At 41.1% G+C, this 72,089-nt stretch overlaps 1 protein-coding gene across 2 annotated transcripts; it reads right to left on the bottom strand.

Moving 5' to 3' along the window:
* Window positions 1–34,959: 34,959 nt before the first annotated feature.
* Window positions 34,960–69,963, bottom strand: LBR (lamin B receptor). 2 transcript variants are annotated; one of them, XM_032630087.1, is made up of 14 exons: window positions 69,483–69,963; window positions 56,220–56,397; window positions 54,403–54,618; window positions 52,362–52,445; window positions 51,912–52,104; window positions 50,371–50,567; window positions 48,426–48,480; window positions 45,547–45,738; window positions 44,704–44,807; window positions 43,668–43,793; window positions 40,750–40,918; window positions 37,902–37,982; window positions 37,682–37,804; window positions 34,960–36,943 (listed from the first exon to the last, which is right to left on the bottom strand). In XM_032630087.1, exons 2-14 carry the CDS (start codon window positions 56,382–56,384, stop codon window positions 36,783–36,785), a joined length of 1,866 nt encoding a protein of 621 aa, XP_032485978.1. In that variant the 5' UTR covers window positions 56,385–56,397; window positions 69,483–69,963; the 3' UTR covers window positions 34,960–36,782. The 2 variants fall into 2 exon arrangements, with proteins under 2 accessions (XP_032485978.1, XP_032485967.1); XM_032630076.1 differs by lacking the exon at window positions 69,483–69,963 and adding an exon at window positions 61,263–61,401.
* Window positions 69,964–72,089: the final 2,126 nt, after the last annotated feature.

The following is a 72,089-nucleotide window of genomic DNA, read 5'->3' as shown; positions in this document are numbered from 1 at the left end:
ATCTTTTATTGCAAAAGAAGAAAAAAGTTAGGTCCAGGTTCCGATTCAGGATTTCTCATTGCATTCGGTTGTCATGTCTCTTAAATCTCCTTTGTTCTAGAATAGTTCCTCAGTCTGTTTTTGTCTTCCACAACTTTAACATTTTGTGAAAAGTACAGGCCGGTTATTTTGTGAAGTGTCCATCAGTTTGGATTTGTCTGCTATTTTCTCATGGTTAGAGTTAGGTTATGCAGTGTTGCAGGAATACCACAGAAGTGACGTTGTATCCTTCTTGGTATATCATAGCAAGAGGCACAGGACGTTAATCTGTCCCACTACTGGACAGAGTTAGGGGGACCAGAGATAGGAAAAAGCTAGAGAAGCAAAGAACAAGGAAAGGACACAAATTCTATACTCTATACTCTGGTTTATAGAAGTATAGAATATTAATTTTGATCATTTAATTAAAGTGGTATCTACCAACTGTAGGGACTTTCAGATGATCTATACATCTCAAACTTTCACCCACTACTTTTCACTTCCATTGATAATTTTTGACTGAATTATTATTGAATTATTTGCCAATGGTAACTTTCTAACTCCACAATTCCTTCTAAATGTATTAAATTATGTTCTACTATAAGGGAATTTTCTTTCTCCCCATTTATTTATTTGTTTATTTATAACAGCATGGACTCATAGATTTCTACTGTATTCAATGGATTATAAACTTTTACCATCGTTGTTTATTATGATGTTCAATTGTGCCAGATTTGACCAGTAGAACTCGTCATTTTGTCCTTAATTTGTAATTTTTTCCAAGGTTTTTGCAATAAGCCTATATCATTTTTGTACCTAAGGGAGGGAAAACTACTTTTTCAAAATGGGAATTAATGGGTCTTATGCAAATTCTTATGCAACATGAAAGTTCTTATGGTTTGATTATTAAAAGGGTATCTAAGACCATTTCAAACATTAAAATAACTATGATTCTTAGAACATGTTGGTTTCATTAAAGTTTTTCACATTAAAATATTCATGAATTTTTTATTTTGCAGATCTAATAGTCCAAATGTGACAATAGAGCCTGGGTTTAGGCTATGGTTAAGCTCAAAATCAGACAGTTCTTTCCCAGTTCCTATTCTTCAAGAGAGTTTAAAGGTAAGGACAAAGTATAACAGATTTTAATATTGACTCGGAAACACGATTTGAATGTAAATTATCTTGCATTCATAATTCTGAATTAAGAAGAGAGTGCTAATTGTAGTATGCTAAATTTCTGCTATGCTCAGCCCTGCACTGTGGACCAGGAAGGATGCAAAAGTATAGACAAGATCCTTGGTTTCAAGTGATTCACAGTGTAGATGTTTGTTTTCTCAAACAAGGATGCTTAGGCTTCCAACTCTTATAAACCAGAGTACAGAGTATAGAATTTGTGTCCTTTCCTTGTCCTTTGCTTCTAGCTTTTTCCTGTCTCTGACCCCCCTAACTGTTTCATAATTTGTTATTAATTCTCTGAAAAAGGTCTGGCAAAAAGCAGGTTGAAACTATTGACTAAAAAGTCCTAATTAAAAATTATCTGTGACTTCTAATCATATTCACCATTAAATTTAAATAAATACTAAGACATGGTCGATTCTGTTAAACAAGTGTCCAGCTGACCAAAAAGTGGAGTCCTAATAGCAAAGAAAACTGACCAATGGCATAGGCAGAATGTGTGCCAGAGATTTAACAGAACTGGATGAAGATAGAGGAAATGGGGTAGATGGGACAGTTTCCTGATAGAGTCCCAGTCCAGCCTGAGAATAAATCAGATTTACTCGTGGGAAGCAAAGAAACTTCTCCCTGTTACACTGACCCCCAGCTATTCCCCGGCCCCTGGGTGTATTTACCCATGCCGACGGTACTGAGCCAATTCCCAACAAACCTGCCCCTGTAGAAGGCGGGACATGGATGGGAGAAATCCACAACTTTTAGTCTGAGACTCAAGATATTCCAGTTACTCCCAGGGCCAGACATTATGATGTCAAACAGCCTTTTATCTTTGGCCAGGAGCAGGGCATTTGGGAGGTGGAGGTGCTGGGGACAGAGATAGAGCTTTAAGGAACATTTTATTGTAAGTGCTCTGTGAATAAATCAAGCAGTCTTATCCTTGGTTCAGAAATCTCATGTTCACGTACACACACACGCACACACATATCATATATACATATCTACACGCATTTATACGTATCCTATATATATATACCCACACAATACACATATACACATACATTTATATGTCTATGTATGTATACATAGACACATATACATTTATATGTCTATGTATGTATGTCTTTGGAAACTGTGCAAGTAAAGAAACATTTTCAGAGCCTTCAGTTTTGGACTTACAGCCACACTCTTAAAAAAAAAAAAGCCCTCCAAGTGATTCTCTCCCCAGTTTACCCCCTGTACCTCCTCACTTCAACTTTCCTAGTTAAAAAACCAATCAAAGTGATTTTCAATTCAAGCAGAACACTTTAGTAACACACCAAATTATCTGTTATGATTAGATACTTTTGTTGGTTACATGAGTTCTCTGTTTCCTGTAATTTGGAGCCCCCTCTATCTGCTGCCTTGCTGAGGCCATGCAACCCTGATTCTGTTACAGCCATTTAGCTACCATTGAGCATTTAGAATATAATAACTCTTCACTGTCAAACTTTCTGAAATGCTGGGAGTCCAGAGCAAGCAGGAGTGCTTTTAATGACAATGTTGTACTTATTTTTTTCTTTTCTTTTGCGGTATGCGGGCCTCTACCTGCTGTGGCCTCTCCCGTTGCGGAGCACAGGCTCCGGACGCGCAGGCTCAGTGGCCATGGCTCACGGGCCTAGCCGCTCCGCGGCATGTGGGATCTTCCCGGACCGGGGCACGAACCCGCGTCCCCTGCATCGGCAGGCGGACTCTCAACCACTGCGCCACCAGGGAAGCCCTGTTGTACTTATTTTAAGGTATGAATTGGAGCAATAGGAAATATGATACAATCCTTTTACAGAAGTTTTCAAATGGGAAAAGAATAACACAAGATTTTCGATTTGCCATTGAATCTTAAAAACAGTTATATTCTTAGGTAGTTCTCTATGCAAAGAAGAGTCCCCCCTAGTCCTAGTGCCTGTATCTGTCCTCACATGTTGTTTTTATTCACATCTGTTTTAGAGATTGCACTGGAAAATCCCCAGGGGTTGAAAAGTAATTTACTTCAGACATTTGGATATAGTGGGAGTGGAGAGGTAACAGGAGATATTTGAAAAACCAGACTGTGGACCATGGTGGAAAAAACGTTTATTCAGCTTATGTTTCTTCAATGCTCTGATCAATGAAAGAAAAATTTATGGAATGTTGGGCTGGAATTTTGCATACGCGTTTAGTTCTCAGACTTGGAGGTAAGTGTGGTACCTTAAACAATAACAATAAGATACAGAAAGCCTAGTGTGTATCTACACAAATACTAAGTGTTTTTCATGGTTCTAAGATAATGAACTCTGTAACTAGGCAATAAGGGCTGGCTAACATTTAAAGCAGGGACTTGCCTTTTTTCCGGGAATCAAATTACAGCTCCTCCGCTTGTAGCTGAACAAGGATTTACAAGCCATTGAGCAAGCTTATTAACCTCTCTGGGTCTTAGTTTCCTTGGCCAAAAAAGTACCTGAGCCAAAGGGTATTATAAGAGGCAGACTAGTCAATAGAGGCAAAGCACTTAGAACAGTGTCTGACACATATAAATCACCACAGAAGTGTTTGTTGTTTTTACGTATTCATTTAAAGCAAGAAAGATTTCATTGACCCATTGTAGGGGAAAAACTTTAGCTTAAGAGCCTTTCTTCACTATTCTCTATATAGAACCCTCTATTTATGTTTAATATTGCAGGCTGTTTTTTTTTAAATTGAAGTATAATTGATTGACAATGTTGTATTAGTTTCTGGTGTACAGCACAGTGATTCAGTTATATATACTATTCTTTTTCATATTCTTTTCCATTACGGTTTATCACCGGGTATTGAATATAGTTCCCTGTGCTACACAATAGGACCTTGTTGTTTATCCACTTTATATATAATAGTTTGCATCTGCTAGTTCCAAACTCCCTATCCATCCCTCCCCTGCCCCCAACTCTTGGCAACCACAAGCCTGTTCTCTATGTCTGTGAGTCTGTTTCTGTTTTGTAGATAAGTTCATTTGTGTTATCTTTTAGATTCCACACATAAGTGGTATCATATGGTATTTGTCTTTCTCTGTCTGACTGACTTTGCTTAGTATGATAATCTCTAGGTCCATCCATGTAGCTGCAAATGGCATTATTTCATTCTTTTTATGACTGAAATATTCCATTGTGCATATATACCACGTCTTTTTTAATCCATTCACTTGTCATTGGCTATTGTAAATAGTGCTGCTATGAACATAGGGGTACATGCATCTTTTCAAATTCTAACGTTGTCCGGATATATGCCCAGGAGTGAGATTGCTGGATCATATGGCTTTTTGAGGAACCTCCATACCATTCTCCATAGTGGCTGCACCAATTTACATTCCCACCAATGGTGGAGGAGGGTTATCTTTTCTCCATAGCAGTGTGTTTTCTTTATTGCTAAAGGAAACATGGGTAGCACCTGCTTAAATTTTTACCAGGTTAATTTTCTTGCAGTGGTGCTCTCAGTGCAGAACATTGCCTTGATTACCCACTCAGTTATATGTAATGGCAGATCCAAAAGAAACTTTCTGAGGAAGATCTTGATTCTGCCTCTGGGTGTCTATCTCCTAGACCCACGCTAGATGGGTACCCTTCCATCTCTCCTACGTGTGCATTATGCTTTTCAGTTTTCACAAGGGGCTGTCATACTCACTGCAAGCCACACTGCCTATCAGAGTATGTGCTTCTGCACGTAACCAGAACATAACATGAAACAGCTGCATTCTGGGTATTTGTCAAGGAACATGAGCTCAAGCACATGTCTGTCCAAACCTTACTCAAAGCTTAAGCAAAGGCAAACGATATACTGAGGGGGAAATACTTGCACCATGTATTAGACATATGGTCATAAGCAATTCACAGTATAAATACAAAAAGGCAATAAGATTGTGAAAACTTGCTCAACTTCATCAGTTATTGTGATGGCTAATTTTATGTGTCAACTTGACTGGGCCACAAGATCCCCAGATATTTGGTCAAACATTATTCTGAGTGTGTCTGTGAGGTTGATTTTGGATGAGATTCATATTTAAATCAGTAGACTGAGTAAAGCAGACTGCTCTCCCTAAACTGGGTGGGCCTCATCCAATCAGTTGAAGAACCAAATAGAACAAAAAGGGAGATCCTCTTGCCTGACTGCCTTTGAACTGGGATATTGGTCTTTTTTCCTGCCTTTGGACTTGAACTGAAACATTGGCTCTTCCTGGGTCTCGAGCCTGCTGGCCTTCAGACTAGAGCTACACCACTAGCTCTCTTGGATTTCCCACTGCCAACTGCAGATCTTGAGATCTGTCAGCCTCTACAATTGTGTGAGCCAAGTCCTTATAATAAAGCTCTTTCTATATGTATATACAACCTATCGGTTCGGTTACTCTGGAGAACACTGCCAAATGCAATCATCAAGGAAATGCTGATTAAAACCACAATGAGATACCACCTTTCACTACCACAGTGGCTAAAATAAACAAACAAAAATGCAGAGAAACAGGGACTTCCCTGGTGGTCCAGTGGTAAAGAATCCACCTCCCAATGCAGGGCATGCGGGTTCATTGCCTGGTCAGGGAACTAAGATCCCACGTGCTGTGGGACAACTAAGCCTTAGTGACACAACTGCTGAACTTGTGAACCTTAACGAGAGAGCCTGCATGCTGCAAACTACAGAGCCCACGTGTCCTGGAGCCCGTGCACCACAACTAGAGAAGAGAAAACCCGCACGCCACAACTAGAGAGAAGCCCGCGCGTGCCGTAACGAAGACCCAATGCAGCCAAAAAAATAAATAAATAAATAACTATTAAAAAAATAAATTAAAAAAATGCAGAGGAACAGGCACCGTCTCATACTGCTATTGAGAATTTAATTTTTCCTAACTTTCCAGAAGACAATTTGTTAATACATTTCAAAAGCCTTTAAAGAATTCCTGTTATTATTGATATAGAAGAAGTTAGTCACATTTACAAGACTGATGACTAAAATTGGGTTAGAACATGTATAGTATGATCTTATTTTTGCACATATATTTATAGTATATATTTTTTTCAATATATACTAAACCATCTGCAAGGGAAGTAATAAATGGAGGATTATGAATGGCCAGGTGATGGCAGGGTATTTCGTCATGCAAAGAGCTTGGGTGAATGCCAGCAGCGTCACTCGGTGCAGGCTGGAATTCACCGGATGCTGCCCTCCTTTCGGCATTTGGCAGAGAGTGTCCATTAACCCAGAAGCAGCTGGTTACATCATGGCACTGCTCTCCAAAAGAAATACCCTTCCCTTCCTTTGTTCTCCCCTTTAATGTGGCAAATGTGAGGGCATCGTTACCAGCGGGAAAGAGACTGCCTTGGTGCCAAGATGTCTGAGTTTGGGTACCTGATGTTCAGGGAGTTGTCTAGAAATGCCAAATGGTAGCACCTTGAAACTGGGGGAAATTGGATTCATGCACAGCCCTCTCATTAAGGAAGTAGGAACTTCTGGTTCAGTGGGAGGTTGAGTTTGGACACAGCTCCTCCCACTAGGGGGAGTTCCAGACCCAGCCAGCTTATTTTCAGGCAACTTGGAGAGTTTCCTCAGGGGACTGACAATCTGACTAGTGCTATCTACCGACCTACAGGACTAAACATCAATATATTTTCCACCATATGTAAGGCTATCACCACTGAAAGCTCCCCAAAACCTGGACCTAAGCTCCAAAGACAAGACCGGGAAAAGTAACATATCTAACAAGATCCCATAGACAAAGAGAGAAAGAACACAAGAAACAGAAAATTATAAGAGCCCATAAGGATACAAAAGCTCATGCACATACACATTTTACACACACAAGTTTTTTAAATGAGCACTTGTCAAATATTTTTTTAACTCATTGATAGAAGAACCAGCAGGATGGTTAAACTGATCTTTTTAAGTATAGGAGAGGGACTTCCTAGTGGTGCAATGGTTAACAATCCTCCTGCCAATGCAGGGGACACAGGTTGGAGCCCTGGTCTGGGAAGATCCCTCATGCTGCAGAGCAACTAAGCCCTTGTGCCACAACTACTGAGCCTGCGCTCTAGAGCCTGTGAGCCACAACTGCTGAGCCCGCGTGCCACAACTACTGAAGCCCACGTGCCTAGAGCCCATGCTCCGCAACAAGAGAAGCCGCTGCAATGAGAATCCCACACACTGCGACAAAGAGTAGCCCCCGCTCACCCAATTAGAGGAAGCCCACATGCAGCAATAAAGACCCAACACAGCCAAAAATAAATAAGTTTATTTTTTAAAAAGTATAAGAGAACAGAAATATTTGTAGTTACTGAAAGATATTGTAATGAAATATGATTACCAAATTATATATAAAACTGGTAAATACCCTACAAACAATAAAATTGTAACCTTTGGGTTGTAATTTTCTTTATGAGCCAGAAACCATTTGGATTTCTACAGGACAAAATTTCATTTGCATTGTTATCAGAAAGAAACAGACACAGGGCTAACAGTTTTCCGTAAGTTGGCATATACTCTCACAGAGTTGTAAAGTGCTCTAATCAATAGTAAATAGTAAGTCAAAACAAAAGTAGATACTCCTGAAGTATTTACTAATCCTTAAATGAGCATGTTAGACAATGTTTCAGTATGACATTGAAAAGATAACGTGGTCATCCTTTTGCCTTCTTCCAAATTATGGAATTTTAATCTTATTAGCTCAATTTATGATTATAAACTATCTCCAAAGATTATGTATTATCACAAAAAAAGGGCCAGCATCACTGTGTTGGCGTGACTCATTTACACACATGTAGCAAGAGGTGTTAATTAGTGCATAGGCTCCATGTATTCTCATCAACAAATTGGAGTTGTATACACACACCGTGATTTTTGAACTTAAAAAAAAGTGAGGTAGGGACTTCCCTGGTGGTCCAGTGGTAAAGAATCCATCTTCCAATGCAAGGGATGTGGGTTCAATCCCTGGTCAGGGAACTAAGATCCCACATGCCACAGGGCAACTAAAACCCGCATGCCACAGCTACAGAGCCCACGCACCCTGGAGTCCACATGCCACAACTAGAGAGAAGCCCGTGCGCCATAACTAAAGAGAAGCCCATGCACCACAACAAAGAGCCGGCGCCACAACAAACGATCCCGCACACCTCAATGAAAACGAAGACCCTGCGTGCTGCAACTAAGACCCGACACAGCCAAAAAAAAAAAAAAGAGGTAGAACAATTGAAGGAAAAAATGGTCATGGTTGAGACTTGAGTTAATGGCTAGAAAAATCAAATAGAAGGAATAACTCAGAGCATAGGAAGAAAGCTACAGTAAGATGGAAATCATAAGGCAAAAATTAAGAAGGTATTTAAAGGGAACCCCTAACATTCAAATGATATGAATTCCTGAGGAGGAAATTGAATAGATGGAAAAAAACAAACTAAGAAGAAATCTATTTTATTGTCTCTTAACTGATTAAATATTTGAGTTTACAGATTGAAAATCCTTACTAATTCAGGTAGAGTTGTGATAAAGACATACATTTGGACATAAGCTGGAAAATTCCTGAACTCCAAGCTTCGAAGACAAGTTTTATAAGAACAGTGATGACATTTAGACTTGTCATCTACATCACTAGCTAGAAGATAATGGAATAACATCTAGAGAATCTGGGAGACTAAGACTGCATGCCAAGAATCTCATTCCCAGCCAAGGTGTCATTCACTCTGTCAAGGTAAAAGAAGGATATTTGCATATCAGCTAGGACTTAGATAATATATAATTCATGCTCTCTATCTGTGGAAAATGCTTGAGTAAGATCTATACTATGTACAAATATATCAGAATAGAGACCCAAAATAAAGGAAAATGAAAAGAAGTAGAAACTGTGGTGAGCAGTATATTGGTAAGCTTTTCAGTACATTATTAAATCTAAATGGATAATAATAAACGATTGAGGGTGAGTAGTCTAAGTGCTAAATATATATTATTTAAGAGGAAGAGTCATACTACAAGAAAAATTCCCTTAATAGTCTTAAGCTAAGACTACTAAATTATCTCAACAAAGCCTAGGAGTTGGAGTAGAGGGAAGCATGTACGTGAAGAGTGAAGAGGAGAGTGAAAACCTTCTGAAGTGTTTATGTGAGGAAAGGAAAGAGGAGAGGAGGGAAGTAAAAGTTTTCTAAATGTTTCACCTTATTACTGGTTTTAACGTTAGGGAGGGCAGAGGAAAAAAAATGGGGAAATGGAAAATTTTGGTAGGAAAATAATTGATATCTTCTCTTCACTTGAAAAAAAATGTTATTTTAATATGAATTCAAGGAAAGGAAAGGTAACCTGTAATGGAAATGGTATAATGTCTAAATTAATGCAGAAGAAAAAGGCAAGTAAGTAACAATTTGATCAACCTACTAAAAATAAGAGGGAGGGAGAGAAACAACATACTAAAATAAACAATAATGTAAAGCAATATGAAAGGAATATTAACAGTTATTATATCAAATGTAAATGGATTGCATTCTCTTAGCAAAATTATTACATTGGGTTACAAAACAAAACTATAAGCAATTTATATGAAAAACCCTTACATTAATGAAAAAGCTTGAAACTACCAAGAAAATAAAAAACAGCAAAAAGCAGGAATGGTATTATTAATATCAGACAAAATGGAATTTAAGCTAAAAAAGCACAAAACAGTAGCAAGAGAAATAATTTATGAAGATATAAGAGTCGTGAAAATAGTTAACTTTTATAGTGCTTTCTCTCAGGCATGGTTTTAAGTACTTTATGAATTAATTAACTGAGACCTTACAACATCCCTATAAAGAAGGCAGTATGATCCTTAGTTTACAAATGAAGTACAGAGAGGTTAGGCAATTTGCCTAATGAGTGAGCAGAACAGACACAACTCGATCACAGGTCGTCTAGCTTCAGTTTACGCTCTCAGCTGTTTCACTGTGTGGTTTCTAGATTCATCAGAGTGGTACACTATAGCACATATATACATACATGTATGTCTGTATAGACACATGTATATGTATACACATACATTATATAAATGTGATTATTGTGGGAAATTTCAAAAAGCTCTTTCAGAATTAGACAGCTCTAATAAGCAAAAATAAGAAAAAGAATAGAATAGTATAATCAACAAACTTGATTAACAGATGTATATAGAACAGATGTATATAGAACCTAACGTCTTTCTAATAGACAGTTCGTATTTTTTCATATAGCTAAGGAACTGTTAGAAAACTCAATCATGAAATGGCCACAAAGAAAAATATTTAATGATTTTATGTCACATTCTCTAATCATAAACTAATAAATAGTAAAAATTTGACCCAAGATATCTTAACAAGATGGAAAGTAAGAAACATGCCTGTAGATAAGAATATTAAAAGGGAAGATAAAGAGAATATTAAAAAGGGAAGTCACAAAATATCTCAAACACAATAGAAATGAGACTACTTCATACCAAAAATAATGTGAGAGACAAAGCTATGCTCAGGAAAAACAAAAACAAAATCTACCTCGAATATTCATTTTTAAAGAAGAAATACAAGAAATCAACATTCATCTTAAGAGATTAGAAAAAACAACAGAAAGAAGTAAAAGTAAATATAATTTTAATGTTAATGAAATATATAATATACAAAAAAGTAGAAAAGAAAAATAAGTTTAAAAATTGGTTTTTGATGAGACTAATGAAGTTTGAAAATCTAGATGAAGCCAGTGATTTCCCAGAAAAATATGTATTATCAAAACTGACTCAAAAAGAAATGGAAATTTTGAGTAGACCGATTGCCATGAGAAATTGCAAATAACACCAGAGTGAAATGGTTTCACAACTTAGTTCACTCTGAACTTTAAAAAACACATATATTAACATTATTTAAACGATTCCAGGACTTCCCTGGTGGCGCAGTGGTTGAGAATCCGCCTGTCAATGCAGGGGATGCAGGTTCGAGCCCTGGTCCTGGAGGATCCCACAGGCCGCGGAGTAACTAAGCCTGTGTGCCACAACTACTGAGCCTGTGCTCTAGAGCCTGCAAGCCACAACTACTGAAGCTCCTAGAGCCTGTGCTCCACAACAAGAGAAGCCACCGCAATGAGAACACACGCACTGCAACGAAGAGTAGCCCCTGCTCACCGCAACTAGAGAAAGCCCACTCACAGCAACGAAGACCCAACGCAGCCAAAACTAAATGAATTAATTTAAAAAAATTTAAAAACTATTCCAGACCTTAGAAAAAGATGGCAATCTCCCCAGTTGATTCTATGAAACCAGCAAAATTTTAATATGAATAATTGGTAAGGATAATATAGAAAACAACTATAGGCTAATTTCACTTAGGACTTGATATAAAAATTCTGTATTAAACTATTAATAGGTTTCAACAATGAATCAAATAATACACCATGACCAAGTAGGGTTTATTCCAAGAATGTAAGAGTGGCTCAGTATCTGGAAATCTATAATCTCAATTTGAATGATCAGATCAATAGTTGTAGAAAGGGCTTTATTACGAATTCAGGCACCGTTCCTAATAAGAACTCTTACAGGATTCAAAGGAACGGCTTAAATATGAAAACGACTACCAAAAAACTAAAGCAAATATTATTCTAAATAGCCAGACACTGAAATTGTTTCAAATAAAATCAAGAATCACACATGGATGCCTTTTATCACCATTGTCTTTCAACATAGCCTTAAAAGTTCTAATAAATGCATTAAGATAAGAAAATACATAATTCATATTAATGCTGTAAAAAGAGAGAAAAAAGAAAAAAATACCTTTTGTTGATGATATAATTTTATATATAGAAAACCTGAGAGACTAGCTTAAAAGAAAAAAAAACCCCACCCTATTAGAAGTAATGAGAGAATTTGGTAAAGTGGCTGGGTAAAAACATAAACATATAAAAGCCAGTAATTTTTCCCTAGCAATAAGCACCTAGAAATGGAAGGAGAGAACACATAGTACATTCACAATAATGATAAAAAAATTTTAAATATTCAGGAAAAAATTTAACAAGAGCTGTATGTGTCCTAAATAATGAACACTGTAAATTAGGAGGAAAAAAGAAGAATAACATTTGCTGAGAGCTTAAAATATTCTTATTACTTTATATGAATTATTTAATTCTCACAACAACCTTATGAAATGAGTACACTAATTATCCTCATTTTAAAGATAAGGAAATGAAGCCACAGGACACTTACAAGACTCACCAAAGTTACACAGTTGTGGCAGTCTGATTCCACAGCTCTTTTTTTTAATCCTGCCTTCTCTCTTGGATGGGAAGATTTCCCATATCATAAACTACCAATCCTTCCAAAATTACTAATAAATTTAATGTCATTAGAACCCTATCAGGGAGATTTTGGAATTGATAAAATCCACATGGACGAAGACACACTGAAGAATAAACTAGAAATGCACAAAAAATTAAAATACTGCAAGAGTCTTCCTTCACCAGATATCAAAACATACCAAAAAAAAAAATCCACTATACTAAATCCAATAGTGTTTGGCAGAAGTAGACAATAAATCAGTGGGACATAATGGAAAATACAGAAATATTCTGTATTCTCCAAATATCTGAGTTTATATGAAATTTTAATATTCAACATAGAAAGTATTTTAACTTAGTAATGAGGGATTTTTTTAAAAAGTAAAGGTTACTGGTTACATTGGCCATCCAGCTGGGAGAAAATTAGTTTGGCCCTTTATCTTATACCATATACAAACATAAATTCCAGAATGGAGTAAATTTTAGACGTCTTATAAAACAATAAAAATCTTTAAAAACAAATTTGGGAGATTACATGTACAATCATGGAGTTAGGGACAACTTACTTAAAATTGGAAACCCAGAACCATAAAAGAAAAGATAGGCATATTTGATTATAAAAACTTCTATATGGCAAATGGTGACAAAATAAAGTCAATAAACAAATCACAGATTTAGGATAATATTTGCAATGCAAATAACTATCAAAGAGTAAATGTCTATAATATACAAAGAGCTCTTACATATTAACAAGAAAAAGACAAACAATCCAAAGGAAAAATCGGTAAATGTACAGAAGATCAACTCTTGACCAATAGACATAAGATGCTAAAAATAACCAGTAGCAAATGAAATACAAATTAAACTAACAGCAAAGTACAAAAAATTACATAAGGCAACACCTCCTAGTAGTGGAAGGGAAGAGAGAACAGTAGCAAAGAATCCTTTCACACACTGTTAGTGGAAATATGAATTGTTGCAGCCATTGAACGATAGCCAAGATATATTGTTCAATTTCAGGACAGTGCCTATAAAGACAAGAAAACAGAAAAAAGATGGATGAGACAGAAGGAGAGATGAGAGGACAGAGGGAGGGTAGAAAGGGATAGGGAGAGAGGAGGTGAGGTAAGGAGGGAGAAAAGGAAGAATTAAATCAATTTATGTGCATAAAGTTACATAAACTATCTATGTAAGGGTACCAAAGACATTGTTAACAGTGATGGCCTCAAGGGAGGGGATCTGATGGCTAGCGTAGGGGGCAGGAGAAAATTTACATTCCCTTGTTTATCCTTTTGTATCTTCTGAATTCAGTACTACATGTTTGTTTTGTCTATTCAAAAAATAATAATATTAATCAATTAACTATTTCAATGTTTGTTCAACAACAAAAAAAGAATTAATGGATAAAAATGTATAGCCTAATATTTTTGTTCCTCTTTTTATTTCCACATATTGTTATAGTGAAAATATATGTAGCTGTTTGAGTTGTTGATTTTATGTTAAATCATGAAAGCAACCTGAAAACACATACTAAAATAATGAAAACTAGTGGATTTTCTAAAGGTTGCCGTAAAAGTGTTGGAAAATTTCCTGAGCGCACAGTCCAATATTCCGTGGCAGACACTGCACTACCTGATTGGGGAGGTGGTTTACGGTGGCCGGGTGACTGACAGCTGGGACAGGAGATGTTTAAACACCCTTCTCTACAAATTTTGCAATCCTGAGGTGCTGAAAGATGACTTCAGTTTCTCTACTGATGAGGTAAGAAAAGGATTTCATTTCTTAACATTACTTGATTATTTTTTAACTAAATATTGCCGCATTATTTAAAATCTGTATTTAATGTTCACTTTTAATGGCTTTTATTAACTTTCAGTATTACAAAAGTAAATTGCCATTACTCTACTAATTACCATTTCGTCTACCCATCCATACTCTCAAGACCCTCCACAGGGGCACAACCTGGAGTCTACACTATTAGATACAGCATTATGCTGGCCAGTAAATAAAAAGAATGATAAATGGTTCATGCCCTCCAGAAACCTAGAGTATAAAATACCAGAGCACAAGGAAGTAGAAAAAAGCTCAACCTGTATTGATCTGACCCACACTTGTCAGTTGATGTCTGTTTCTCATTTAATCCTCAAAACAACTATGTGAAATAGATGTTATCCCCAGTTTCAGATGAGGAAACTGAGGTTCTCAGGGTGCAGTCACATACAGTAAGGAGAGCTGGGATTCAAGGATTTTACCCCAACCCCAAGCACCCAAGAAGATACGATTCTGCATCTTCCCTTGTCCTCTCTCTACTTAATGTTTAACTTCCATCTAGACCTCCCATCTTTGTGGAGCAAGAAACTCCAGTTTACACACAGCAGTTGTGCCCCTGGCAGATGGTTGCTAGCAGAGGCACAAATCCTGCAGACCTCCGGCCTGAAAACATGGAGGGAGGACTTGACATCAGTGTGATGGGTGGGAATTTGCATAGGGGAGGTGATGGAAGGTGAGAAGGAGGACGACGCCATCTGGGTGAGCATTCCTGTTAAGGCAGGAAAAGCTAGAAGTTGTTGTTTTTAAGATTTCCATTCTAAAAAACTGTTTAACATTTTAGTTGTTTAGAGTCTAAAGTCAACCCTTAAGGTAAAATTATCCTTAAAAATCTTTTAAATTGCAAAAAAAGAAAAAAAGTGCGGTGGGCATGGTTTTTGTATACAGGCTGTTACTTTGAGTATGCACAAGAGAATAAGAAATACAGTAACGTGCGGCATACAATTCCATTGGCAGAATTCTGTCAGACTACAGAATGGGATTCTGAAACCGTGTATTTCAGTTACTTAGTTGCTTTAAACACTGGCAATTTTATGACAGTTCCAACTTGCCACCTCTTCCTGTTCCTTGTCAAAATCTTAGTTTCTGCAGATGATTTTTTTTTCAGTACGCGGGCCTCTCACTGTTGAGGCCTCTCCCGTTGCGGAGCACAGGCTCCAGACGCGCAGGCTCAGCGGCCATGGCTCACGGGCCCAGCCGCTCCGCGGCATGTGGGATCTTCCCGGACCAGGGCACGAACCCATGTCCCCTGCATCGGCAGGCGGACTCCCAACCACTGCGCCACCAGGGAAGCCCCTCTGCAGATGAATTTTTTATCAGTGATTCTGCTTGTTAGTTGATGTTTCCCTGTGGCCCTCATTAATTGGTCAATGTTTTCCTTGAAGATATCAAGAAAGCCACCACTACCCACTTTCCTGGCCCTATGAACATTTGTCTTCTTTGTCAGTGATCAGTTATTCTTTTTTTTTTTCTCTCTAACATTTAAGGCCTAGGACCAGACATGGCACAGAATGAGTATTCTGTACAGTGTTCTATTAGTCTAGCAGCCACAGAATCAGGTTGAGAGGCGGAGAGTTAAAGAATTTGGGGCAAGGTTTTTAACTTTCAGAATCCACCCTCTGGCCACAAATGTTTTACATTCTTTCCATATGCAAAATGCACTCACCTCCTCTCAGACACCTGCAAGTTCTCATTTCATTGCAGTGTTAAGGTCAAGGATCTTGTGAGGTCCTGGAGCAGATGAGACTCTTTGGGTGCAGGCCCTTGGGTATAACTCCTTAAGTGGTTCCTCTTCATATGAAGCTCTTTGAATTAAAAACACTTGATCTGGCCCAACCACCACCATATATATCACAGGGAGTGATGGGAAAAGCATAGGACTGTGCTTCCATGGACATTTCCCTTCAAAGAGGGGAAAGTGGAAGGCACGTAGCCCTCACTAGTCCACAGAAATTCTGAAATCCAAATGGATAAATGTAATTCATTTTTAAACATTGTGGGTTCCATATGAATCGATTTATAATCTAATAAAAACTGCACCTTGGGGCAGCGTGGCTGCATTGTTTTGGCTCAAGGTTTCTCGTAATGTTACAGTCAAGATATCAGCTGGGGCTGCTGTCGTGAAGGCTGAACTGAGGCAGGAGGATCTACTCCCAAACCCACAAGCTCATATGTTAGCCAGAAGTCTTAGTGCCTCAACATTAGGGACCACAGGGCTGCTTGATGGTCCTCAAAACATGGCAACTGTCACTCCCCAGTGTGAGTTAACTAAGAGAGAGAAAAGAAGCTGCAGTGCCTTTTAAGACCTGGTCTCCAAAGTCCCACTTCAGGGAGAAATGGGGAGATATTGGCCACAGGGTACAAACTTTCAGTTGTAAGATAAAGAGGCTCTGGGGATCTAATGTATAGCGTGGTGACTACAGTTAATAATGTTGCAGGAAGGGGGACCCCTTCCAGGGCCCGAGAGTGGGCTCTTGTCTGACACTCAGAAATGAATTGTCCGAGGAGACACACGTGCTGACAAAGCAAAAGACTTTATTGGGAAGAGGCACCTGGGCGGAGAGCAGCAGGGTGAGGGACCCCAGGAGAACTGCTCTGCCACGTGGCTCTCAGTCTCAGGTTTTATGGTGATGGGGTTAGTTTCCAGGTTGCCTCTGGCCAATCACTCTGACTCAGGGTCTTTCCTGGTGGTACCGCGCATCATTCAGTCAAGATGGTTTCCAGCGAGGAGGACTCTGAGAGGTTGGTAGGATATATGGACTGGAATCTCCTCTCTCCTTTTGACCTTTCCCGAATTCTTCCGATTAGTGATAGCTTGTTAGTTCCGTGTTCCTTACCAGGACCTCCTGTTGTAAGATGCCTCACGCTGGTGGCTGCTATTGGGCCTGGCCAGGGCGGGTGTCTTCAGTCGTGGTTCCCCTAACAGTAATACTGTACTGTATACTTGAAATATGCTAGAGAATATGAAGTGATGGATGTATTAATTAATTTGATTGTGGTAATTATTTCACAATGTATATTTATATCAAATCATCATGTTATATACCTTAAATATATATATATATATATATATATATATATATATAGTTTTATTTGTCAATTATACCTCAGTAAAGCTGGGAAAAAAAGACAGAGGGTAGAATAATATATACTTTATGAGCTGAACTTTTTTACTAAAATTTGATTTTAAAGTTTAAGAAAAAAAGTCCCACTCCATCCCTTTCATTTTATTTCTGTTTGATAGAAGCAGTCACTCAGTCCAGCCTCCAGTCAAGAAGAGAATTAGACTCCATCTTTTGAAGGGTTGAATGTTAAAGAACTTGACATATTTTTAACCAGCACAGCCACATTTATCATTATCACTTAATAGGTTTTTGAAGCCATATTTTTTCCTAATTAGTTGTGACCCTGGGGATCAGTCAAAGGAATAACTGCTCTTACAGAGCTTTTTTTAATCCAGTCAGTACTTAGTTATAACTTACCAAGTGGGAGATATAGCTGGTAAACAGGAAGAAAGAGCTTTTTGTTTCCCTATTAAATAACTTTTTAATTTATTTTATTTTATTATTTTTCTGCTTACTTATTTTATAACTGGAAGTTTGTGCCTTTTGACCACCTTTACCAGTTTTGCCCACCCACCCCACATCTCCTCAGTGGTCAGTTATTCTTAAGATCATTCTCACGTTTCTTCTACAGGTTTTACCACAGTAAAATGATTTGTTATACTTGATTGCATCCATTATCTGTGGGTGTAGTTCACTGAGGCAATGGGTAGTCAGAATCACGCTAGCCTTTGAAATGTTTTTTTCCTTTTATGCAACTCAATATCAAAAAAGCAAAGAACCCAATGCAAAAATGGACAGAAGATCTAAATAGACATTTCTCCAAAGAAGATATACAGATTGCCAACAAACACATGAAAACATGCTCCACATCACTAATCATTAGAGAAATGCAAATCAAAACTACAATGAGGTATCACCTCACACCAGTTAGAATGGGCATCATCAGGAAATCTACCAGCAACAAATGCTGGAGAGGGTTATAGAGAAAAGGGAACCCTGTTACACTGTTGGTGGGAATGTAAATTGATACAGCCACTATGGAGAACAGTATGGAGGTTCCTTCAAAAATTAAAAATAGAATTACCATATGACCCAGCAATCCCACTACTGGGCATATACCCTGAGAAAACCATAATTCAAAAACACACATTCACCCCAATGTTCATTGCAGCACTATTTACAATAGCCAAGTCATGGGAGCAACCTAAATGCCCATCAACAGACAAACAAATATTGAGAGTTTTTATCATGAAAAGATGTTGAATTTTGTCAAATGCTTTTTGTGCATCTATTGAAGTGATCATAGGATTTTTATCCTTCATTCTTATATTGTGGTATATCACATTTTTTGATTTTCATATGTTTAGCCATCCTTACATCCCAGGGGTGAATCCCACTTGATCACTCTTTATGATCCTTTTAATGTAGTCTTGAATTTAGTTTGCTATTTTTTTTGAGAATCAAACAAGTAAGATTAAGTGTTAGGTGGTTTGTGTATTTAAGACAGAAGAGTGTGTTAATAAACAAAGGGATGGAAAATGGGAAGCTGAAGCTACAGAACAGAAAAAATACTCCAAAACAGCTATGCAGAGCACAGGGGCAGGAATCAACTTGACTCAGAACTGGAAGGGAAAGAGGGGAAAAAAGAGACAATGGATGGAGATTTATAGAATTTTGTATAGGGGAAGGCCAGAAGGTTGAGATTACTTATACTTAATGGCTTGTGAAGGTAATCTTCCCAGATAAGGGGAAAGAGGTGGGTAGGAAGAGGGGTGGCAGGAAAGAAGATGGATTAAAGAACTTGAGAAAAATGATAAAAGACTAGCCAGGATGGAAACTTGCAAGTGTTTTATCCAAAGCACTTTTTTTTTTTTTAATTATTGATTTATTTATTGGCTGTGTTGGGTCTTCATTGCTGCGTGTGGGCTTTCTCTAGTTGCGGAGAGCGGGTGCTACTCTTCGTTGCGGTGCGTGGGCTTCTCAGAGCGCAGGCTCAGTAGTTGTGGCACACGGGCTTAGTTGCTTCGCGGCATGTGGGATCCTCCGGGACCAGGGCTCGAACCCGTGTCCCCTGCATTGGCAGGCGGGTTCTTAACCACTGCGCCACCAGGGAAGTCCCTGTCCAAAGCACTTTTAGATTATGCTGATTTGCCTTGGTTTTAGCCTTCAGATTTCTCATTAAGTACTTGCAGTTGGAAAACAGCATCCTCTTGCCAAGTTATTTATCCCTGGCAATTGAGTCTGTCACCAAAGTTTGCAGATATGTTCTTAATGATCCCAACGACAAATCTTTCGAAAATTATGTGCCTGTGTCTAAACCCCAACAGAAACATGCCTACAAGTCAATTAAACCCCTCAGTTCCTGGGTTAATGATCTCATCCAGAGGCTGAATTTCTTTAATACCTGGGCCCGAATGGCTTACACTGCAATACATCGTCCATATGTATGAAAGCTGCTTTACATTTCTTCTTCATTTTTGTTTTGAGCTTAATGGTTTTACAGCATAATTTCACATGCCCGGCCTCTTTGGGTTCTCATAGCAACATGTGAATTTAAGCAAAGGAGGGATTCTTATCTTCAGTTTAGAAGGAGGAAATGGAGACCTAAGAAGTTGAGAGTTTCTGCCAAGGTCACTCTGCCCTAAGAGACAGAGGTAGAAACAGAACCTGGTACATTCCTTTTTCTATTATGCTTGTGACACTAGCAGGAAGAAATGTGAAAAGAAATAAAAAATAGTCACATGCAATTTTTAAGTGTACTTAATACATAATACAAATAATTTGAAAGGCATGAGAGTAGTTCACACTTAAGGAGTACCTCACAGGGTGTCAAACATTTTTCGAAGTGCTTTACTCAAACTAACTCAATTCTCATAGTAACCCTATGATATGAAGTAGGTATTATTATTTATCATCCTCATTTTAGAGATGAGGAAACTGAGATACAAAAGCATGGAGTAACTTGCCCAAGGTTTCACAGCTAGAAAGTGGAAGTATTAAGATTTGAACACAGAAAATCTAGTTCCAAAGTCTGTACCAAACTGTCTCTTACACCACTGAACAATAAGTAAGTGTTACTGTTTGAAGGCAGTAACTCAAAACCAATCCACAAGATTCCACAAGGCCCAGCCAGGATTCCTTCTGTAATAACAACATCCCTTATTACCCAAATCCAATGTGTTCCAGTGCTTTGTGGTCTCAAAAGCTTTAAAGCCATAGCTGGTTTTCATTAAAGTACAGGACTAGGGTCCAGAGAAGGGGGAGAGCTTGAGATGAAAAGAAAAGGAGGAATCTAGGAGAGGCTGGAAGAAATTGCTCAGATCATCTGAAAATGTGCAATTATAGTGCCCCTAACTACACCAACCTGTGGTCTGCCTTCCAATAGGTATATGAGACTTGTCACAGCTTGGAAGCACTCCAGCTCATCACCTAGCCAAAACCCTCAACACCCCACTGATCAAAAGAATGAGTTCTCTGAAGGATTTCCTGCAAGATACTGGCTCCCAGCTTTCTTCTTTCCACAAGGTGAGCACGAGAACCGGGACCAGAGATACCTGGTCCAGACAGGTCTGTCTCCAGTCCCTCCACCAGCACTCCCCCATGTCTCCCTCCCCTCTAGGATTAGAGGCCCCTATGACATCCCTACCCGCCCCCCAGCAGGTACCAGGACCTCTTGCATGCACTAGAGCAGTCTCTCTTCTCCCTCCCCACCCACATCCCTCCCTCGCCCCATCTCCTCATGAACCAAAATAAACCCACATCCTTGTCAGACCTCACCTGCACCCCAGCAGGTGTCTCACTTTCTCATCTCTATGCCATTAATTCTATGAGGTCAGAGGCCAACAACACTAGATTCCTCCCAAAGGCGCCTACATTTTAAGAGTGGACTCCTGGAGATGGGCACCTACCCGAGGGATTGATTCATTTGTTCATTTAATAAGAATAAATAAATGTTTGCCGGGTCCTAGGCCCCACCAGCTTGGCACAAACGTCCAGCAGATATCTAGCTAGAGCCTGTTACAATAATGTGTGGTCGGGGTATGATGGGTGTTGTAAAGGGGCAGCACTAGACTGTAAGCTCCGTGAAGGCAGGAACCAGGTCTGTTTTTACTCCCTATTGTATTCCAAGCACCTAATGCAGCCCTCACCACCGAAAAACTTCTCAATAAATATTCAACATTTGAAGAAAGAGCAAATGACTTTCTGAATGAATATAAGAATAGATGAATACTCTTGGAGCCTGAAACAGGGAGACCAGAACTAAGGGTCAGGGAAGGCCACTAAGGAAACAACTTCTAAGAAGAGACTTGAAGCTTGTTACCAGTTAAGCATTATCCAGGTCAGGACCGAACAAGAGGAGAGTAATTAACACCCTTAGTACTTACTGTAGAGTACTTACCCGGTGCCAGGCACTCTTCTAAGGACTTTGGATATATGAAGTCATTCAATTCTCATGACAATCTTATGGTGGTGTTACTGTTATTATCCCTATTTTCAGACAAGAAAACCTTGGCAGAGAGAAGTTAAGTAATTTGTCCAAAGTCACACAGCTACTAAGGGACTGAACCAAGATTTGAACTTAGCCTGCCTGACTTGGAAATTCCCATGTTTAACCACTCCACTAAACTGGGAATTGTATTTTTATTAGAGAGAATACCATTCAAAGGCACAGAGGTGAGAGAGGAAAAAAGCGCATTAGAGAAACCAAGTGTTCATCATGGCCGCAGCCACAGGCCGACAAAGGGAGAATGGTTAGGATGAAGCTGGAGAGATGAGCGCAGGCCAGCTCCCAGGGAGCCTGCTCCCTCCAGCGGCAATGGGAACCACTGCCATGCTCTAGGCAAGGGCCCCATGGTCTGATGGCTGCAGCACGGAAGAAGGGTGAGGGTGGACTGGAGAAGCTCGGGACTGGAGTCTGGGTCCTGGTCACTTAGGCACCTGCTTTATTCTCATCAAGAGTTGGTGGTGACATGGATGTGGACAGCGGTGGTGGAGTCGAAGAGAAGTCGTGGACTAGAAGGACATTTAGGAAGCAGAACCAGCTGGACTCCACGTTTGAGAGGATGGGGTGAGAGGGAGGGAGAAGTTAAGCATGACTCCAGGTTTCTGGCTTGGAAAGCTGGGTGGAGGCCGATGTCATTGACTGAAATAGGCAACTCAGAGAGAGGAGCAAACTGGTAAATGAGAGTCATGTCAAGTTTGAGATGTTCGGAGAACACCAACACCATGTCCAGTAAACGGTTATACAGGCCTGGAGCTCAGGACATACACCTGGCCGGACAGAGCCAGTGCAGCCAGGAGTCACTGAGCACCCAGACAGGGCCGCAGTGTGACAGCTGCTGCCACAGGCACAGAGGTGGCCAAAACCCAGGTCTTGTCTCCTGGAGCCTTTAGCCTTCTGAGAGGGGCACAGAGGAGGTCACTTATGTCTGGGCCAGAAGAGATAGATTCTTGGGCCTTGAAGAATTGTAGGGAAATTTGAGAAAGATCACCTAAGGCAGATGGCTGAGCAAGGACACGAAGTCAGGCTCACTGTCTTAGTGGGTATTTCGGTAGCAGCAGAGTAGAGGAGATACGCCAATCTGGCAGGGTGCTAATTACCCAGTCGAGGAAACTAAAATTTCCTGTGTGCACTGGTGTGGTGGCTTCTAGGCAGCGGCTTTACTTGATCAAGAAGTAGTCTGGAGGGACTTCCCAGGCTGTCCAAAAAAAAAAAAAAGTAGAATGGAGTCACTCAACTGACAATGTATGCAGAATGGATCAAACAAGGGAAAGAGGAACTGACGGCAAGGAGAACAGTTAAGAGTTGTGTTAGGTATCTTGATATCAAACTACAGAATGTAATCCAGACTTGTAAGCAAAAGAGGGCAAGTTATAGGTGCATATAAGTGGAAAGGAAGCCAAGGGGGTCTGGCTTCAGGCATGGCTGGATTCAGGTGGTCAGTCATCCTCCATGTCACTCTCAGCCTGCCTCCTCATATCTTAGCTCTGTTTCCACTATATCTCGGTCTCATTTTTGTTTGTTTGTTTTGTTTTTGCTGCTGTACCTAGCCTTTCTCCATGCAACCAAGGGAATAAATGGCCACAAGCAGTTGAGCAACTCCAGAGGAAAAAGAGCCTTCCTTTTCCCAATACCCATGTGTCATTTTGAGAAAGGCTGTGACACACTTGGGGCTTGGCCTTGCCCCCTGGGACCCATGTTTGTTGCCAGGAAGATGAGGTACTGTGATTGTTGCCAAGATTGGGTCAAAAGTGGGTAAGGTCCCAGGACCCATAGCCCCTCTACACCCATATTGAATATGGGAGGGGGGCACTGGTCCTACAAAAGAACCTGAGTTCCCCAGGAAGCTGCTGGCCAGACTGATATCACCAAGGCCCGAGAGAGGCAGCTGGATTTACACTCTCCTCCCACCCAGCCCAGTCTCACACCCACCTCTTGCATTTCTTTACTCTTTCTTCTCCACTCTTCCCTCCCCATGAGATATCAGTGTTGCTGATCCCCAAGGGAAACGTTGGGATGTGCACAGCCCCTGAATCCCTGAGACTCACAAGGAACTTGGTGTATATTTTTCTCCAAAGCCTTTCTTATTGCTGTGCTTCAAGACCATGGAAGGTCCCAAGGAATCTCTATAGATGCCCTGACTTTTACCCATCATGTGATCTCTGACACCACTGCCATGAAAGATGAGGAGTTCTCCATAATCATCCAGAAGAAACTCAACATAGTCAGGAGAGCCTGTAGGTACTGGAGTACTTCAGAGGTTGGAAAGAGTAATCATTCGTTCATTCAATCAATCCATCAATCAGTCCCTCAAGAAAACTTTGTTCCTCATTTACCACGTGCCCCGCCCTATACTAGGCACTAGAGCGTGGTGCTGTCCCCATCAAATCCGAATGCCATCTCTCCCACTCTTCTTCTAGGGGGTTGGAAAAAATTATAAAGAAATTAAATGAATAAAAGATTTAAATAAGTACAGTAAACGAACTTTGTAACTCTCCCCTGACATAAATGAAGACTGAATGCTGCTAGGTTGGGATTTGAAGGTGGCATTTCAAACCAGTGGGGCAAACCTCTCCTGAGGGTGGCTCAGCTGAACTGCCTGCCACCCAGCAGCCTACTCATTCCAGAGTTCAGTTAGGTTCAAGGAGACACCCCCAGCCAGCCTGCAATGAAACTCAGGGCACTGGGCAACGTGCTGATTATGAATAGAGGCAGTTTAGGCGGGGAGTGTGAGTGTTCAGACAGCCAGATGGCCGAGGCGCAGACACCCAGATGCCCAAGGCCACCCCCAGCCCAGTCACTCTCCCACCATTGCCCCATTGATGTGAAGGCCATTGTTGTTGTTTACTAAACTCCAATCTGTTCTTGGCATCTATTTCTCTATTCCAGGACCAACACCACACATGTCTAGAAGCTGTAAAGTTATATGTGGAGACTTGGTAGAGCAAGTCAGTCCTCGTTTTTCCTTTTTTTAATCAAATTTTTATTATATTTTTACTGTTTTTTATTGTGGTAAAATATACATAACATAAAATTTACCATTTTAACTACTACTTTTTTTTGTTTTGTTTTGGCTGTGCTGGGTCTTCATTGCTGCACACAGGCTTTCTCTAGTTGTGGCGAGCAGAGGCTACTCTTTGTTGCAGTGTGCGGGCTTCTCATTGCAGTGGCTTCTCTTGTTGCGGAACACTTCCTGGCTTGCAGACAGCTGCCTTCTAGCTGTGTCCTCACATGACCTTTCCTTGGTGTGCATGTGTGGAGAGAGAGAGCAAGCTCTCTGATGTCTCTTCTTGTAAGGACATTAATCCTACTGGATCAAGACTCCCATCCACATGACTTTAATTACTTCTTTAGAGGCCCCATCTCTAAATACAGCTACACTGGGTGTTAGGGCTTCAACATATGAATTGGTGGGGGTCGGGGGGGGTATAAATATTCAGTCCATAACACCACATTTCGTTCATCCACTCATCTGTCCATAGACACTTGAGTCATTTCCATCTTTTGGCCATTGTGAACAGTGCTGCTATGAACATGGGTATGCAAATATCTGTTTGAGTCCCTGTTTCAGTTCTTTTGGGTAGATATCTAGGAGTGGAACTGTTGGATCATATGGTAATTCTGTTAAATTTTTTGAGGAAATGGCATACTCCTTTCCATAGTGGCTGCACCATTTTACATTCCCACCAACAGTGCACAGCGTTCTAATTTCTCCACATCCTCACCAATACTTGTTATTTTCTGGCTCTTGATAGTAGCCATCCCAAAGGATGTGAAGTGGTATCTCATTGTGCTTTTGATTTACATTTCCCTAATGACTAGTGGTACTGAAATCTTTTCATGTGTTTATTGGCCATTCGTATATATTCTTTGGAGAAATATCTATTCAAGTCCTCGGCCCCTTTTTAATCAGGATTTCTTGGTTATTGTTGTTGAATTGTAGGAGTTCCTTATATATTCTGGATGTTAATTCCTTATTGGATATATGAGTTGCAAATATTTTCTCCCATTCTGTGGGTTGCCAATTCACCTGTGTCCTTTGATGTATAAAAGTTTTTAATTTTGAGGTAGCCCAATTTATCTATTTTTTGTTGTTGTTGTCTATGCTTTTGGTGCCATAACCAAGAAATAATTAACAAATCCAATGTCATAAAGCTTTTCCCCTATGTTGTCTTCTAAGAGTTTTATAGTTTTAGCTCTTCCGTTTAGGTCTTTGATCCATTGTGAGTAAACTTTTGTGTATAGTGTAAGGTAACAGTCCATATTGTACATTGATATCCAATTTAACCAACACCATTTGTTGAAGAGGTTGTCCTTTCCCCATTGAATATCTTGGCACCTTTGTTGCAAATCATTTGAGCATATACATGTTTATTTCTGGGTTCATTCTCTATTCTGTTCCATTGTTCTATTGTCTGTCTTTGTGCCAGTTGCACACTATTTTGATTAGTGTAGCTTTGTAATAAGCTTTGAAATCAGGAAGTGTAAGACCTCAAACTTTGTTCTTCAATATTACCTTGTTTATTCAGTTATCCTTGAGACTCCATATGAATTTTTAAGATGGATTTCTCTGTTTCTACAAAAAACATCATTGGGATTTTGATAGAGACTATGTTGAATCTGTAGATCACTTTGGGTAGTATTGGCATTGGTGTTGTCATCCAATCCATGAACTCATTGTTCCTTTTTAAAACTATCTTGACTTTTGTACCTTTTCTCTTCTAGGTGAATTTGAGAATAGGCCGACCATATTTCACTTTTTAAACAACCTGTTGGGATTTTGATCAGCTTACATTACATTTACCTATAAATCTGGGGAAGAATTACTATCTTTTTAAAATTGAGTTTTTCCAATATCGAGTTGGCCCAAAAGTTTGGTTTTTCCCATAAGATGGCTCTAGTAGCGCTTAGTTTTGTTAGATTGTATTGTGACAGCTGTCATATCAGGGTGCATTTTTAAAAAAGCATCAAAATTGGTGAATTTTTGTGTAGCCATTTTAATATCGAAGATGGAAGGAAAAAAGCAACATTTTTGGCCTATTATGCTTTATTATTTCAAGAAAGGTTAAAACACAGCTGAAACGCAAAAAAAGATTTGTGCAGTGTATGGAGAAGGTGCTGTGAATGATCAGGCGTGGCAAAGTGGTTTGCAAATTTCCGTGCTGGATATTTCTCGCTGGACGATGCTCCACAGTCGGGTAGACCAGTTGATAGCCATAAAATCGAGACATTAATTGAGAACAATCAATGTTATACCACGCGGGAGAGAGCCAACGTACTCAAAATACCCAAATCAAGCGCTGAAGATCATTTGCACCAGCTTGGCTATGTTAATCGCTTTGATTGTTTGGGTTCCACATAAGCTAAGCGAAAAAAAACCTTCTTGACCGTATTTCCACATGCGATTCTCTACTTAAACATAATGAAAACGTTCCATTTTCAAAACAAATTGTGATGGGCTATAAAAAGTGGATACTGTACAATAATGTGGAACAGAAGAGATCGTAGGGCAAGCGAAATGAACACCACCAACCACACCAAAGGCCGGTCTTTGTCCAAAGAAGGTGATGTTGTGTGTGTGCTGGGATTGGAAAGGAGTCCTCTATTATGAGCTCCTTCCAGAAAACCAAACGATTAATTCCAAGAAGTACTGCTCCCAATGAGACCAACTGAAAGCAACACTTGGCAAAAAGCGTCCAGAATTAGTCAACAGAAAACGCAGTCTTCCATCAGGATAACGCAAGACCTCATGTTTGTTTGATGACCGGGCAAAAACTGTTAGAGCTTGGTTGGGAAGTTCTGATTCAGCCTCCCTATTCACCAGACATTGCACCTTGGGATTTCCATTTATTTCGGTCTTTACAAATTCTCTTAATGGAAATAATTTCAATTCCCTGGAAGACTATAAAAGGCACCTGGAACAGTTCTTTGCTCAAAAAGATAAAAAGTTTTGGGAAGGGCTTCCCTGGTGGCGCAGTGGTTGAGAGTCCGCCTGCCGATGCAGGGGACACGGGTTCGTGCCCCGGTCCGGGAGGATCCCACGTGCCGTGGAGCGGCTGGGCCCGTGAGCCATGGCCGCTGAGCCTGCGCGTCCGGAGCCTGTGCTCCACAACGGGAGAGGCCACAGCAGTGAGAGGCCCGCGTACCGCTAAAAAAAAAAAAAAAAAAAAATTTTGGGAAGATGGAATTATGAAGTTGCCTGAAAGATGGCAGAAGGTAGGTGGAACAAAACGGTGAATACGCTGTTCAATAAAGTTCTTGATAAAAATGAAAAATATGTCTTTTATTTTTACTTAAAAAACCAAAGGAACTCTTTGGCCAACCCAAATAGAAACATGGTTTCTCTTTCTTTACTTAGGTCATTTGTATTCTTTAGTGAGTTTTGTTTTCGTCACATTGGTCTTAGAAAATTCTTGTTAGATTGTTTTCCTAAGTGGTTTATAATTGTTGCTATTGTGAATACGATTTTTAAAATTTTTATTTTGTATTGGAATATCGTTGATTTATAATGTGTTAGTGTCAGCAAAGTGATTTAGTTATACATATACATATATCTATTCTTTTTCAGATTCTTTTCCCATATAGGTGATTACAGAGTATTGAGTAGAGTTCCCTGTGGTATACAGTAGGTCCTTGTTGATAATTTATTTTATATGCAGTAGTGTATATATGTTAATCCCAACCTCCTAATTTATCCCACCCCCCACCTTTCCCCTTTGGTAACCATAAATTTGCTTTCTAAGTCTGTGAGTCTATTACTGTTTTGTAAATACATTCATTTGTATCATTTTTTTAGATTCCACATATACGTGATATCATGCAATATTTGTCTTTCTCTGACTTCACTTAGTATGACAATCTCTAGGTCTTTCCATGTTGCTGCAAATGGCATTATTTCATTCTTTTTTATGGCTGAGTAATATTCCATTGTATATATGTACCACATCTTCTTTATCCATTCCTCTGTTGATGGACATTTAGGTTGCTTCCATGTCTTGGCTATTGTAAATAGTGCTGCTATGAACATTGGGGTGCATGTATCTTTTCGAAGTATGGTTTTCTGTGGATATATGCCCAGGAGTGTGATTGCTGGATCATATAGTAGCTCTATTTTTAGGTTTTTAAGTAACCTCTGTACTGTTCTCCATAGTGACTGCACCAAATTACATTCCCATCAACAGTGTAGGGGGGTTGCCTTGTGAACAGGATTTTTAATGCCCTCCAAATTACTCTTTGTCCTCTACCTGGGGTTAGCCAAACTTGAGGTTAAGGGCACAGTTGTCTAAGACTAATTCTGCCCAAGACTCCTCACACCAAATGAAAAACCACCCTTAGGCTTAATAATATGTTAGAAAGACTCATAGAGCTTCAGGAAAGTGTCACAATTACAGTTTTATTATGGCAAAAGGATACAAATCAGAACCAGCCAAAGGAAGAGACACATAGGGCAGAATCTAGGACTGGGAGGGTTCCAAATACAAAGCTTCCACATCTTCAGGGATGTGTTACCCTCCTGGTATCGAGGTGTAGCTAGGTGTGTGTGGAGTATTGCCAACCCAGGAAGCTCACCTGGGTTGTTCAGTGTTCAGTTTTCGACTGGGCTTTCATTATGTAGCCATGTTCGATTGAATCACTGCTCACATGGCTGAATCCAATCTTCAGTCTTCTCGCATCCCCAGAGGCTGGGCTGCTATCATTTGGCTCAATGTCACAGACCTCTAATATTACAGTGGCTCTTTCTGGAATAGCCAACCCCCACCCTGAGTCATCTCATTAGCATCAACTATCCAGGGACCACCAACAACCACCTCATTAGCATAAACCTTCAGGGGGAGTCCCAGGAGCCCACCATGAATAACAAATTCCAAGGGTTTAGAGGTCACCTTCCAGGAACCAGGGACATAGGCTAGCCAAATTCTTTATTATACATCCTTTTCCTCATCTCTTTTTTTTTTCCCTAATTTAAACTGGCCAATTTTGTCTATTTCATTTACTTTTTCAAATAAACCAAATTTTGCCTTTATTAATTAACTCTAATGGTGTTTTGTTCCTTTGCTTTCCCTTCTTTAACCTCTGTTTATCTTTTTAGTTCCTTCTGCTTTCTTTGGGTTTATTGCTCTTTTACTAGTTTCTTTCTGCTTGTTTTCACTGAGGTATAACATATACAGAGTAACGGTCACAAATCTTAAGTATTCCACTCAGCTACTCAGATCGAGCTATGACTACTGTCAGTCACCACCTCAGAAGGCTCCCTCACATCCCGTCCTAGTTAATGCCCTCCTCAGAGGTAATCACTATTCCGGCTTTTAGCATCATCAGTTACTTTTCCTATCTTGACCTTTGTATAAAAGGGATCATGCAGCATGTACTCTTTTGTGTCTAGTTTCTTTTGCTCAACGTTACATCTGTGAGGTTCATCCTTATTCTGCATATAGTAATCACTCCTTTTCATCACTCTGTAGTATTCTACTGTGTTAATGTTCCACAACTTATCTGTACTCTGACTGATGGACATTAGGGTTGTTTTCTGTTTAGAACTATTATGATTAAATGTGCTTTAACATTATTGTATATGCCTTTTGATGGACATAAATACTCATTTCTCTTGAATACATACCTGGGAATTACATTGAGGGTCATATATTTAGCTTAAGTGTAGATACTACCAAATCATTTTTGAAAGTGATTGTACCAATCTACAGACCTATCAGTAATGTGTAAGATTAGTCCACATCCTTGCCAACATTTGGTATTGTTTATCTTTTAATTTTTGTCATTCTGGCGGGTATGTATTGATATCTCTTCATGGTATTAATTTGCATTTCCTTGGTGACTAATGAAGTTGAACACCATTTAATATGCTTATTGACATGTGAATATCCTCTCTTGTGAAATTCCTGTTTGAGTCTTTTGCCCACATTTTAATTGGGCTGTCTTTTTGTTATTGATTTACAGAAGTTCTTTATATATTCTGGACATGTCTTTTGTCAGATATATACATGGATATATGTATCAGAAGTTTCTTCTGCCAGTATGTGACTTACCTTTTTACTTTATGATGTCTTCTTTTTCTCTGTTTTAGTAAAATCCAGTATGTCCATCTTCTCTTTGGGGGTTAGTATTTTTGAGTGTCCTTTTTAAGCAATATTTGCCTATCTCAGGGTCATGAAAGTATTCTCCTATGTTATCTTCTAGAAGCTATATTGCTTTACCTTTCACATTTAGGCTTATGATCCACATAGAATTGAGTTTGCGTGTAATGAGGTGGGGTCAAAAGTCATTTTTTCCATATGAGTATCCAAGTATTGACTTGGCACCCTTTCCTTTTTATTGAAATGGTCATCCTTACCCTACTTCTTCTTTGTCACAGATCAAGTAATTTTATATGCCTGGGCCCATTTCTTGAGTCTCAGTTTTGTTCCATTGACTTACTTGCCTCTCTTTGTGCCAGCACCACACTCTTTTAATTACTGTAGCTTATAGTAATTCTTAATATCTGGTAGTATAAAGTCTTCCAACTTTTCTCTTTTTCCTTAAAGTTGTCTTGCTTTTTGGAGAGCCGATATCTTAGCAATACTGAGACTTTCAATCATGAATATTTATTTAGATCTTTTAAAACTTCTGTAGCTTATGTTGATCTTAAACATTTATTTAAATGCATATAGTTTGGTGCAGCTACTATGGAAAACAATGTGGAGGTTCCTCAAAAAATTAAAAATAAAACTACCATGTGATCCAGCAATTCCACTTCTGGGAATATACCTAAAGGAAACAAAAACCCTATGTTTAAGAGACATCTGCATTCCCATGTTTATAGCAGCATTACTTACAATAGCTAAGATATAGAAACAACCGAGTGTCCACTGATGGATAAATGGATAAAGAAAATGTGGTATATATGCATAGAATGAAATATTTTTTCTAGTTTTACTGAGATATAATTGACATACAGCACTGTATAAGTTTAAAGTATACAGCACAATGATTTGACTTTTTTTTAACATCTTTATTGGAGTATAATTGCTTTACAATGGTGTGTTAGTTTCTGCTTTATAACAAAGTGAATCAGTTATACATATGTCCCCATATCTCTTCCCTCTTGCATCTCCCTCCCTCCCACCCTCCCTATCCCACCCCTCTAGGTGGTCACAAACCACCGAGCTGATCTCCCTGTGCTATGCGGCTGCTTCCCACTAGCTATCTAGTTTATGTTTGGCAGTGTATATATGTCCATGCCACTCTCTCACTTTGTCCCAGCTTACCCTTCCCCCTGCCCATATCCTCAAGTCCATTCTCTAGTAGGTCTGTGTCTTTATTCCCGTCTTGCCTTGCCCCTAGGTTCTTCATGACGTTTTTTTTTTTTTTTTTTTAGATTCTATATGTGTTAGCATACGGTATTTGTTTTTCTCTTTCTGACTTACTTCACTCTGTATGACAGACTCTAGGTCCATCCACCTCACTACAAATAACTCAATTTCGTTTCTTTTTATGGCTAATATTCCATTGTATATGTGTGCCACATCTTCTTTATCCATTCATCTGTCGATGGACCCTTAGGTTGCTTCCATGTCTTGGCTATTGTAAACAGAGCTGCAATGAACATTTTGGTACATGACTCTTTTTGAATTACGGTTTTCTCAGACTTTTTGACTTAGATATATTGTGAAATGATTACCACAAAAAGTCTAGTTAACACCCATAGATACAAAAAGAAAAAGAAAAATGTTTTTTTCCTTGTGATGAGAACTCTTGGGATCTACTCTCTAATATACAATGGAATAAATATTATTCACCCGTAAAAAATAAGGAAATCTTGCCATTTGCAACAACATCGATGGACCTTGAGGGCATTATGCTAAGTGAAATAAGTCATACAGAGAAAGACAAATACTGTATGATCTCACTTATATGTGGAATCCAGAAAAACGAAAACAAAAACAAATTCATAGATACAGAGAACAGACTGGTGGTTGCCAGAGGCTGGGGTAGGGAGGTGAGTGAAATGGGTAAAAGTGGTCAAAAAAGTACAAACTTCCAGTCATAAAATAAATTAAGACCTGCAATGTAATGTACAGCATGGAGACGATAGTTAATGATACTGTATTGCATATTTGAAAATTGCTGAGAGTAAATATTAAAAGTTCTCATGGGGCTTCCCTGGTGGCGCAGTGGTTGAGAGTCCGCCTGCCGATGCAGGGGGCACGGGTTCGTGCCCCGGTCTGGGAAGATCCCACATGCCACAGGGTGGCTGGGCCCGTGAGCCATGGCCGCTGAGCCTGCACGTCCAGAGCCTGTGCTCCGCAACGGGAGAGGCCGCAACGGTGAGAGGCCCGCGTACCGCAAAAAAAAAAAAAAAAAAAGTTCTCATCACAAGAAAAAAATTATAAATATATATGGTGATGAATGTCACCTAGACTTATTGTGGTGATCATTTTGCAATATATACATGTATCATGTCATATACCTGTGTGTGCGTGTGTGTGTCCAGTGCTGTGCTAGGTGGTGCAAGTACAGAGATGAACAAAATAAGGCTCCTGCCCTCCAGAAGATCGCAATCTATCTGAGAGTGATGGCACTGTTGCTTATTAGCCAACGTTTACTGAGTATCTCCTGTGTGCCAGATACTGTGCTAAGCTCTTTATCTGTATTATTTAATCCTCAAAAAGTATCGTCATTTTATAGATCAGGAAACTATGGTTCAAAGAGGGTGAAGGGCCTGACCGCACACTTTTGAGACAAAAGAGGCTCTTCTTCCCTTACAGAAATGGTCTTGTTCTGACTTCACCAGACCTTCTCTTTCCACTGAAAAACCAACCCTGAGAATTCAATGCTGAGAATTCAGAAAATTGGATAAATGTCAAAATGTGTTTCTGTAGGTAGATTTTTATTATTGAGCACCAATTATGTTGAGTAATCATAAAAATTCCTATATTATCTTAAGGCCACCTATGTACTATGTGGTGTATCAGCCAAATTTTATACATGAAAAAACTGCTGCTCAGAGAGATTGACTGGCCCAAGCTCACATGGCCAGGAGGAAGCAGGGCTAGGATTCAAAGCCATGTTCATCGTCACATTACCTCAACAGTGGGTCCACTGGCAGAAAACAAATCCCACGTCTCCACAAATGAAGATCAATCCGTTCTGTCTGTAATAAGGGGGGTTAGGGAGGGTGGGGCTCACACCCAGAACTAGACTCTGTAACAAACAGCCATGAACAAAATATTAACGCCTGCTGACTTTGGTGTCTAGGAAAGTGTACTGTCTGAAAGTCACATTATCAAAAACACATACACTGAGAATCTAATTACACACAGCACTATAGAAAAGAATTATAAAGACCTAGCCCCTGTCATTTAGGAATCAATAAGAAAATGATAAAACATAGGCTTTTAACAAAGGATACAAGGTGGGATCTTATTTGGTCCAATTCATTTGTTAAAATAGTTTTAGGAATGATCCACAATCTGCTAAAACAAAACATTCCATGAGTTACGGAAACCACCAATAAGCAAAGCCTTTTCCTCAAAGAGTACAAAAATAAGACCAAGAATCACATGATGTGATATTTTTAGCCTACTTGGTGTTGGTGCATATTCGAAACACCCACGTTCTGCAAAGCCATGTCACACTGGGAAGAGAGATGAAGACATGAAAGTGTCTCATCTCATTTCACTGACACACAAATGCCTCTCTCACAAACATGTACTATCATCTTTCACATGCACTTAGGTACTTTTGTGAGTAATAATACAAATTCATTTGAAAGTATTACTGAGTGTATGATACTATTGATCATTCCTCTATTTGCTCAAAGAGCAAATACTAAATCCATGACCACTGTCTGGGAGTTGGGACCCTCCACTAACCCCTTTCAAGCTCCAACTTCTGAGAGCCTCAATGCAAACAGCAGTTTGCAAGGGGTCCCAGTTTGCCTTGTGGTCCAGGAGGGTCCCAAAGGATCCTAGAAAAATACAGGACTTGGGTGGGGCGTGGTAATCTAAGGGCTCCTGTTTTGGTCCCAGTGATCCCAGAGTGAGTTACAGGCCCCAAAAAAAAAAAAAAAAAAAAAAAAAAGACTCCAAAGTGATCAAAGCAACATCTTATTTTCAACTTTATTTCCAACTTAAAACTTCATTATAAAACTCGTCAAATAAACATGTCAAAAACAAAATTAAAAACAAATTGTAGCTGATGATATCCAGAAACTGCAGCACTGTGCTGGAAACAGCTCTTTTCTCATTACCAAGGAAAGAATTAAAGGTCCTTCTTCCTCCCCTAAAGCTTCACTGGTGAATCTAGTATAGAATAGGCTGGGACGCCATTTTTTGACGCCAGGAGAGAAGCATTAAAAAAACTGCTTGCATACATCAGTACTAATAAGACACTGAAAATTTCACCAAAACGATGTTTAAAGAAAGACTAGAGGATGCGGAATGTTCTTCATGATCACATTAACGTAAGTTCTGTTATATACACTTCGAACTGCAGCGTAGAACAAACACTGCATATCTAAATGGCTCATATGTAAAATGTATAATTGAAAACCCAAACATATACACTATATTTATTAGATTCCCCTATGTTTAAGATTCTGGAGAACAATTTAACTCTGAATACGAAACCTTAGTGAATTTGCTACTGTTCCATCATAGGACAATTAATAATGAGACTGTATCAACTGAAGTAGCATCTAATGGCTAAAGCTACCTTATGCACAGCTATTAAACTAAAAGAAATGATTTTAAACTATTCCCTTAAATTGTATTTAGATGATAAATAGCTTTCTAAAGATGAATACAACACTCCTTTACAGGGAGTAGAGTTCTGTAAATATAAAGGCTACGCAAAATACAGTATAAACTGCCTGAACTAACAGTAGCAAAAACACAGTTTAATTTAAAAAGTCAAAAACATATAAAAATATTAGCCTTTCAGAAATGGCAAATTTTCCAACACCACTCTGTGTAAAAATGTTTAAATAGTGATGTTATTCCAAAAATATATATTTATTCTATTTTTCTATTTGCAACAGTTTATAAAGGCAAACAAACACCTGCGGTTGAGGTAGCAAAGCCAAATTCACAAACTTTGGATTAGGAAAAATACCCTTCCTACTCTTAATAGCATCTTTCATACAATATTAAATGAGTTCCACTTCTTTCAAAATGTTTAATTCGCATGTAGTACTTTACAAAACTTAATTTAAAATACTGCAAATGTTTGTTAAAAAGATACTTAGTCCCGAAAATTATTTCACATTCAAAATACTATACAGAAAAATCTGAAGTCCCCATATATTACATAAAAGCTATGTATTTACAGTTTCAAATGCAGTTTTACAAGTTGAGGTTAAGCAAACCACTACTAATGGTCTTCATTAAACAGTGTCCACTATCAGTCATCCCCCTTCCCGTCCAGCACTGGACAGAGAGGACCAGTTTTTACTTTCAAATCACATAGCTAGTAAATGATTTAATTTAAAGGGAAACAAATTCTATTCTCTTAATGCAATAAAATATAAATGTACTTTAAAATGTAACTGTTTTCATTTAAGAAAAACCAACTAGACAAAGGAATCAAACTTTGAAAGGTAATCAAAAACCCTAAACATCAACAGTATTCAGTGCATTTGTAAGACTATTTTCTGTTTTCAGATTTTTAAGGATTGAAAACTTCCTATTAGAATGCAAATTCTAACATCTTTATTTATATTTTCCTTATGTTAATTGTTATGATTTAATAAAAATGAACACGGCTACATTAAAAGACTCACTACTTGGCTCTATAGTCCTGCCTCAAAAAGAAAGAGAAACATAAAGATCCTGTCAGTGCAACGAAAGGTTCATTTTGGGTTTTTTTCCTTTTTTTGCCAATGGAACCAAAACTGCGGGAGCATTTAGACAGCGCCTAGACCAGAATCAGTAGATGTATGGGAATATGCGGTACGGGACGCGCTGGCAGTACTTCTCCCACGCCAGGCCGTACTTCTTCCTACAGTGGCGTTCATCGCGAGCCTCCCGGTGCACCAGCAAAATGGTGAAATAAATCACGTAGAAATAAGGAAGAATGTGATTGAAACCTGGGGACAGCAACAGTAAATAGTACTAGGTATTTTTATTATCACTACACAACTACACAGTATTGTTTCCTGCTGGTCCCCAAATCGTCTAAAAATGGACCATCCCGTTACTTCATTTTCTCCAATGGGGGAAACAACTACACCGGTTCATAAAATCCCACTAGTGTGTGGCAGGAGGTAGTATTTGAATTAAAAGCTATTCAGAGAACAGTGATTAATCCACCCTAACAATCCTTCAAAATCAGAACCTCTGTATTTAAAGCAAATCTCCCCGTTTCCTCCCCGCCGGTGCTCAGGAAGAGGACGGCAGGCCACCCGTGAGGGGCAGGGTGGGCAGGGCAGACAGCACTGCAGGGTATGGGCTGACACTAACACAAACAAAACAGAGTGCGCCTTTTCTTCTTCTTAAGAACCGGAGTTTTTCAGAATCTACGTACACTGAGTCACAAATATAGAAAGTTAATTTCTACATATTCTTCTTAGAAAAAAAGCTACCAGGCACAGCTTAAAACTTAAAATTTTGCTTGCAGAAGTTTAGAGTAAAACTTCAGGCTCGGTGAATTCCTAATTCCCCTCAGACGCTGGATGAGTGAGGTGCTGGATACACAAAAGCGCAGCGCCCAGACGGGGAACGGGCAACCCAGACCTCCAAGAGGCGACACCCAGACCCAACGAGCACACACACATCCTGTGGTGGCCGGAGAAAGAGTCAAATCAGTTCTCTTCTTAAATGCTTACCACATGGGAGGGACCACGCCAGGGCCATGATGAGATCACCCAAGTAATTGGGATGGCGAACAAAACCCCACCATCCAGAAACGAGAAGATTTTTTCCTGTTGAAGTATGAATGGTCTTTAAATCTATACAAAAATAAAAATACATTTTTAATGACCTCTAGACAAACAGACATAGAATCTTTATGTGGTATAAATACTATAAATATAAACCAATACTTACGTGCAAGCTTTGGATCAGTGGGATTTTTCCGGAATGCATTTTTCTGAGAATTTGCACATCGGAAGATTACAAATCCACACACTGTAATTTTTTAAAAATTTCATTTGTTAACAATTTAGCTTTAATCTTTATTTAAAAGCATCTGTAATTTCATTTAGAAATTATTCCTGTGCTCCAAGGAAATTTGCAAAGTACAGAATAGCTTGATTTCTTAACAATTCAAAACCTCTCAATCTTAGAAGGTCAAAAGAAGATATGATCCCGATATCTCACTATCGTACAGCTTTCATCATCTACCTTGAAGGCAAAACTAACAAATATAGTTACATCCATGAATAAAAATCGAATGCAGCCCACATTACAATAAAATCAATACTGGAGTTCATCTGTTAGTTATGATACCTACTGGCCACAACATGAATGCTTTTTAAATAAAACTATAGCTCAGAATCTGCGCCAGAACAACTTGTACATAAACATATGCCGAATCCCACTGTAAGCCTCCAAGTTGGTGGCTTTATTTCAAATTCCGAAATGTCAAAATTAAGAGGCCCTGACATATCACTATTTATTATCAGTCCTCAATAAAGCAGTAAGAAATAACTCTACTCCCTATTTTTAGCTTAACTGTAAAATATACATATCCTGTCTTGAATAACACACAGGCACGCTTAACCAAACCAATGAAGAAACTAAATCTTAGTTTCAACCAATAGCTTGAATTTCTTCTTCTACCATAAATACTGATTAGTGTAGCAAAACTAGCAATATTTGAAGTCCAGTGCTAATTTTCCCTGCCCTCCCTCTGGCGGAGGTGTTTAACCAACAGTGAAACGAAAGAAAAGCCGTCCTGAAGCTAACCCACGAGCACCCGGCCAAAGTGTTCTCCTCGCTCGTCTCCAGCATCCACCCTGGCCAAGTGGTTCCCTCTGTCCGATGTATCTACCTCCCCATCCCACTTTTCCCCACTGCACCATATCCTCCAATAGGTTTACACTGATGTTCCCCCAGAGAGATGCACTCTCTACCTTAAACTCCCATCATATTCGGTCTGTAAGTCCCTCCTCTAGACTCTTCCTACTACTCAATGCAGTGTCTGAGCGTCTTATTTCTCCCGCTAGAATGCAAGCTCTAGGAAGGCAAGACCAATCGCCCTACTTTTTAAGGTGCTACCAGAAAGGGCAGGCACTCAACAGAAAAAATGAATCATTACTAAGACAATAAAATTTTAAGTGAACTTATTATTTTAAACTAAATTTAATAAATTTTAAAACCAAATGGTTTATTTAAAATTATGTTTAAAGAACCACTGAGAACCCAAGAAAGAAACATCCATTCTCTTTGTAAGATGCAAGAATCTTTTTATTACTCAACTCATCCATCACAGATTACTTCAAACCTGAGCCAATCATGGCCATTTAAAAGGGCACGCTAATCACTAATCACTAGAGAAATGCAAATCAAAACTACAATGAGGTGTCACCTCACACCAGTCAGAATGGCCATCATCAAAACATCTACAAACAATAAATGCTGGAGAGGGTGTGGGGAAAAGGGAAACCCTCTTGCACTGTTGGTGGGAATGTAAGTTGATACAGCCACTATGGAGAACAGTATGGAGGTTCCTTAAAAAACTAAAAATAGAACTACCGTATGACCCAGCAATCCCACCACTGGGCATATACCCTGAGAAAACCGTAATTCAGAAAGAGTCATGTACCACAATGTTCACTGCAGCTCTATTTACAATAGCCAGGACATGGAAGCAACCTAAGTGTCCATCGACAGATGAATGGGTAAAGAAGATGTGGTACATATACAAAATAGAATATTACTCAGCCATAAAAAGAAACGAAAATGAACTATTTGTAGTGAGGTGGATGGACCTAGAGTCTGTCATACAGAGTGAAGTCAGAAAGAGAAAAACAAATACCGTATGCTAACACATATGTATAATCTACAAAAAAAGATGGTTCTGATGAACCTAGGGGCAGGGCAGGAATAAAGATGCAGACATAGAGAATGGACTTGAGGACAGGGGGAGGGGGAAGGGTAAGCTGGGACAAAGTGAGAGAGTGGCATGGACATATACACGCTACCAAATGTAAAATAGCTAGCTAGTGGGAAGCAGCCGCATAGCACAGGGAGATGAGCTCGGTGCTTTGTGACCACCTAGAGGGGTGGGATAGGGAGGGTGGGAGAGAGATGCAAGAGGGAGGGGATATGGGGATATATGTATACGTATAGCTGATTCACTTTGTTATACAGCAGAAACTAACACAACATTGTAAAGCAATTATACTCCAATAAAGATGCTTAAAAAAAAAAAAAAGGTCCAGGAAAGACTAAAATTCAATCCTGATTTTCCAAAAGAGCTCAAGGATCAGAGAAAACAAGTAACCTGTACAAGAATACACAGCTAGTGTCAAAGCTAGCATCGAGCCCCATTCTCCAGATGCCTCCTGCTACCTAAGATGATATCTTATTATGTCTGTGTCTTCGGTTCTTCCCTCCCATCAGCCTTGTTTTTCTCAGTCACCTCATTCTGATAAGATCTGTAGTTGTGTCCTATCGCTTGATAGCTGTTCCCAGTGTATAACAGCATTTTCTTGTACATAACTCTGCCATATTTGTCCCTTTTATAAACATGAACTTGGTTACTTAGTACTTAATTGGGTTGTTGGGACTAAGTGGTTATTTATCCATTTATTATAATAAGAAGAGCCATTCGGACTTGAAAAAAAATTAAAAATAAATAAAAGGGCACGCTATAAATATGTAGCTACCACAGCACAACAGACTCAGCACACACAATATTTAATACACAGAGACCGGAGTTAATACTCACGTTTCAGAGCAATGATTAGAGAAGCCATTGGCCAAGACAGTTCATTTGGATGACTGACTAAATAAAAGGCTTGGAAGCTGTAGATAAATGGAACCCACACTAAATCTCCAAAAGCCAGCATGAATCCAAATCCATCATGGATAATGTCCATGGTTGTCAACAGTGCTTCCTATAAGGGTATGGAGGGGGAGAAATTTTTTTTAAACTTTGGGGGACAAAAGCTTCTATGTTTAAAGTATTCAAATAAAGTTCTAGTTTATAGTCAAATTTATAAAGGGCTAAGGGAAAGTACGCCAACCAACACCGTTTTAAAGTGGGAGTGGGGATCTGGTTCCCTTGGCACGTGTATCATTCTGTTCTCCTGTCGCTCTACCCTCTCCCTCCACGATCCTGAAACAACGGAGCTGCCCACGCCCCTTGTGCCCCCATGCCTCTGCCTGGAACACCCCGCTCCAACTTCAGCTGAAGCCTCGCCCGTGCTGCTTTCCTCAACCCTCCCCCTAGACAAGGCACTTCTCAGATGCCACCACCCACCACTTGCTGAAGCCTGGAGCGACCACGTGACTGTCCTGTAAATAAGCGACTCTCGCCACTAGACTAGAAGATGGAAGGCTGGGAGCATGGGTTTCCACCTGCCACCCCTGCACCCAGCACACATGCACCAACCCAACTTCTGATAGCAATCTGGCTTTTCATGTAGCTTTTCCACACTAGCCGGCAACATGGGAAAATGCCTGCCTCGCTGCTCAGGGTAAATCAGGACCTGAACGCACTCTCGTGTGGATCTGGTCAGCGCAAGCCAGCAGCCAGATCCCCCTGGACCAGAAACCTGCAGGCCCGGCTCTGGAAGTGGAGATGGCCCTGCCCAAGGGCATCTCTAATCTGCCTCTGACACCAGTACTCCCCGCTGACTAGAAAAATTAGCAAGTATAAGTAAGCTCTGCTGAAGAATCAAACCAACACGGACCTACTGTATAGCACAGGGAACATCACCTATATGCAAAAAGATCCTAAAAAAGAATGAATACATGTATAGCTGAATCACTTTGCGGCACACCTGAAACTAACACAACATTGTAAATCAACTATACTCCAATATAATTAAAATTTTTAAAAAATCAATATTCTAGGTTAAAGAAAAAGTGTGATAATCTCCAAAACGCATTTTTTTTCCCAGAAAGCAAGCAAAAGGACCATGGAACAGAAAAATGGATGCAACAACTCCAGGCCCTTTGGTTCACCCTATAGTGAAGAGCGCCTATTCTTACGCACACGGGAGCAGGTACAAGAGCAGACCAGTGATGACGACAGGGCACACGGGAGTGGGCAGTGAGCGAGGGACAAGGTGTGAGCAGCTGGCACCAGCAGGGGCAGAACCCTCAGCCCTACCCAGTTCCTGGGGCCTCAGGGGATTTGCCGGACAGCCAGCGGAGGCTCACAGGAAGGGTCGTTTATATTTAAGTTCGTATTCTCCACTTTCTGAGGTGTGGCATATCAACACGTAGAAGAATTTCTATCACCCAATCTAATAAGAAAATTATTAAGCATCTACTAATTGCCCGAAAGTGTGCCAGATACTAAAGAAAATCGTAAGATCAAGTCCTTTCTTCAAGAAGCCTACTATAATCTGGCTGAGATACTGATAACATGTTTAAAAAAATAACTTCCCAACTTTAATCCACTACCCCTGGTGAAAAACTGCCTTAACACTTTTGCCTTAAAATACAAACATTTTCTGTTAATTAACAGAAATCAATGTTTGTTTAAATCTCTAGAAAATGTGAATTTCTAAGTCACTTCAAAAGTGACTACCATGACACGACAGAAAACGAGAAGGAAGAATTACTCACCGCTGAAAAGCTTCCAGACAGGAAGTTAAAAAAAAAAAATCTCTGAGGTGATAAAGCAACAGAGGAAATATCACCTGACTTGTAAAATGTAACCTACCATCTTCTTAGGAACCCTTTATTACATAATCAAAGAAAGACCTACAACTGGCAAGACTAAGTGCATTTACAAGAATTGGGTTTTTTTTTTTAATTTGAATATGACCAAATAAGACAGTTTTTAAAAAACACCTTAAAGGAGACGGACCTTCTCTCAAAATGTCAACAGACTGCCAAGAGAATTTATTTTGTAACATTATGACATAGGGCTGCCAATTTCGTTTTCCAAACTGAAAGGAAACTCAACTTGGAATTTGGAGATGATGACAAAGATAACAGTAAATGATAAAACAGTTGTAAAATAGACCCAAGGAAGAAATTATTTTCAAGAGGAATATAGTTAGGTGAGACCGAGATTAGCAAACATTAACCAGTCTTCAAGTAGCGGAAAAAACTGACGATGTATCAACGTATGAGAAAAGCCAAGTGTTAGGAAATTAGCTTTATTTAAACTGGTTTCCTCAATGTATCATGATTTCTGGTTTTATATCCATCTAATCAGAGCTACTCTTTTATTCTGAAACACCAACAATAAAACATCTCCCCCTTTATTTAAGAACTATAAAGGGCAATCTGACAGTCCAAAGAACACTATCTTAACTCGACGATAATCTGTCCATCCATTTTCATCTGATAGAATCATTAAGAAATTAATGCTCATTAATTCATATAAATAAAGTTTTATTTATATGAATCGGTCACACCCACAAAGCCAAGATCCACAGATCTTAAATATTTAGCAGCTGACATACACGGAAGTATCACCAAAGTTCTCGACACCTACCCTCTGTCAGTGCTCACTGTGTGTCAGCTCAATGCGTCACATGGATCCGCAACTCATTTAATCCTCACAAGCCTTGCAGGCAGGTTATGTTCTCCTCACTTTGTGTGGAAGAAGCTGAGGCTCAGAGGGGTCAGGTCAATCACCCACACTCAACGCCATCTGACTCCAAAGCTCTTAAAATTAATTACCTCATTCCAGAGAGCATCCACCACATACAAGAGCTGGAAACTGTTGACCAAAATCATTGCTAAGGATGGAACAGTGCGATGCTGTAGCTTCATCTCAGCCAAAAGCATCACCAGGTTAATGACCACCTGAAATAAAAGGGGCAGGAATAGTTTCTACAGAGAGAAAGGTGGTAACTTCCCAGCTGAGAAAGCTGCAGACACCACCTTACGGAGACGCCACCATCAGTGATAAGACATATCGATCTCAGGAGTCCCTTGATAAGATGCACTGAGATGGACACTTATTCTGTGGTGTTCTTGCCGAAGACGTATAACACTCCAATCATGAGAAAACACTGGACTAACCCAAACTGAAGGACACTCTTACAAAATAACTGACCAGTATCTTCAAAAGTGTCAAGGTCATGAGAGACAAGGAAAGACTAGCAACTGTTACAGACTAGAGGAGACTAAGGCCAAATAACAAATAAATGCACTGTCGGACCCTGAAGAGGATTCTGGAACAGGAAATGGCCAACAGCATGAAACATTGGTGAAACTCAAATAAGGTCTAGGGATTTAATTAATACTACTGTAACAATGTTAATTTGTGGGCCGTTTTTCTTTTTAATTGCTGTTTTTTGTAACTATACTATGGTTCTGCCAGATGTTAATTAACATTGGGGAGAGTGGTATGAAGGAACTCTTTATTTTTGCAACTCGAACAAGTCTAAAATTAAGTCAAAATACATTTTTTTAAAGGGGAGGAAAATACATTTTTTCTTAATTCATACACTATTATTTTCCTACATAAACATAAACTGATATAATCAAAATAAAACAAACTCTTTTAATGTTTAATAACCTGTAACAGGGCATCTTATCCCTCTGGACTATATTTACAGCAAGAAAATATTTTAAGGAGACAGATTTATGCAATGCTGTGATTATTCCTAAAAACATACCACCCACAGCTTACTTTAACATTGTCTACAATCCTTTCCAAATGCAAGACTAATTTGTACTACTGAACTGAAATTTTTAAAAAAAGACATACCCATCCAATCAATCCGGGGCGCAATTCACAGAAGTATTTGAGATCAAAAGTACCAATCCGAGGATTTAACTCACGGCCAATGAAGAAATCATAGACAGCATTTCCTATGAAGGGAAAAGTCCTTATCCAAACAGTATTCCAAACCCAATTATGAGGCTTTAAAATTGCACTGCTGTCCACTCTCCAGGGTCACAATTCAATCACCTCCAGGAGCCTGGCAAACAGCCAGAGAGGAAAGGCATGGTGGTGAGAGCCAAGAGGGGCCGTGAGGACACAGGGGGCAGGGGATGCTGGCCCCATCCGGAAACATCCATGCTGCTATAGGCATGGGGCCTATGGGGCCAGATTCCTAGATTTTGAGGGAACCAGAGCTTTTTTAAATGTAGACTCACCATTTTAAAAATAAGCCACTTAATTTTTTTGAATGTTTAAGTACTTTAGGTTAGAATCAACCAATTTGTAATCTCTATTATTTGTTGGTTGTTTTTTTTTTTAAAGGATGTTCACTATTTTGGACAAAAAATATTTGTCCTAAGTTGTTATACTACTAATGTTACTAAAATGCTGTAAGTTGTTAAAATGTCTTACTGTCATCAAGTGACTAAAAAAAGGAAGAAGAAACAAATAGGAAAACACAAGGGGAAAAAAATCAGATTTTCTTCCTTTTATTTTTCTCTAAACTTTTTCACCTTTTCCTTTTTTTTTTTTTTCCTATTTCTCTTCATCTCTCATAAACTGAAGCGAGAAGAGAATTCTATGAAAGCCTAGAAACAGATGCTGAGGGGCCAGTGGGGTGAGGGTGTGGAGAGGCATTTGTGGGACCCACGTTCTAACACTGCTCACCAGAGCTGGCCGGCGACAGTTCATCCCGGGGCGCTTTCAAAGCCCTGGCGTAGAGATAAACACTCAAGACCACAGAAAACACGGTGGCTGCAAGTGCACACTGAAGGAAATGACTGTACACATAATAAAGCTCTACATCCCAGAAGAAAGATGCTCCGATGAGTACAGATGTCAGGACAAAAGCGTAGAATCCTTAAAAGGAAAAAGGGGCGGGGAGGAGGGCCGAAAATTAATGTTAGCCCAGGGTTCACATTGGATTTACACCGTTATAAAATAATACAACATTATTTTGTAAAATCTTCGTTTCATTATTCAGGCTACACACATACAAATATATGAACGAGCAGTGCCCCTGAGGTTAGCAGCCTTCAATACAGATGCTGTATCTCGCACACAATTTGTGAGATATTCTCATACTTAAGTTATTATTTTTCATTGTGAACAGTCACCTGCTTTTAATGAAGAGAGAGCTGAAAAGAAGTGCACAGAAATTCACTATTAAAAAGCTGAAAAGAACCTCAAAATTCACATAATCCAAACCCCTGAGGTGAAAGTCAAATGGCTAATTATTGACAGAGCTGGGCCAAACACACATTTTAAAGCCTTTAGGGCAATGTTGGTGGTTATAAATTATAAATATTTTTACCCGAAATAACTTATCAATAAGGGTTTCAAAGGATCCTGGTCGTACTCTACCTCCCAAAGACCTCAAGACCCTGCCCTCAAAGAAGAGGCCACAACCCAAATGTTCCCCAGGGCCAGGCAGGAGACCGAGGGGACCAGCCAAGTGGGGACGTCAGGGAGGGACTGTCAGGCCCACAGATGTTCATTCCGAAGTCAAAAGCACCCACGAGGCCCCGCAGGAGGAACTCCTGCTCCGAGCTAGCCCTGCTATGGCTCAACAGGCAGAAGCTGAGTGTACTGGCTGCTTTTTCTTTGGACCCAAGAAACAGTTTTCCTTTCAGGAGCTGAGTGCCTGCAAAAACTGTTCTCTGAGTAAGCAGTCAAATCACATTTGGATAAAAACAGTCTCACACAGAAAAGACATAGGTGTTATTTCTGTAAGAATTCTAAAACCAAAGCTTTTGTAAAGTCAAATGGTCATCTCTAATTTATTATTTAAGTCCACATTTTCCACAGTGTCAGGTTTACTCCGAAGAGTAACTTTTAACTTTTTAAACTTTCTTTAACTTTGTAAAGCATTCATTTAATGCTCATAAAATTTATAAATATTAAAGGAAAAGAATGGTAGATGAAGCAGTTTCTTGCTCTCTAGCCTACGTGGATTAAATTATTCAAAATGTCTTAGGACTCTCCTTAGTTGATGATGGTAAAATCTCGTAATACTAGAACCAGAGTAACGAGGAAATTTTCAAAGGAAGGATGAAGCAACTAGTTCAGCCACTGCCTGCCTGCTCCGACAGCTCTGAGCCCAGTACTAGTGTTCTCAGCCTCCGAGTGAGCCACGCCCTCAGAGGGAAGCAAAAACAGAAAAGGAGAGCACTTAGACGAGAAGTAAGTGGGTACCTAGAGAGAAGCCCGCAAAACACGAACAGCGACAGACCTGATGGCCCAAAGGGAACACCCCACCCCTCCCCAGGCTTGGCCTCACTGAGGCCGCAAGGCGCAGGAGAGGGTGTGTTCGAGATTCTAAACCTGGTTCCAGCAGCAAGGAATCTGGTAAAAGTAAACAAAGTATCTGACAGTAGCAGCAAGTCAGTGCTAAGCATCTACCAGGGGTCGGGCGCAGAGCTAGGTTCAACGCCTTACCCACTTGGCACAAGAGGCAGTCATCTAAAATACCTCTGGCTTCCCTTTTAGAGCCCAGTCGAGCGATTTCAGATACAGTGGATGCTAGATGAGTCACTGAAAAAAGTATCCACAGTTCGAAAGGTGAGAAGTGATAGGATTAAAACAGGCCAAGAATTAAAATTTACAATATAATTCCCAAGAAAAGGAAAACAGTCTACCCAGTCTAGTTAAAATGGAAAATCATTTAAGGATAACTACACTATACCCGTATTTCTTAAAAGCAGGTGAACTGTACTTTATCAAAGTCTTCACGTGCCAAAGGTGGACTGTTCCTCTTACTCAGCACAAACTCCTACCCCAGGAGGTGCCCACGTCAGGAGGGACAATGCCCACTTCTTGAGACGCTCATCGAGACTTCCACTCCATCCACTCAGGGCTCCTACCAACAAGCGCCTCCTACAGGCCAGTCCCTTTGCTGGCACCACAAAGGGTACCACAATGAACACAGCCAAGTCCCTGCCCACAAGCCACCTTCTAGTGGGGAGACCCCAGTGAAGAGACAAGTACACTGATGTCAGGAAGACCTGTCATAGAGGAAAATAAAGCAGGGTAAAGGAAAGAAAGGGATCTGAGGGCTCCTCTGAGCAGAGACACATCAGGGATGAAGCAGCCAACACTTTGGGGGAAAGTTTTCCAGGCAAAAGCACTGAGAATGTAGCCTAGAGACGGCCCGGAGGCCAGTGGCTGGAGCAAAAGAGCAAGAGCTCCGGAGGGCAGGAGTGGCCAGGAAGCCCACATCGGTGCAGAACTTCTTAGGCCATGGGGATGACTCAGGATGATAAGATACACAGTCAAAATTGCTTCAATGAGCGATAAATGCTATTAAGAAAATAAAACTGCAGAGTGGAAAACAGTGACTGAGTGGCTTGTTACTTAACATGGCATAATTCTGACATATCGACTGCAGGTGCAAGCAGTTTACTTGCATGCTCTTCTGACTACTGAGAGAAATTTACCATTTCCTCCTCTGGCATAATCAGCTTTGACAGTTTAAAGAGTACAGCACCCAAAAGTCTGAGCTATCAAGTCATCAATTTGAGTCTTGGAAAAAAAAAAAAAAAAATCACCATTTAATCTGTACTTGAGTCTTCTTCCATCAGTAAGAGGTGTTCCTTCTACAACCTTAAAAGAAAAGGTTTTTTTTTTTAATTTAAAATTGTAAAAGCACAACACTTTACCATGATATACATGTCTTGTAAAATCACCTAAATTTCAACATGCCCAAGAAGGAGGATCATCTTTTAGTAGGAAACTTTAGTAACAAGTCTCAAAAATCTTCATGGCACGCCCTTAGGTAAAGTAATTCCACCTTCAGGAATTTATCTCAAATACAAATCTAGTAATGACTCCTCCGTGTACTGAGACTATTGCAATAGCCACTCTCCCCCAATGATCCCATGTCCCACCACAAGACTAGATGTGTTTTCAAAAACATGTACATCTAGTCGATCTCTAGCTCAAAACTCTTCAATGACTCCCCACTGCTTACAAAGCAGAATACAACTCCACTATCTCACGTTGGTGTCATCCTTTCAATCGGGTTCAACCCCACTTACCCAATCCCAAGGCCCATGTGCTATTTGATGATACAGACTCATATACTTACTTGCTCTGCTATTGATACATATACGCTCACTTAGTTATTCAATCATTTCATGTGATTCTTTTATCTCCAATAAGAGACCGAGAGCATGTCCACTGGACCATTTCATCTCTTCATCTGGATCACCCACAGCATCCCCATAAAAAAGGTACTCAAGAAACACACTACTTGAACAGGATGAGTTAAGAGAAAAAGTCCACCTGCCCAACGGCAGCTACATTTTACTCCCCAAAATAACTATTCAGAAATAGTGCAATTCATTATAAATTGTAAAATACTAATACAGTATCACTTGCCTTGGGCCAAACTACTTTACCCTTTCATTAGCTATGAAAGGGAACCCAGGAGAAATGTAGTATCTGTCTGAGATTATAGGGTTAGCAAAACCCCACAGGCTAATTTCAAATGATCCTTATCTATTAAAGGTATCTAACAACTACTGCGTTGGGTTTTAGTCTGTGGGGAAAAAAATAGATATATAGCTATCTATATATATAGCTATAGATACAGACATATACATATATATTTTTTAACCATCAAAACTGCTTTTCTCAATAAATATTATCTAGTTTGAACTAGCTTTACCTGAGTTTATCTGAATTTGTGATTTTTTACTTTAGAGCCTTATCACAAAAATACCTGAAGGTTCACATCACAAGAGCCAATGTTATGGTGAGGTTCCAAAGTATTTCAAGTCTGCAGCTCTATCCTCCTATCACTGGCATTTGCCACTCCTAATAAAACTGATCCTTTGGTTTACAGACAGTTGGCAAACTTGCAAAGCTCTAAGAACAAGATCTTTAAATGAATTATTTATTGATTAGGGAATCTCATGTTCTTTTAAATATATCCAAGTAGAGTATTCTAATGAAAGAAGAAAAAACTACACTTAGCAATGAGGACAAGTTTTAAAGACACTGCATGAGTCTGAAAAGAACATTCAATGGTCCAGACAACAGATTTCTGAAAGAGATGAAAATCAGAAGCTCATCATATTAAAAAAAAAAAAGAAAAAGTAAAAGATACGGACTAAAGTCCATTGAGCTCAGTAGCTTATCAACTGGTAATTTAAAATTCTGCATCTGAAATGACATATAGTGAGAGGGAATTTTTTTTTCCCAGCCACCTCTACCATTAGTCAGGCTATTTTGAAAAATGGCTTATTCTTCTCTATTTGGTTTGGAAAGATACACAAGAACCCTCAATCAGATTCTTTTAAGTTTCGCTTAATAAGTATGTGTTACAGAATACAAGAGTAAACGCTTAACAAACTAAAACTAAGTAAGTCTGGGTAGTTATGACCAAGGACAGCTTTTAACCTTAAAACTACTATAAATGTCTTTATATAAACATGGGAACGAGGGGAAGAAAATCTCATAATACCATACGCCCCACCAACAAACCCTTACCTTCCCAATCGGCAGTAAGTAGAACAGAGCCTGAAGGAAAAACCAGAGGAGGTAGGCCCCAAATACCCTGGTTTCCCATAAATCGTACAAAGCTGGCAGAGGAGGCGGGAAATTCAGAAGACTGGGCTCTTCCTGTTTACATATCAACAGCAACAGGAAGAGGAAAGCAGGCAGGCCAAGCATGATGAGAAAAACACCTGCAAAATAATCAGTGAACATTCAAGGCTCTAATTTCAATCCAGGTTATTTTATTTATTTTATTCTTTTCAAAAATCACTTGAATTTCTAAGGTCGAAACTCAAGTCTGGCTAGCTGTCTGAAACCAATTTTTAATGCATCATTAGAAAGTCTTAACTCTACCTGTCACATCCTGTGGGAAAGCAACCACAGGCATGAAGGTAGTAAAACAGCAAATGCCCAGCACTGAAGAGCTAAATTCCACCTCAGAAACCAAGCTCTAAAACATTTAAAATCCAACCACTATGGGAGCAAACATGTTGAAACTCCAGCAAACTGAAGATTGGAACATCTAAAAACTTGAAGATTGGAACATCTAAAAACTATCGGTCTGATCTTTAAAGAACAAAAAACTTTATACCCCTAAGTTTCCAACAATTAAAATAGTATCACGTTCACGTTACATGTGTGCAGACTTTTAAGCGATAATGGACACCATCTTTAACAGATTCAGTTAGCCAAGGGTTATAAATTACAAAATACAAAGCAGTTAAGCCATGCAGGATTTTGAACCATTTAACCAAGAAGTACTTTCTTTTACTAAGTCACAAGACCTCACCAGCTCCACCCACTTAATAACTCCAAGCCTCTGAATGCTTCAGATCTTTGACCCTCAAGAGCAACCTGTCTAACAGGTAGTGTAGACACCATGAACCCACTGGATGCATGCAGCTTATTCCCAGTGCTACTGCCAAGCCAGGCCCTGTCACTGAGATCTGATTATTAGCAGATTTCCCAGTCACGAATAGCTCACCGTCCTTCCTATATACAAGTCATACCAACCTTCCTTTCATCACTTCTTTGCACTTCTTTGCTCAAAACCTATTAAAAGATTGCTAAAGGGCTTCCCTGGTGGCGCAGTGGTTGAGAGTCCGCCTGCTGATGCAGGGGACACAGGTTCGTGCCCCGGTCCGGGAAGATCCCACATCCCGCGGAGCGGCTGGGCCCGTGAGCCATGGCCGCTGAGCCTGTGCGTCCGGAGCCTGTGCTCCGCAACGGGAGAGGCCACAGCAGTGAGAGGCCCGCGTACCGAAAAAAAAAAAAAAAAAAAAAAAAGATTGCTAAAAGTTTCAAATATAGCCACAATGGCACCCTTTCTACTCCATGATAACCCTCAAAAATGCTCCTACTCGGGCCTTTGCACCTGCTGTCCCTTCTGACTGGAAACTCTTCCCCAGGCTCCCACCTGGCTCACTACCTGGCCGCCTTCAGATTTCTTCAGAGAAAGCCCTTTCCTGCTCACTTTATCGCAACCAGCGTTTGCCCACCCTGCCTGCCCTCCCTAGGCCGGTTCTGATGCCTACCAGGTACTCCTCCAAATTCTAAGTCCTTCTGCTGTGTGGCTGTCGCTTCAAAGGTTCTCAACGATGTAGGTCCTTTTGTAACAATTTTTTCTTCCTTTGAATCTATTTCTTTTAATTTGACCTCTTCTCTTCGTGGATGAAGGCTATACTGTGTAGGTATATAACTACTCTCTTGTGACAAAGGGAATTTTTCCTATTTAAAAAATAAAAAGTATTAAATATCTGTAGTCAGTAAGTATCATTAATGCTACCACATTAAGTAATTCAGCCTCTTAGTCTAGCCATATACACTAATAAGAATAAATTTGTTAAATTATACTCAGTCTTAATTTAAGAACAGAATCTTAGAAAAGATTCTAAGAAAAATGATGGTTTTCAATGTGCTTCTTCAGAGAAAGTCACTTTAACAAGGAAAAAAATTACCTGAGAGGAAAATGAACCCCTTTGTACCTGCGTGTTTTTGTGAGGTATGTCATTCCTCTCTATGTGCTCAGGCTCCCCGTTATATCTGTTGATGCTATTTCCAAATGGCTTCTAAATTGAAGAATATAAAACATTTTAACCATAAGAATGATAACTTAGTAAAAAGGTACATGATGGTAAAAGTTCAGTATTGTGAAACCAACCAATAAAACCAACCAAAGATTTTCACAGCCGTAATGCTGAAGAATTTCAGCCCACTTTTTAAAAAAATGAAATGGAATAAAATTGATTAGAATTTCCCAATCTTCAAAAGATTGGCTCTTACAGTAGAGGTTTCCACATAAGATCTTCCATCTTTTAAACAAAATTAGACTAAATCTTATAATTTCACTGTTCGATAACAGATGCTCTAATAATATTCACTATGAGAGGTAGATACAGTAAAAATTGGTAAATCAGCTCATTAACTGGTTAAAAAAAAAGAGGAAAAGACATTCACGGCCCCCAAACAGCTAATAACAGGAAATTAAGAAATAGTGGCTACTTATGGAGTATTACTAGTAACCTACAAACTGCCTACTTTCTGAATTTCATCTGCCTTATTTCTATTTAACCTTACATTTTCTCTCCCTAATGTCTCCTTTCTCAATTCAGTCTCTTTCCTTGAATGTCATTCTCTTCAAGCAGTGGAGGGAATTTCTTACTGACTGTACAGAGGAAGGACTTTCGCTGACAAAACATTTTCCAGGCAATGTATGGCTGAAATAGGTGACTTTGCTCTTTTAAAGTCACTGACAGATTAATTAAAAAGACAAATATATCTTTTGGGAGGCCAGCTGTCAAAAGACGGCATTAATATAGTATCAAGTTCTAGTTCAAATCAAGGTCTAACTGAGCAGTGACAGCATTCAACATATACTTAAGTTTACCAAAGTGCCAACGAGCCACTTAGCAGCAAACGGACCCACCTAAAAACTACACTCTCGGTTTTTCAAAGTTCCAACGTGTAATCCACAGCAACCACAAATGTAATCCTGTAACACAGCTAGTCAGCTGACCCTGAACTGTACTGACTGCAAATTGACGGGGTATTCACACAGTGAGGCAAGGTACTGCAAAGATCACAATTAGGAGTCCAAAAGAATAAGGATGATGTGATGTCAAAGCTACATGCAGGGCTTCCCTGGTGGCGCAGTGGTTGAGGGTCCGCCTGCCGATGCAGGGGACACGGGTTCGTGCCCCGGTCCGGGAAGGTCCCACGTGCCGCGGAGCGGCTGGGCCCGTGAGCCATGGCCGCTGAGCCTGCGCGTCCGGAGCCTATACTCCGCAACGGGAGAGGTCACAACAGTGAGAGGCCCGCGTACAGCAAAAAAAAAAAAAAGTGATGCAGGAAAATACAACACAGAAGGTTATGCCCAACATCTTAAAATTTAAAAATCTGACTACAAAACACTATGTAATAATCCAGTTTTTTAAGGTTATCAAAAATCTGTGTACATTTTATCCAGAAAAGAGGTAACATTAAGTGAACAGAATAAACAATGACCTTTCTTCAATTCTGTTTATTTATAATTTCAATTTGGTCTACTATCTAAAATGTTCATTGTGCAAGGTCCTCCAGGCTCTGCACACCCTACCTAATATTTCCAACCTTGAACTCTGAAAGTAAATTCCATTAAAAGTATCATCTCTGAATAGGGAAAGCAATCAAGTACAATGATACTAAGACAGCAAGAATATGTTTTTATAAGATACAGTTATGTCTCATTATTTTCTACATGAACTTTTATTCACTATAAAAACTATTCAGTTCAATCTACATCTATTTCAAATTTAAACACTGCTTTTTTTAAAAAAAACCACAATATTAAATTGCACTCATAACTTAAAAATGTTCTTTTTCATGGTATTTAAAAGCATTATACCTTCTATTCTTCCAAACATTCATTTTTTAATGTAATCTTTAATATTATTAACTGCAAATCACTTGAGTACACATAAAGGGGAAGACATGATTTGGGCAGATTAAACACTGTTGTAAAGTTGGAGATCTCCCAAACACACGTACCAATACCAGTGGAGTCAGTTTAACTTCCAATATTTCCTTCCTTGCTTCCTTCTTTGCTTCCTTAATGTCAGCCTGGTGCAAAGCTGAGACGGATGGGCGGGAACCTTTTGGGGGCCGGCCAGGGGATCGGGAGCGCGACCTGGAGCGGCTCCCTCTGCGTCTGGAGGGAGAACTGGAAGTTGAGCCACTTTTCCTTTGCCTGAAGGAGGTTAAAGGCTAGAGGGAGGAGAAAAGGCAGAGCTTCACCATAAGTCATAACACACGCAGACCCACACTGCCAGAGGGCAGCAATGGCAGTGACTGCGCCAGTGACTCTAAAACCACCCTGGGAACTCATGGGATCTGAGCATCCATCAGATGAGGCCAATAACAGCTTCAGCTATAATGACCCGTCTCTCCTGAGACCAAAGCAGACTTTCCACCCCTAACTCTTCTTTGAAGGTATTGCCAGGAAATGAATGTTCTAAACCAAGCAGTTGTACATTTTCCTAATAACATATGTAAGAGACACAAATAACATTGATTAAAACTGAGATGATAGGACAAAAAAAAAATTAGCACACAAACAATAACAAGAAAATTCGTCTCAGTTTCACTCTGAATAAAACACGGTCAGATCTTGAAAACGCGTCCAAGACTGGGTTACTTAGCAATGTTTTACCCTGCCCTCACCTACTCCTAATATTTCCAGGAACCTAGACCTGAGGAAGGCAAACTACCCCCCTGCCCAAATCCCTCCCACCCAGTTTGGGTGGCACAGGAGCGAAGAATGGCTTGACAGTTCTCAAATGACTGCAAACAGAATCAAAAGAAGAATGAAACTTGGTGGCATGTGAGAGTCATGTGAACTTCAAATTTCAGTGTCCATGAATAAAATTGCATTGGGACACAGCCATGTCCACAGTTGCTCCTGCAGTGCACGAACTATATTTACAAGTCCTTTTACTCAGAAATGTTGCCAACCCCTGGTCTAGAGCACTCAGACTGTGATCCATAGGCTGCGGGCTCAAGAACTGTTTGTTACTGACCTGCAGCAAGGAATGAAACTGAGAAGAGATGGGCAGCAATTTTTATAGCATTTTGACAAAGCAATTTTATGTCTATTGAATCTGACAGTGAAAAGTTAGGGTTTTATTTTGTACCTTTTTTTTTCCCCCATTTGCCTAGTAATTACGGTATGTTACGTAAATACTTCTATACCATGAACCAGATATTTGCAAGCTCAGGTCCTCACCAGATAGGTTGAGAATCCTTGGACTCAAATCTAATTAATGTCACTCTCCTGATTAAATCCTCGGTGTCTGGGATGAAGCCCAAACCCCTCCAGTTCTAGCTCCTTCTTTCTCCTCCTCCGGCCCTCGCCCACCACACCCTTTCAGCATTGGTCGTCTGTGTCCCCCGACCCAAGCCTTTGGCATGCTGTCCGCTGTGGAAGTCCCCCCACCCCGTCATCTGAGTTTTCCCTATCTGTCCTCAGCACTCAGCTCTGAAAGCCTTCCCCAAAACCCAGTGCCCTTCCCTACCCTTGATGTGCTCCAACGCCACGCACGACGAACTGTCACAGAATGACAGAGTGCATTAAACCAGGGAGAGGACGATGTAAGTGTCTGACTTCAGCAGACTGACAGCTTCTTAGCAACAGGGCACTGTGCCTCATTCATACATTCCCAAAGCCAAAAAACAGGATCTGACCTAAAGCAGGAGAGTGACCCTATGCCTGCAGAGAGCCAGACCTGACTGCTCTAAAGCTTAAAAACCACACCTACAGTGATTTCCCAACCATTATAAACATGCTCTGTAAACCAAAGAGTGCTTACCTTGATATCACTCTCTTTCAATTCAAGTTCAGTTCCATCTTTGTATTTTACGTTGTAAAGCTGGGAGTTGCTGTCATGGCTCAGAACTTCTACTTCATAATAAAGTGAACTCCCGGGCCATCGACCTCTTACCACCTCACCATCGGCAAATTTCCTACTTGGCATTTTGAAAATCAGTCTGAATAGTTTTAAAAATTAAAAAATTAGAGTCAGCGCATACTCACTTACATTTGTCTTTTTTCATAGATTAAACGCTAAAATACAACTTTCCAAAATGTTTAACTGGTCAAGACTTTCAGGCTACAAAAGCCTCTAGAGGAGCGGGTGAACAACTCCTATTTTAAAGGTGAGAAAACTGAAGCTTAAAGATGTTAACTGTTTTGTTCAAGGGCATAGAAACAGATGGCATGAAGAGGCAGAGTCAGGACATAGAGGTTGTTCCTTCTGCTACACCATATCTCATTGGGAATCACTTTATACAGCCACTGTACTCGGAAGTGGCACTAAGGATTAAATATGACAAAACATAAAGGCTCCAAATGATGTGCACCATGCAAAACGCTACCCACCTACAGTAACTATACTTCTTTAATTAACAAGGCACAATCTCACAAAGGACACACATTTTCTGATTGATAACTCTGCATATACAGTAGTCCCCTCCTTATCCAAGAGGGATATATTCTAAGACCCCCAGGCATCCCTAGTGGATGCATGAAACCACAGATAGTACAGAGCCCCATACATACTGTGTTTTTTCCTATACATACATACCTATGATAAAGTTTAATTTATAAATTAGGCACCGTAAGAGGTTAACAACAATAACTAATAATAAAACAATTATAACAATATACTTTAATAAAAGTTATAGGAAGGTGGTCGGTCTCTCTCTCAAAATATCTTAAAGACACAAATTTAATGCCTTTTCCATCTTAACTAAGCACTTAACCACACACTGTGGCCGTAACTTGCAGTTTGAGGTACAACAGCGAAACTAGCATGAATTTCTGTTTCCTTCTTCACAATTTCACAGACAGAAGATTTGTTCTTACCATAGGTCTCAGCAACCTCAGCATAGGATTTTTTTTCTTTCCCTATTAAGCCAAGAATTGTCACCTTTTCACTTAAAGGAAGCACTTTACAGCTTCTCTTTGGCATATCTGAATTGCCAGCATCACTTCTCTTGTGCTTTGGGGCCATTATTAAGTAAAATAAGGGTCACTTGAACACAAGCACTGTGATATCTCGACAGCTGATCTGATAACCGAGATGGCTACTAAGTGATTAATGGGCAAGATGCGCTGGACAAAGGGATGATTCACATCCCAGGCTGGACAGAGAGGGACAGCCCAAGATTTCATCCCGCTACTCAGAGTGGCACACAATTTAAAACTTGTGAACTATTTATTTCTGGAATTCTCCATTTAATATTATTGGACCTCAGGTGACCACCTCAGAAAGTGAAACTGCAGATAAGGGGGGATGATTGTAGTCTTACAAAGGCTTTAAAGATGTATTATCTAATTTTTAACAAATTACCTTTACTAAAAACAGTAAACTAGGCAACAGACTGGGAAAATCAAGGCTGTGTTAATTAGCATTACTATAACCTACCAACAGGAAGACAATATAACTCCAAATCTAAAATGAATAGCAAATTTGGGGTTTTCACCAAGCTTTCAAGTCTTAACAGCTGAAGTCTCAAATGCCTACCAAGTAACTGCCAACCACATACCTGGGCCAGCATCCTAGCTCTTTTTTCAAAAGCCTACAGCAGACATCAACCCCCAGTTATAACCCTCTTCTCCACTGAACCGAAACGTGGCCCATGAAGCCTGGTATGAAAACAACACTCTAAGAAGCCACAAGCAATCTGCAGGATTACATGAGGCCTGTTTTTCAAACATCAACTGACTGCTGGGTGCTTCAAGCTCTTAGGTAGTAATGTTTCTCCCTCCTCGGACCAGCAGATTCACCTTTCCACAGGACAGAACCAGTGCCTGCCGACAGCTCCAACACCAACTGAACTAGCTGGGCCTCGTCTAAGAAGCAGACAGGAGGACCCAAAAATCTCTCCTTACGTCACCCTCATCCCACCAACTAAGCAATTCCCGAAACATCCTCTGGACATATAAAGATACAATCCTCACCCGGCTCCTGTCAACAAAAACAACACTTGAGAACTTCTGAAGACTCTCCAGAGTTAAGAAAGGAGAAAGATTACCACACCCCTCCTGAGAAAATGTCTTTCCCAAGCACCACATTTCTTCACTGTTAATCGCCTGAGGAAAAAACTTCACAAGCTTCACTTGCTTAGATAGATAGGAGCTAGGTCAGTAGATGAAAGAAAACACAGAGACTTAGGTGGTGATTAGAGGATGTCAGTCCGTTTACACATTAGGTACAAGAGATGGCTTTCTTCCCAAACCTACCTGAGATAGCATCACTGTGGTAATGAGAAGGTTTGGGCTGGGGGGGGGGGGGGGGTCGGGGCACGGGGAGGACCCCAGACACTCTGGGAATGAAGTCACACCTGGCTGAGGAGTCACATGAGGGGCACTTGGGAAGCAGAGGGCGGTAGACACCTTGGGACCCGGAGGAGGGGCACAAAAAAGGAAGGTGACAACAGCAAGTTTTGCCTATTTCAACATTTCGCTCTGAGCCTCCAAACACTAAGAAAGAGGAAGGAAATGTGCCCTCCTCTCGTGCCCCCTCCTTCTCCTCGGACCCCCTAAAATCAAACCACTGCTATTAGTACTAGTTCTCTGACATTGCTCAACCAGGGTTAGCAGAAGGCAATTACATCTTTCTACGTGAAGATGCCATCCGAGTTTCAAACAACTCTTTGTAAACTTTTGAAACACAGGCCCTCAGGACTTAGGAGCCACCTGGATTTTTTAAAAGGCCCTTGAGCAGATTCTGTCCTTTTTGGAAAATTCATTTTTTGGCATCTTTCCGTTGTACCTATTTTACACCACACACACAGTATCTGTGCAATACTGGACACAGGTCAATGCCAGAGAGGTTTTTCTGATATCAATTAAATATTTGGGGTTAAACAAATTAAGATAGCTGGTGGATATCTGTTAGGTCTCTAAACTTTTTTAAAAACAGAGTTAGGAATTGGGACTCGATAACGATCTTTCATGTAATGGCTGAAAAAAAGAAAAAATAGGAACAAACCAGCACACTCCTTCGGAGACCACTATCTCACACACAAATGTTCCAAAAGGCGAAACTACCAACATTATGTGCACCTCCACTTTGCACAAGATCCACACACAAGTGTCACACAGTGCATCACATCCTAATTCTGCAGGAGTGAATTAGCCAGGTAGGACAGAAAAGCCCCAGGACATTTGTGCACTTCGCTATGCTCACCTGATGGAGTCAAAACACACAGGGATCAGCCTCCCTCAGAAGGGAGGTTTTAGCCAAGTAGGCTGGCAAAGAAAGATTTTGTTTACTGAACACAATGTCTCCATTCCCCATTAGCAGTGGAAACATGGGGACCCTCAGGCTTTTCTCTATTAAGCCACAACATGCTTGCTAACTTCAGTGGCAATTGGCACTGGAATCCCCACACATATCAGCTCCAATATGTTACTGTTTATCAGCACAACTGAATGTGCTATTCTCTGCTGATCGCAGTGTTACAGAGGCCTTTGGTCATCTTTCCTCACTTTCCCAAGTTAGTCTAAACGTGGCAGAGAAAGGGAAGCTCAAATGAAGTTTGACAGCTTCCCTCTTCAACACCTGGGCCCAAGGCTGGCCTGGCAGGCAAAACCCAAACAGGAACCCCTGGCCTATCTCCTGCCCCTGTCGCAGAAAGCAGAAGAAACGCCACCTTCTTGGCTGTAGGGGCAGCACGGCCTGACTTCTCCCCTAAGCAATAGAAAGAACTGAAGGTAACAATAATTCCCCTCCTACTCACTCTCTTCCCTCCTCCCTAGACAGCTCTCAGAAACTAAACTTAAACTGGACTTGGTGCCCAGTCTAAATTAGCGCGTGCGCCCGCACACGCGCGCGCACACACACCTTTTCCTCCACGGCAGTTGCTACAAAGTGTAATTACAGATTTGCACGTATTTATTTGCAAGGTCCCTAAGGGCTGGGACCAGGAGCGTGGATCTACCTGGGCTCCGGCCGGGTGCATGCCCGCCACAGCCCGTGAGCAAGCTCGCTCGCTCCAGGCTGAACCCTTGCACTGTCCACGCGCTGTCCAATGTATCTACTGGGTCGTTCTGAGTATCCACAGCCTGACTCCCGACCAGACTGTGCAATCATTTTGATGGAACCGCCTGGAACCAGGCCCTCTGCCATCAAGCGCTAAGTGTCCCTTGCCAGTGTCGGAAGGTGTCATTACGAAGAATTTTTTTAAAGCCTTTAAAAAGATGAAAAAATAGGATCGAGCTTTAGCTGGAGTACGCAAACCTGCCTAAGTACTCGTTTCTTGAGTGTGCGGAAACACCGGGCGAGGGAATGCAACGCGCGCAGCCAGCACTGGAGAGTAGCCGAACAGAGACCGCCAAGACCCTCAAGGCCAGTGACAACCAGCGAGAATTAAAGGCAACTTTGCAACCCCACTTCCCCGTCCGCCAGGCTGCCGCGCCTTTTCTGCCTCCCCGAGAGCAGGGCCCACCAAGCCACCCGCTAATCTGTCAAAAAGGCGCTCGGAGCCGGCTTGGGAGGGCTGGTGCTGCAGGGCGGGGACAAAGGGACCGGGGTGGGTCACCCTCCCACTCATCCTCCCCAGCCAACATCATTTTACACCGACGCGGCGCGTCCAAAATGGAGGGAAACGTCTGCAATTTAAAACCGCAGCTCCATTTCCGCAGCTGGCCGGGCCGGACGCACCTTCAGCCTCGCCAGCAGCGGCACGGACCGACTCGGAGAAGGGGAGGGCGAGGCCGCGGCACCAGGCCCGGCGCCCAGGAACCCCTGCCCACCCGCCGCGCCCGCCCCGCCCGCCCTGCGGGCCTCCCCCCGGCCCCTCGGAGACTGCGCCGTGGGGAGCGGGGCGTGGGTACGAGCGCTCACCTGCTCCGGACTCCGGCGGGAACACGAACAGCTCCGGGAGGGTTGCTGAACAGCTACCCGGCGGCGGTTCCGCGCGCGCGACACTGCCGGCTCTCGCGCTCTCGCGCCCCGCGGTCCCGCAGCCCGGGCGCGCGCCCCCCCGGCCCCGCCCTCTCCTCGTCCCGCCCCCCCAGTCTGGCTTCCCAGGGCTCCCATTGGGCCCTCGGTCTTTTGAATAGCGCCCGGCGCTGTCGATTGGCTTTGAGACATGGCGCGTCCGCCCGCCCCGCCCCACCCTGCGTCAAGGCCCGCGATGGGGGGAAGAGGATCCCCGTGGGTCTATCCGTGGTGCGGCCCAGAAGGCATATTTGAGCGGGCCTTATCTCAGCAGCCCAGGCACTCTTCTAGCCCGCTGACCGCGCGCATTCCCCGCCCATTCCCTCCCGGCACTTGCCACAGTTGTCTGGCGATGCACAGTAGGGAAATTGGTGTGTGAAGTGGCTTGGCGAGAAATATATAAGGGCTATAAAGTAAATTTGCATAGTGATAACTAAAGATCAATTGACCGAGACCGAAAGTACTTCTTGCTAAAACACTATTACTGCTCTCCTTACCGTGTTTTAAAAAAAACAAAAAAACCAGGAGACCCCAGGCCAAGCAGTGGCTACGAAGGCAATCTGGGGCTTCTTTGTCTTGGCGATGGCTGCACGTCGGTAGAAACTGACCTGGACCGCAGCTTGGGGGCAGTGGGGCCAGTGGGTGGGAGGGGGTTGGTAAAGAATGTCCAAGGATTCCCTACAGCTCGCAGCGTTCCTAGGCCGACTGCTGTTAGGAGGGGGATTAACATTAAGTGGAGGTCCTGCAGAGATATGGTAGAAGATATTCAACAACGTGCGGAGTGGAAGAGAAAATTCTGTGCTAGTACACAGTGAGATGCCACTTGACGGGCATCCCACAAGTCTGGTTTCACTTGGCCTCCAAAATGCTGAATCATTACATTGTTAACTCCGAATCTGTTTTGGATCCTAAACCTTTTTTTTCTCTCCAAGTTATCATTATTGGTTAGTTTGTTTCCTTCCTTTGAGGTCAAGAGTTTAAAGCAATCCATTGAGGTTCCCCATTTTGCAGTGTGGTTTTAATCAAAGTATTTCTTAACCCAACTACTAGGTTAACCTAACTTACTAGGTAAATTTAAGTGAATTTCTATTTTGGAAGCACTATCCATTAAATTATAATAAGTAGGCTTTACCATTTATAGCCCAGCTTCGGGTGCAAGAGCTCTCGTTTTCTCACACTTAATAACTACAAAACACCCAGGTTTACTACTACAAAAATAAGAAAAAAAAAAAAATACATTGAGCTTTCTCTGTCATTCACATCCAGTGTGAATGAGTTCCTCCGAGCCTTTTCCCTAGAACAAATTCTGACATCAAATGGTCATTGTCATCAAATTTGCCCTGGGTGGAAATCTGAGCTATAGGAATGCACACTGCACTTCAAAGTCAGAAAACCTTTGTGATTTTTGGCAAAGCCCTCAGCCTCAGTTGTCTTAGCCCTTAAGGTGAGATAGTATTAGCGCTACCTCATTTTTTGCAGCAAATGACACAGAAATGAAAACACTGTAGCGAGTATGGGGGGACCTAAGATAGTAACTATTCCTAATAGCCATGAAGTGCTTCATTATTCCTTTCTCCTATCTTCTACACAGAACTAAGATTTCACTGGATTTCCCTTGAGGTACACATTTCCTGGATTTTTCCACTTATGAAATAAAAGAAGATTCATTAAAAAACACGCACACTTCATTTTAAAGGTCAGGTTTATAAAGTCTCGTCATAACAAAATGAAATTAAAAGATCGTAAATCACTAGAGTTAGCTTAGTTAACATTCTACCTTATAAATTTTTAAAGACATTCTTAAAACAGAACTGCTTTTGACATCAGAGAAACTAAAGAATAATTATTGTTTACTTCTAGTTAGTGGATTGGAGCATATTTCAAAAAATCAGATGAATATCTAGGCTACTTTCTCAGAAAAGGAACTGTTGGTATTTTCCTCTTCTTTTTTTAGAGACTACCAAAAATTATGTAGATTTGGGAGTGGAGACTTTCCCAGTTTAGTTCTCAGAGAGATGCTTGTCAACCACAATTAGCCATCTGTGAATTTTCAAAATATATAAAAAGTCACTTGAAGAGCTGTGTCTTGGCGTTGGTGTTAAAGTGGCCATCAGTGTCACGGTCCCCTTCTGCACTTACAAGGAAAGGGAGTAGTGGAGAAGCAAAGCCCATCAGCGCTGCCACTAAAACAGCCAAAAGGGCTTTTCTGGTGGCGCAGTGGTTGAGGGTCCGCCTGCTGATGCAGGGAACGCGGGTTCGTGCCCCGGTCCTGGAAGATCCCATGTGCCGCGGAGTGCCTGGGCCCGTGAGCCATGGCCGCTGAGCCTGCGCGACCGGAGCCTGTGCTCCGCAACGGGAGAGGCCACAACAGTGAAAGGCCCGCGTATCGCAAAAGAAAAAAAAAAAAAAAAAAAAAAAAAAAAACCAGCCGAAAAACACACATGGGGCCAGGAAACCAACCTTACATATGAAATACAAGAACTGCAGTGTGTTGTCTTCTGTTGTGCCCATTATTTGGCTCTGTTTCCCAGAGGATCTGGACTATCGTATGTGTCAATAAAATTTTAATGCATTTGTTGTTTTTCTTTTTTTTTTTTTTTTTTTTTTTTTTTGTGGTACGCGGGCCTCTCACTGCTGTGGCCTCTCCCGTTGCGGAGCACAGGCTCCGGACGCGCAGGCTCAGCGGCCATGGCTCACGGGCCTAGCCGCTCCGCGGCATGTGGGATCTTCCCGGACCGGGGCACAAACCCGCATCCCCTGCATCGGCAGGCGGACTCTCAACCACTGCGCCACCAGGGAAGCCCGCATTTGTTGTTTTTTATCTAAGTAACTAAATCCTTTGAATCCTCCTGTAGTGCTTTTTTAAATATAAAACTGCTGTACCTTCAGTCTTTTGGTCTATACTATTCTAAGTGAAAAATCTAACCCACTCACCGGATTTAATCTTATAACTTAAAGATCCTTTGTTCAGAAAGTAATTATTATTCAAACATTTTGTTTTTAACATTTGCTGATTAATAACTTTTTTTAATTAGTGTAAAATTTGTTTCGATGTGTTGGGAGTCCCGAATTATTTTTCTGCAGCAAAAAATTTATACTTCATAGCATGACATACAGGAAAGCGCTTCAGAAACTCTTGCCCTCATAGATCTCTGCCGGGGTGAGCCCCTTCTGCTCCTTTTTATGCCTATCTTACCTTTCCCACTCGCTTCACCCTCCATTTCTACAAAATTTCTAATGGGGCCACAGACATGTTGCTTGAATGCCTTCTCCCTTCTTCTGAGAATCTCAGCAAAGCTTCCCCTGTCTCTCTGTCTGCATGGCACTTCCCACATACACCTGACATTATGGGCATCCTGGAAGGCAGGAACCGTATTTTATTCCTCTTTGCATCTCTCCCCACTAAAGAAATGAATGATTAGTTAATTATGAAACTGTGTCATCTATGCTCCTCTAAAAGCTGGACTAAGTAAATTTTCTCCCTCTTGGTCTAGTTACTAAGCTTCTACGAGGCTGCATTAAGGCAAGAAGCAATGGAACTTTCGCTGGCACTAACTGTTCCCACTAACTAGGGTAGATGAAGAAGCTTTCTGCCTTGGGAGCACAGCTTGAATTCCCTCCCCTCTGTGCCTCCCTTGCCCCCTGCCACTGGTCCTGCTTCCTCGCCATCGCTATCCACTATGCTGGCTGCTCTTCCCTCTGCCTTGGTCTTTTGTTTGTTTGGGGGTTTTTTGGCCGCACTGTATGGCATGTGGGACCTTAGTTCCCTGACCAGGGATCGAACCCGTGCTCCCTGCATTGGAAGCGCAGAGTCTTAGCCACTGGACCACCAGGGAATTCCCCTCTGCCTTGGTCTTGATCTCTGTGCCCTCATCTCTTTTAATCCAGAATATGTTTCAATTAAGAACCTACCGTATGTTTCACGTGGGGTTGCAGAACACAGGTGCGTGGTTTGTGTTGGCACAGTTGCTAAACTGTGAGTCCCTGAGGGTAGCCTTCCACCCCTGCCTCCTACCCAGAGTCTGTCTGGGGCAGACTGGGGGCTCGAGTGTAGAACAGAGCGTACTCGTTTATGTAATATGTAAATGCCATGTTGATTCACTTCTAGCCAAAGCTAAGCCTTAGCCGTCAGTGATACTGTTTGACACCTACACTTCTCTTCAGTGATTGCTCCAACCCTCTCACTAAAACTGCTCTGTGCCCTCTAGGAAAAGTTGGGGAGCACCTGCAGTTGGCATCCAGGTGGTGGAGAAAGGGACAATGTGGGGAGGGGACTAATGTGTAATGAGACCTTGCTGTGCGGAGAGCACTTCCATTCCTTATCTTATTTATGGCTCAAATCAACTCAGTGAAACAGTTCTCATTATCACCATTTCTAGGATGACAAAACTGAGACTCAGGTCAACAAACTTGCACCAAGTCACACCCAGCAAATAAGCGCTGGAGCGGCAATTCTAACCCAGGTCTAAGGTCCGGAGCATCTGGCCTTCCCACCGCCTGAGCCCCCCTGGTCCCCGGGGCAGCCTCTTGGTTCTGCCGGCCATTAACTCCCAGTTATTATATGACCCCACTGTCATATCAGCTGGATGCTTCACAGGCTGATCAGAATACGGCTCGTGGGCTTTTTGTCTACATTTTGGGGTCACAGGACCCCTGTGACTATGCTCTTCTGAGCACACCTGGTGTGCAAACTTACCCTTGTCTCCACTGTTGATCCTTTCCGCCACGACTCTTAATTCTGATGCCCTAATTCTGGACTCTGTAAAATTGCCTGTATGTCTTCCTCTTCCTTCCTTCTTCTAAGGGGCTGTCTTAGAAAATTCACTTTGAGATAGCAAGAGCAGGATCACGGTAACCTTTGTAGTATATTTACTGCAGCATCCAGTACAATTAAATCTGCTTAACACAGGTTTGAGGGTGATGATACAAAATATTAGAGATGAATGCTTAAAATCAGATTGGCAGAACTCTTTTAACTTTCTTCATTTTACTTGAGCAAGTGCATCCTAACGGATTGTACAACCTAAAACCTATTTGGAGCACAGTAGTGTATTATTTTATTCAGAACACACACCTACATAAATGACGAACCATATATGTGAATATTATATCTGTTAAAACGGATGAAATGTAATTGCAATATAGATGTATTTGAAAGCTGTACAGAGCCAGCTTGAATAGCCATTAAACAACTCTAAATATTATTTGACATGAATGGTTTGGCAGAAAAAAATTGCATCTTCATGCTAAGTTACTTAAGATATTTCTTTGCTTGTTTATGTTTGATACGAAGGCTAGGATCCCAGAGATAACCACTGCTATAGCAAAGCAAGTCATGGTACTCTGAACTGGAGTCTTCTCCAGGGTAAGTCACACTGTGGAACAAAACGCCGTTTTTGCCTGTATGAGTACAGTTTTTACATACTTAGATTTCTGAAATCTCAGTAAAATAATCTTTTGTCTATGTAATGTAACGAAGGAAAGTTTATCTTGGACCATTCAGAATGATTCCATTTGCAAAGTACCAAAAGTACAAGATAATAAGCCTTCCCGTAGCATTAACCTTCAAGATAGCATAACAGCAGGACCCATCAAAAATGTCATATCTACGAATATACAGCCCTCCTTTTATTTTGTTTTTATAATTTTATTTTTATACAATGATTTGGAATACGGTGCATTTTAAATTTATTTATTTATTTTTGGCTGTGTTGGGTCTTCGTTTCTGTGCGAGGGCTTTCTCTACTCGTGGCAAGCGGGGGCCACTCTTCATCGCGGTGCACGGGCCTCTCACTATCGCGGCCTCTCTTGTTGCGGAGCACAAGCTCCAGATGCGCAGGCTCAGTAGTCGTGGCTCACGGGCCTAGTTGCTCCGCGGCATGTGGGATCCTCCCAGACCAGGGCTCGAACCCGTGTCCCCTGCATCGGCAGGCGGACTCTCAACCACTGCGCCACCAGGGAAGCCCCTCCATACTGTTTTCCGTCTCAGTGTACCACCCACAGGGCACAAGTGTTCCAATTTCTCCACATCCTCACCAATGCTTGCTATTCTCTAGGGTTTTTTAGTTTGTTTGTTTTTGATGGTAGTCATCCTAAGGGGTGTAAGGTGGTACTACCAATGTTTTAATAAAATAAACATTTATGGGGGCATCTCTGGCAGTCCAATGGTTAAGACTCCATGCTTCCAATGCAGGGTGCGCAGGTAGGATCCCTGGTCGGGAACAAAGATCCCACATACCTCGTGGGATAAATAAATAATTTTTAAAATATTTATGATTTTTAAATATTTTTATAATATCATATATGGTTTATCAAACCACACAAGGCACCCTAGAAATTTTGATTCAGGATATGCCCATTAGATTAAAAATTATTGCGCTAAGAGACTATGAAGTATTTGTGTCATGCATTTTTTAAAGTACAATACCAGTTAGTGTCGTATATAGTATAGATCAAAATTTTTCTAACTTCTCTAGGCCAAGGCAAGAAAAATGTTTGCAAGTAAGTGACAAACTCTTCCCATTTCCTTAGGAAAATATGACTTGAAAAGAGCTAAAATATTAATAATAGTAAATTAACACAAAAGCAACCTATTGCCTCAAGTTACCTTCATCTCAGGATAATTAATTCAAGGAGGAGGAGAATTGAGCTTCAACATGTTTGCTCTTTCATGGGACTGTCCTTTGCAAAGCAAGGAAACATTTTTTCATTGGTGAATGTGTGAATAGAGGCCGGTGAAGCGACAGTTAACCAGCCCGGTTTCCAAGGAGGGAAGAGAAATGTAAAAGCATGTTGGCTGTACATGTTTTGCAGGGCAAACTTTTTGGACACATAAGCATTTAAAGTCCAGTGCTACATCAACCTTTGGAATATACACAGGGAAATGATAACTAAGAGGCAGGATGGTTCCCTTTCAGTTCCAAGAACCCATGATTAAAAGAGTCAGAGGAGGGCTTCCCTGGTGGCGCAGTGGTTGAGGGTCCGCCTGCCGATGCAGGGGACACGGGTTCGTGCCCCGGTCCAGGAGGATCCCACGTGCCGCGGAGCAGCTGGGCTCGTGAGCCATGGCCGCCGAGCCTGTGCGTCCGGAGCCTGTGCTCTGAGTCAGAGGATTACTGATTTGGCAGGACGGAGTCCCACAGAGAATGTGGATTTCAGAGACTGGGAGACCTGTTCCTGAATCCTCACCTCTCCTCCTACACTTCAGACCTCAGGCCCTTAAACTTTATCTTCAGACCGTTTATCTATAAAATGGGGAAAATAATACCCATCGTTCACGGCGCATTTGTGAGGTTTAAATTTAACAATAAGCAATCACTAAATAGTTCTGATTCATTAATTTATTAAGTCATTCATTCAGCAAATATGTATGAAACTGTTACGATGGAAGAAATTTGAAGAGAAAACTTAAAACAAATTTTACAACAAATTCCAGTAGTGCCTGGAATTTTTATGTTTATCTAAATGAGATATAAGTTCATAGCAGGAAGGGGGATGAAGTACACTGCTTTTGAGGAACAAGCCTTTCCAACAAGGATCCACATGGCAGCCTGGAATTAGACTGCCTGGAAAAGTTAGTGGAGCCAGCTAGCTATGGCTCAGAACACAGCCTCCCACAAGAAGGAGACTGAGGTTCCAGTTCCCTGAATTAACACTTCGGGCTGGAAAATCATCACCCAATCCCTGATACCAGTGACACTGGACTGACTACTTTGTAACCAGATAAGTTCTTTGGCGTCCCTAAAAGAGCTTAGAGTAACTAAATTGGAAAAATGTCTTTCCTAGAGTTTGGAAATACCTCAAATCCAAAAATATACTCCCCCTGCCCAAAATACTTGTATTGATGGTGATTTTGCAATCACCAGGTGATTCTAAAATGCCAGGGACCGTGAAGAAAGCCTTTCAAATTACTTGAGCATACTCTCTGCCCACCACATACAAACCAAGGCCTCTACCTCGTCCTCTGTCTTTAAGTTGATTTGTCAAGGAATACTCACTGAGTTCACACCAGGGCTTTTAAGAGCTTACCAACAGGTCGGTGTTCACTGAGGATTGATGATCTGGGTCCAGAAAGAAAGCACTCGCCTCAGGTAGAGAGAGGAGGACATGGGGCGTGGTACATACCAGGTTCGGCAATCCGACTTGGGGCTCCTGAAAATCGCATGGCCATCGAAGCCCATGTTGACGTGAACTTGCTTTATCTGGCCACAAGCTCAGCAGCGTTTCATGACGAGTTTCTCTCCCTGTCGGTAAGATTTGGATCATCTTTCAATGTTTTCTCCCGTTGCCCGTGTGGCAAGTGTTAGAAATTCTGAATACACTTAATTAATGACATCCCTGAACTCCCTCTCCTGGTTCTGACTCAGCCAGCTGTGGCAGGGGAGAATTCTGCTTCTACTTCTTCCACGAAGAGAACAATTTATAATCCACAAACCAAGAGGATGGAGCAGAGGATGTTTAAAAAGTAGCTAGAAGTTGATGGACTGCCAGGTTCACTTTCAAGGCATAAGTCTGGACTGTCTGTGTGGTTCTTGGCACGGGTAAGTGATGCACAGCTCAGGAACTCTTCTAGAACCTTATTGCAGTGAACAGATGAAACCGAAAGCAAAGGCGCTGGAAACTTCTCTGTCTGTCACGCACCTAAGGAGTTCAGAGAGAATAAAACAATATCTGACCCCCTTTGTTTTGTTTCAAGTTTCTAAATAGGAAGAACAAAAAAGGCTTGATTCACATGACAAGCACTCCAGCATGACAGGGCCTGGAGGCACCATCTTTGTCCCAAGGAGGAGGAAAGGGCCAACCGGCCAGAGCCCTCAGAAGGCTGTCAAGTATAGATGGGAGGGCTGTCACATGTGGATGAGGCCCAGCACTGCCAGCAGAAGGGCATGTCTTGGCTAATAAAGACTTAATGCTGGGCTTCCCTGGTGGCGCAGTGGTTGAGACTCCGCCTGCCGATGCAGGGGACACGGGTTCGTGCCCCGGTCCGGGAAGATCCCACATGCTGCGGAGCGGCTGGGCCCGAGAGCCATGGCCGCTGAGCCTGCGCGTCCGGAGCCTGTGCTCTGCAACGGGAGAGGCCACAACAGTGAGAGGTCCGCGTACCGCAAAAAAAAAAAAAAAAAAGACTTAATGCTGCATGTCCCTCCTCGTAACTGGTAATACCACACGTCAGTGAGCGTGATGTGTGTGCTGGCCTCTAACTCCAAACTGAAGATGTGCACCGTTTCATCATTTTAGTGGTCTTTGTGTCCTAGCCTTGGTATAGGCTCATGGTATAAAGATTTGTTGGATGGATAAGAAAACAAAACAAACAAACAAAAACACTTGGGGGAATGAGAGAAAGGTAAGAAAATTGATCCTTCCAACAGTCCGATGAGGTGGGAACATTATACCCATTTTGCAGGTGAAGAAACTGAAAAAAAGGGCCGACTGACTTGCCAGGTTGACACAAAGAGTAAGTGGGAAGAGCTGGGAAGAGAAACCAAGAGTGACTCAGAGCCCATGGTTACCTACAAGGGGCTAAGAGAGGCCAGCCAAGAGCAGCTGAAATCCCAGCTGGTTCCCAGAGAGCTGGGACGGGGCACAAGATGTCCCTGGTGGTAAGCCTGCCCCACCCCCTCAGAACCAGTAATTATATACCCAGTGAGAGTGGTGGCTTGATGTGGGTGTTGTCTCGTGAACTGTAGGCACCAGGAAGGCTAGGACTTGTCCTGTGACCTCATTATCCATCCCCTTTGCTGGCAAACAGGGCTGTGCACAGGGTGGTGAACACACCCAGTCAGTTGCTTGCTGTTTGTGCAGCTGTCTTTTTAGGCTGTGCTCTTTGCAACAACAAAAAAACAGCCTCCTGCAGGGCTATTTGATGTCACAAAAACCCAGCCTCCAAACTCTCCATATCTGCTTCTATCAGAAGCTCTTTCTTTTACACTTCCCCTGGGAGCCTCAGCTACACCACCAAGGGACAAAAAAGAAATACGAGAGATAGAAGATCAACATCTTTATGCATAAGAGTAGAGTTAATCCATATTTCATTCCTAAAGCCTGCAGTTTATGGGATTGGCTGGGATTTGTTACAGTTTGTTCTGAAGATAAGGCAGTGCTGAGTCGGTGACCAGGCTGGAGTGTCCACCTCACAGAGTCGCCTGGCTATTGTTCAGGGTTTGCTTTTGACTTCATTTCATGGAATAAAAGGTCGTTGCAGACCAAACACGTGAGCAGGAAGTGGGCAGGGCTTGTTGCTCTGCCTGGTGGTTCACGAGAGGAGAAACACAGAGAAGTCATAACCTCTGCGGTTTGGTGTGTGTTGCAACGTGAAAACCCGGAAGCTTATCTTAGAGGAGGCTGATGGGTCAAAGTCGGCAACGAACTGGAGCCTTTACTGTTGGAAGCTTAGGAGGGGAGCGAGTCTTTGCCCTCCGGAGAAGCACCCAGGTCCTGGCACCTGATAAAGAGTCCCCAGAGTGTAACCCTGTCCCATCAGAATGGGAGGGAGAGTCAGAAGAGTGTTTACAAGAATGCAATTTGATTTTTTAAAAAATAGTTTGATTTTCTCTAAAAATTAACAGCCCTCCTTATGGTTTGACTTGAGTGAGAAGCACATGGATCAGTGGTGACAGGAGATGAAGGAGACGTGGGTGCCCCGTCCCTCCCCACCCTGTGTCTCAGGGCGTTTCAGTGGCTTGAGCCAACCTGCCTGTTTAAGCCTGTGGATTTGCTTGATCTTGAAAACCT

This window comes from Phocoena sinus, chromosome 1 (genome assembly GCF_008692025.1).
Source record: "Phocoena sinus isolate mPhoSin1 chromosome 1, mPhoSin1.pri, whole genome shotgun sequence".
NCBI lineage: Eukaryota > Metazoa > Chordata > Mammalia > Artiodactyla > Phocoenidae > Phocoena > Phocoena sinus.
Note: the sequence above shows the minus strand (reverse complement) of the source record. Positions and strands in the feature narration are given on the sequence as shown.

Coding starts and splice junctions, on each gene's coding strand:
- LBR (XM_032630087.1), bottom strand. CDS start 56,384: ATGCCAAGTAGGAAATTTGCCGATGGTGAGGTGGTAAGAGGTCGATGG. Junction 43,794..44,703: donor GCCCCGGATTGATTGGATGG/GTATGTCTTTTT, acceptor CTTTTATTTCAG/GTGGTCATTAACCTGGTGAT. Junction 40,919..43,667: donor TGGATGCTCTCTGGAATGAG/GTAATTAATTTT, acceptor ATACCCTTATAG/GAAGCACTGTTGACAACCAT.